The 72,089-nt window shown below is 43.8% G+C and overlaps 2 protein-coding genes across 3 annotated transcripts; both read right to left on the minus strand.

Annotated features, from left to right (window-relative positions):
* Window positions 1-18,721: 18,721 nt before the first annotated feature.
* Window positions 18,722-21,535, minus strand: LOC311233954 (uncharacterized protein). Its single transcript, XM_084321015.1, has one exon. It carries the CDS (start codon window positions 21,373-21,375, stop codon window positions 20,326-20,328), a length of 1,050 nt encoding a protein of 349 aa, XP_084177141.1. The 5' UTR covers window positions 21,376-21,535; the 3' UTR covers window positions 18,722-20,325.
* Window positions 21,536-21,736: 201 nt separating this feature from the next.
* Window positions 21,737-55,485, minus strand: sft2d1 (SFT2 domain containing 1). 2 transcript variants are annotated; one of them, XR_014620064.1, is made up of 9 exons: window positions 55,241-55,485; window positions 54,098-54,184; window positions 50,082-50,167; window positions 43,264-43,345; window positions 42,221-42,256; window positions 42,056-42,114; window positions 31,688-31,775; window positions 28,831-28,860; window positions 21,737-25,143 (listed from the first exon to the last, which is right to left on the minus strand). XR_014620064.1 is itself a non-coding variant. In XM_084321205.1 (8 exons), exons 1-8 carry the CDS (start codon window positions 55,301-55,303, stop codon window positions 25,104-25,106), a joined length of 483 nt encoding a protein of 160 aa, XP_084177331.1. In that variant the 5' UTR covers window positions 55,304-55,485; the 3' UTR covers window positions 21,737-25,103. The 2 variants fall into 2 exon arrangements, 1 of the variants encoding a protein (XP_084177331.1); XM_084321205.1 differs by lacking the exon at window positions 31,688-31,775.
* Window positions 55,486-72,089: the final 16,604 nt, after the last annotated feature.

The raw sequence follows: 72,089 nt of genomic DNA on the forward strand, positions 1-72,089 counted from the left end.
ATATCACAAAACTCTCTGTTTTCTCCCCGTCCCAATTTAGTCGTTGTGCCAATTCCCCCCCCCCCCCCCCCCCTCCCCTCCCCTCCCCTACCTGTGCGCATGTTCTCCTACTAGTCGGTACAAGGGAACCCTGAAGTCATCCGCACGCTTCCTCTGACACGCACGGCGACAGCCAGTGGCTCTCTTCTCACTTGGCAGCGAGGACTCTCATTGGTGAAGTGTAACGCGTGGGAGGTCACGCTGCCTTCCTCAAGTCCTGCCTCCGCTGAGCAAGCGCCCCGAGACCTGACCTGTAGGCGTCGCTGTCCACAACGCCAGATCCCCACCCACGGATTCCCTCCCCTTAACCCAGCCAAACGAGTTAGTATAGCGATCAGCCCAAGCCAAGGCAATGCTGACTCCGGGAGTCGAGACCGCAGCCTCTTGCATTGGTGACGAGCGCAATCTCCGCTACGCCACCTGACCGCCCAAGAAATTCTTTTGTTTGACAGTTATTGTGAATACATTTGTTTGAATATGGCCACCGGTGGTATCAATGAATCCTTGTGTTGTGGTAATTACAGCTCAATGAAATTACAAGGTAGCAGACCCTATAACACAAAGGTATTCATATTTGTTCATCTACATCATTTCATGGTGCTGTAATTAACACAATGATTCAATGTCCCTGGTGACATCACTGGTGGCCAAACTAAATGAATGTGTGCAAAACTGATTAGAGTTTTTGATTGTGTATGAGATTATGTCTCAAATAAACCAGCATTGATTTTTGGGCGAAGTGCCCCTTTATGCCAAGGATCTGTGTGCCTCGTCCACCACCGGAGGGCACTGTGGGATGCCCTTTCAGAAACAGGATGGAACATAAAGCAATAATGAAACATTTCCCTTTGGTATAATATATTGAATGCACACATACCTCTGCAGGCCTTTGTGAATGGACCACCACCAATAAAGATAGGAATCCGTAGTCACCTCCAGTCACTTACTGTCATTAAGGGATTCCTTTTGAAAACCTTTAGCGTTATTCTTCTAATGCAGACACTGCAATCGCCATTTTACTGACACTGTAATGAGGGATTAATGTCTTTGCATATTCCTCTGAGAAACGCATACATAGGCCTGTCATCAAAGGGGTCAGTACAGCAGGGACGTGCACAGGACTTTAGAGGGGCAGGTGCTCAAAGGCTGAAAAGGTCACTACACTTGTGTGTATATATTAACCGAGCGCACGTAGCGCGCAAGCACGATTTTTAAGGGCCCTTTTCGGGCGGGGGGCCCCTTTTTTTATGCTTTTTGGGGGGTTTTGGTGATCAAATATTGAATATTGAACTATAATAATCAGTGCAGGAGCTCACTTATCCTTGAAAGACACTTTTATCACTGACTTAAAAGGCCCATACATCTCCATAAATGTTCAGGGGGGAGGGAATAAGTGCTTACCCTACAGACCCTAAGAAGTGCTGTATATTCTGTATTGTTTAATATAAATGCATTTTTTATTCCAATCCCGATTTGTATTTGAGATTCCCAAATCCCATCGGACTTGACTTCTTCGTGTCCCTCAGTGAGTGTAATACCAGCATTCAACTGTATGCGCCACAGCGGTTTCTATCATCATCATCATCACCACCCACGCTATGCATAAAATATATAGGTCCGCGGAGAGGCACGCTGAGGAGGCCGTGCAAACTGCAATGGAATATGGGACATCTCTCTCTCTTTACCTAATATTTTTATTCTATCCTGACATTTTTCAGTTGGAAGGGCAGTCTATATGCGTAACGGTAAAAAAATAAATAAAAAATAATAATATTTTTTTTGGTTTTTGTTTAAAAAAATGGCACTTTTTTGATGAGGCTCAAAAAGGCAGGTGCTCAAGCACCCCTTGGCCTCTATGTGTGCACGTGCCTGCAGTACAGTAGTACAGTGTCAGTTAAATTAAGGGTGGCAAGTTCGAAGCTTTGAAACGTTTAGATACTGGCTCAACACTGGCATCTACTGGCAGAAGCTATCATTGCAGCCATCCCGGACCCGGCGACCTTTGCCGCATGTCTTCTCTTCCCCCATATCTATCCTCCCATCCTTCCTCTCTGCCGGACTTGTCCAATAAACTAATTCAAATCTACCAAAAACATAATAATAATAAAAAAAAAAAAAAGATAAAATAAGATGTGCCTTTATTGATCCCCTTGTGGAAATTCAGGCATCATAGCAGCATGGGGGAAGCGGGAGGGGAGGTACAGGTAGTAGAAGACATACACGTACAGGTCACAGAATTATAGTACAGTGGAGAAGTAAACATTTTAATAGAATAAAAAGGCAGAGTAAACAATATACAATATAATTAACTCTGGACATGCGCATATGGGCAACAAGGTGCGAGATGAGGGTATGTATGCCCTCTCAGTTATATTTGCCCTACAATAAATATAGTTATAATATATAATCTAATCATCTAAATCTAATCTAATATATAATCTAAAACTGCACAGTGTGTGTGTGTTGAAGACTCCCTTTTCCAAAACCCAATCCCTATATCATTACATAGTTTTCATGACACAATCAAACCGTCATTTATTTATTTAATTCTTGTGTAATATGAATATTTCTTATAGTACTACTAGTATGACATGATGATGATGGTCCGATGCTACTGTTTGTTATGCTTTCATAGTTTCATGCTTGTTTTAATGTTGTGCCCATTTGTACAAAACACGAATTCCTCCTTGTGGAATGAAACATTTTCATTAATTCAGTGAGATTGAACATAATTGTTTTTCATATCGGCACGGTGGTGTAGTGGTTAACACATAACATAGGAAATGTATATCCCGGGCTGTATTTTATTCTTAGGCTTATTTTTATTCTTATTTGTGACTTTGTTTTTGTCTGCCTAAATGTTTACTGTTTACTGTGAGCGATCTGTAGTGCCAAATTTCCCTCGGGATGAATAAAGTATTTATATTCTATTGTATTCTATTCTAATCTAATCTATACTGTCGCCTCACAGCTAGAAGGTCCAGGGTTCGATTCCCGCTTGGGGACCAGGTTTTTGTGTTGCCAGGTACCCACGTATATCCCGGGCCCTCTGGGGTAACTTTAAGATTCCCCTTTTTGTGTGTGTCTGCGTGTGTAATCCTGACAGAATTAGGTAGGCCATGAAAAAAGTGCATTACAGTAGTCTAGACATGATGAGACAAATGCATGAATTAGGGTTTCAGCATCAGCCAGAGTTAAAATGGGGCAAATATTTTTGATATTACGAAGATGGAAGGAGGCAATTTTGGTGAAATTCTTTATATGTGCTTTAAATGAGAGGGAGGAATCGAAAATGACTCTGAGGTTTTTTATGGCGGAGCGCTGAGATACATGACAAGTATTAAAGTTGAGGGAGATGTCCTCAAACAGGCCTCTGTGGTTTGGGGGGCCAACGACTAACATCTCAGTTTTATCTGCGTTAAGGAGTAGAAAGTTTTGCGACATCTAATCGAAAATAGCAAAGTGCCCAGAGCTGTGTTCACACTGCAAGCCTAATGCTCAATTCTGATGTATTGCTCAGATCTGATTTTTTTTTTGGCTGTTCACATTCTTTTTTAAATGTGGTTAATATCAGATTCCAGTGTGAACTGGTCACGCTCCTGAACTGACCTGCATGCACAAATGAACAATAACGAAGGTGGACATAAACATGGACGACACTGAAGTCACAGTTCATGGTAAGTTGATTTGTAGTGCAAATCCTTTATCAATAAATATAAAGTGTGTTTGTGTGATCTAAAGTGTGGAGAGTGGGTGCTGCAGTTTGTTGTTTGTTTAAGTGAGTGTGTGCGTGTGGGTGTGTGTGCTATGTGCAATTGATGGTTGTTGCATAGTGTTTATTGTTTGTTGAGCAGCCTGATGGCCTGGGGATAGAAGCTTCTTCTGAGTCTTTCTGTGCTCGCCTTAAGACTCCGGTATCGCTTGCCTGACCGCAGCAGTTCAAAGAGGCAGTTGTTCGGGTGGCTGGAGTCCTTGATGATTCTCTTCGCCTTCCCCCTGCACCGCTTGTTGTAAATGTTCTGGAGGGTGGGAAGCCCCCCTCCAATTGTGCGTTCGGCTGAACGTGTCACTCTTGAATGTAACATGTTCTGCCATGGTTTGTGCCCTCTGGAGTTCCTTCTTGACCCTATGGGGACATAAAATATGGAGTATTAACAGACATGTCTTAACACTTTCTGCGCCAACCCCGAGATTTCAGTTAATCAGTTAATGTTAACTAACCTTTAAGCATTTTTGGTTGAAATAAAATTATACGTAATTATTTTACGATTACTTGCGAATTGTTTCATGTTGAGCTATAGATTGTGGATGAATACACACAGAAAGGTACACCATGCCAATGTCCATGCTTTATTTGTTTTAAACGAGACGATTTAGAAATGTGTCCATTGGAAATACATTGCAATTTCAAGAGAGGTGGACCGGCCGGAAACAACAATGACGTAACTACTACACCTCCCTATAGTTTCAAGTTTCTTTATTAGTTGTCATACAGAAATACAGAATACTTTTGCATGAGATGCTTCTTTCTGTTTTGCTCCTGAGAGAGTGCTAGATAAAATAACAAGATAGTGTAAAATAGTATAATATAAGTATAAAATAGAAAGTAAAGTACGTAAACAAGTGTAAACAAAACAAAAAATGTCAATATACATATATACAGTATATGTACAGTCTATACTTCTGTACAGTCTATACAGTCAGCTACTATACAGTACAGTGTAGAATGGTGAGGTATAGCTTAGCTTGTGGTGCCACCTTGTGGTGGTGAGGTGCAATGATGCCAATAAATATAAAGTGTGTGTTAGTGTCTAAAGTGAGTAAAGTGGGTGCTGCAGTGTGTTGTTTTTAAAGTGAGTGTGTGTGTGTTGTGGGTGTATTTGATGGTCTGTTATTGTTCATTGAGCATCCTGATGGCCTGGGGATAGAAGCTCCTTCTGAGTCTCTCTGGGCTTGCCATGAGACTCCGGTATCGCTTGCCTGACCGCAGCAGTTCAAAGAGGCAGTTGTTTGGATGGCTGAGGTCTTTGATTATTCTCTTGGCCTTACCCATACAGCGCTTGTTGTAAATGTCTTGGAGAGTGGGAAGCCCCCCTCCAATTGTGTGTTCGGCTGAACAGGCCACTCTCTGTAGTCTGCTACGGTCTTGTGCAGTGCTATTCCCAAACCAGGAGGTGATATTGCCAGTCAGGATGCTCTCTATTGTGCATGAGTAGAAGTTCTTGAGGATCTTCTGACTCACTTTGAACTTCCTTAGGTGCCTAAGGAAGTAGAGGCATTGTCGTGCCTTCTTGATAACACTGTCAATGTGTGCGGTCCATGTCAAGTCCTCGGATATGTGGACTCGGAGGTACTTAAAACTGTTCACTCTCTCAACCGGTGCCCCGTCGATGCTGAGGGGGCTGTAGTCCCTGACCCACGACCTCCTAAAGTTCACAATCATCTCCTTTGTTTTGCTGACGTTCAGGGAGAAGCTGTTCTCTTGACACCATCCCGCTAGAACCTTTACCTCTTCCAGGTAGGCCCTCTCGTCGTTTGCAGAGATCAGGCCCACCCCTACTGTGTCGTCAGCAAATTTGATGATTGTGTTGTTGTTCCGCTGAGCCACACAGTCATGTGTGTACAGGGAGTAGAGGAGGGGACTCAAAACACAGCCCTGGGGGGCCCCTATGTTGAGAGTGATGGATGAGGAGGTGCAGTTGCCTGCTCTCACCACCTGGGGTCTGCCCGTCAGGAAGTCCAAGTCCAAGACCACTGTCCAAGACAGTGGTCCTGTCCTTGCAGTTCAGGTGGTGTTACAGTGATGTCATAGTGATGTCATAGGGTTAAACAGTTCATTACAGTTGTAATGACGTTAATGATATGCGTGTCACATTGGGGTGAATGCGGCTGTAGAATGGGGAGGTGGGGCAGTGAAGACAGTGGCGCTTTGATTCTCAAAGTTGTGTATTTGAGCCCAGACGCTGTGGTGTTGTGGGGGGAGAGAGAGTGATGCTGGTGGTGTGTTTGTGACTTTGTGTGTGACTGGGTGTGTGTGTGTCCTTGTCTTCCTGCTGTTGACATAAAAACAAGATTTTGGGTAAAGGGTTAGAGGTCACTGTTTTGCGATGTCGCTAAATTTTGACCTGTAGGAAAGACAGCCCTGCTTGATTTGGTCTGATGTTTGGGTTGTAGTTGAATTGATAACTTGTTATTGTTATATAATATATTGTTATATTGTTTACACTGCCTATTTTTATTTTTATTTTTTTTATCTTTTTCCCCCTCCTTTTTTCCTCCGATTTTCTCCCATCCCAATGTTAGTCGTTATGCCAATTCCCAATCCCCTTCCTGGTCGCTGCGCACTTACCCCCCACAGTCGGTCTGGGAGAGTGGAGGCTATCACGTGCTTCCTCCGACACACGTCTAGCCAATCAACCGCTTCTTTTCACCTGGCAGCGCGGACTCTCACTGAGAGGGTGTAACGTGTGGAAGGATCACACTACCCCCCTTAGATCCTATCCGCGCTGAGCAGGCGCCCCGACCGAACTGTAGGAGTCGCTGTTTACAACGACCCGGACCCACCCCGCCAGCTTCTCCCACCCTCTAATACAGCCAATTGTATTAGTGTGAACGGCCAGCCAAGCTGGTGACAACGCCGGAGCTGTGAGCTGGATTCGAACAGGCGAATCCAGCGTCTCCGGCGTTTTGGTGACGAACGCAATCTCCGCTACGCCACCTGACCGCCCCCCACACTGCCTATTTTCTATTCTATTTTTACTTCTCCACTGTACTATAATTTTATGACCTGTACCATGTCTTCTACTACCTGTACTGTAGCCCCCCCCCCCCCCCTCCCCCCTGCTGGTATGATGCCTGAATTTCCCCAAGGGGATCAATAAAGGAATATCTTATCTTATAGCTTATCTTATCTTATAGTGTGCATTTCTCCAGACCTCTCTTGGCAGAGCCTGTGGCCAGCAGTAGCAACCCCCCCCCCCCCCCCCCTCCCTATCCCCAGTCCCCACTCGAGTCCAGCCCACACATCAGTCCAAAACAAAACATGTAAAGTTTGATGACATTAGAGTCTACCTTTAACCTCACTTAAATGAATACAGTTCATAATGCAATATTCATGTATTGGATTTAGTATCAGTACAACTATTAAAGTTAGTAGTATGTGTACTTCATATGATCACCAGATGAAGGCTTACTTATATGAATCATTTCTTGCCTAAAACCATGCATAGTCCTCCTCAGCTTGCAGTGGCCTCTGGGAACATCCCCAGGCCAGTCCGTCTTCCCCGTTGTAGATCAGTGGTGTGTGCCTGCCTCCTGGAGGCTACCTGACCTCATGCATTCACTTGTCAATATTCACACCAAATGATGACTTTGTGGCGTGCATAATTATTTGGATAGAAAACCTCAAAACCAGAACAACTTCAAAATGAAAATGTATGAATGAATGAATGAATGAAAACTTTATTTAACAGATTGCAGAATGGGTACAATACAGTACGGCTCAATACATACAATTGTTAAGGGGATGCAGACCTGAGAAAGACGTTTGTCTTGTTTCCATCAGGGTCCCCCATTTTCAATTCATATGGACATTTATGACATACATAACATACATGACATTTATGGCATAGGGACATATAGGTATTTAGTACTGATACATTTGTGACATAGGCGGTATTCAAATATACAGTACTGTTACCCCTAGATCCTGACAGAGTATATACATATGATGGGGAGGGGACTGTACATTAGGAGGGGGTGGGTGGGTGGGAGGGGAATATACATACGGCGGGGAGGGAATATATACATGCGGTGGGGAGGAGACTGTCTATTAGGAGGTGGTGGGGGTTTTGGGCATTTACGGTGGCCAGTTTCGAATTGCAGCCTCCCGTAGGTGCTCTTTAAGGGCGGTTTTGAATGTGGGCAGGGATTCACATTCCTTTACAGCTTTGGGTAGGGCGTTCCACATTGTTGTGGCATAATTGCGAAACGTGTTTAGTCCCTTGTTTGAGCCGAATCTGGGTTTAACATGATTTGTTGAGCTTCCTCTGGTGTAGTGGTTGTGGTATTCACTGACCTTTGGGAAGTATTTTGACATGTACATGGGCACCCCGGTCGTATAGTGTATCTTGTAGACCAGGCCCATTGCAAGTTGCTGTACTCTGTCGTCTACTCTAAGCCATCCTAGGTTGGCAAAGTGGGCAGGGGTGAGGTGGGTTCTGGGGTTCAGGTCAAGTAGTAGTCTGACCAGTTTGTTTTGTGATGTTTGTAATTTTGTTTTAAGCGCCTTTGAGGTGCTTTGGTACCATGAGGTGCACGCATAGTCATAGTACCCTTGAATGAGTGCTCCTGCCAGAGTCCTCAGGGTATTCTTGTTTACCAGAGAGGAGATCCGGTACAAGAATCTAGTTCGTTGGTTGACTTTTTTTATTACATTGGATGCCATTTTGTCACAGGAAAGATTTGCCTCTAGGATGGAACCCAGGTAGGTAATTTCGTCTTTCCTTGTGACAATATTGTCACCCACTGTAACTGAGAAGCCGTCGGTCTTGCTGAGTTTGTTATTTGAACCGAAGAGAATGGACTCTGTTTTGCCCATGTGTAATGATAGTTTGTTATCAGCGAGCCATATGCAGATTTTGCCTAGTTCCGTGCTGAGGGTTTTTTCAACCTGCAATTTGTTCTTGTCAGAGACCAGCAGGGCTGAGTCGTCCGCAAACAGGAACAAGTTGCAGTCACAGGCTGACGACATGTCATTTGCATAAATTAGGAAGAGTAGCGGTCCTAGTATGCTTCCTTGTGGAACACCACAGCTCACTGTGAGGGGGGGGGGATAGAGTACCGTTTACCTCTACCATCTGTTCTCTCCCCTCCAGGTAGGATTGCATCCAGCTCACTGATAGGCTATCAAAACCAATTGCTTTTAGCTTGTCCATTAGAATGGAGTGATTGACAGTGTCGAAGGCCTTTTGTAGGTCCAGCATGACCATGCCTCAGTATTTGCCAGCGTCCACCTCTTGTTTGATGTGGTCGTTCAAATAGAGGAGGCATGTGTCAGTGGAGTGGGACGTTCTGAAGCCAGATTGGAATTCGTAGATTAGGTTTTTTTCCGCCAGGTACTTTTCGACCTGTTCGTAGACTATTTTCTCCATGACTTTCGAGATGGAGGTAAGAATAGAAACAGGGCGGTAGTTGCCTGGGTCTAATTTGCTGCCCTTTTTGTGTAGAGGGGTCACTCTCGCAATTTTGAAGTCCTTGGGGACGTGCCCCTGTTTTATAGAGAGGTTTATTATGTGTGTGATGACTGGGGTGATGGCGGCTGCTGCGTCTCTGAGGAATTTGGAGGGGATGTTGTCATGGCCAGTGGCCTTGTTAGGTTGGAGGGCGCTCAATTTTTTGAGTACCTCATCGGTTGTTACCATTTCAAGTTTGAAGTCGTCTTTGTGGACCCCTAGGTTTTTGTAGTATGCTACTATGTGTTCTACCCCATAATGCCCTGAGTGGGAGGGTAGTTTGTTTACCAGTGTTGTGGCTATGTTTGTGAAGAAGATGTTTAAGTAATTGGCTACATCCAGCTTGTCTGTGATGAGCGTGTTGTCCGTCTTTATGTTTATGTTTGAGAATCTGGTTTTAAGTTTTTTACTGCAGCCTAGTTGATTATTGAGTAATTTCCAAAGTTCGCAGGGTTTGTTTTTGTTTTCCTCAGTTTTGTCGTTGATGAAATTTCTTTTTGCGGTTCTGATCATGGTGTTTACGTCATTTCTTAGTCTGTTTCTTTGGATTTTTAGTTCAACCACGTGGGCTTGGAGTTCACTGTTTGAATGTAATAGGCTAAATTACATTACAATTCATTTTAATAATGACTCATTTAATTATTTGAAACAGTTTTTACCGGCTTCACTTCATTCTCTGTCTTTGTTGTGGCTGCCTCAGACCTTTGTTTTAACTCCAGCCTTTGTGAATGGACCTTCTCTCTGAGCAGAGTGACGTAGCGCAGATAAAGAGCATCCCTCAGACAGTGCGTGTTCCTGTAGGCCTCTAGATGGCGCTGAAGAACAAGAGAAAGAAGAATTAACTCTAACAGGTCTGAGAACAGTGAGGCTTTACACTTACAGTATAGGGTCAGCCTGTAGTATACTGTACAGTAACTGTAGTATATGTGTGACCAAGGAAACTATAAAATAAGGAAGGGTCATCACGTCAGAATACCAGTGTTCTATGCTCTGCTTTGTGCCAAACCTTGGTGCCAGTGTGCAATGTGTGTTCACAGTGACATGATGATGATGACCCTTCCTTCCTTTATAGTTTCCTTGGGTGTGACCAGGAATTGGGTATACTGTCACCCTACCATTCCATATGAGTCAATGATGACTAGGCCAATGGGTTGGTATTATACTATTAAGTTCCAAGATAATTGAATAGAATAGAATAGAACCACACAGCTGAAAAATCATGTTTGACTTCCAATACAAGACAATACAAAAACCTCACAGATGACAGTCGGCGCAGACAGTACAGTACAATCACAGATAACTGATGCTGGCATTAAATTTTTTTTTAAATGTAGATAATTTACTCTGTACTTTTTTTTTATTATTATGTTTTTGGTAGATATTTTATTGTTTTTTTCCAGGCAGTCCGGGAAAGAGAGGAAGTATGGGAGGATAGACAGGGGAGTGTAACACTTCCCCCGGTCCTGTGGGACCAGCCGGCAACCCTCCGCCCGGTTCGGTTGGTCCAGGACCCAGACATTCACAACCCCCCATCAATAACCCTCATAACATAACATTGCCAACCGGTGGGCTGATGCAGATCTGGCATCAGCTCACACACCAGCTTGTTATTATTTACTGCCAGTTATGTTTATTATGTGTATTGTCTGTGTTGTCGTTGTTGTCTCCACTTTGTTAGACTTGTGTTCCCCTGTCTGTGTATTGTAAATATGTTTTAGTCTGGTTGTTTAATTGTTAACGTTTTCCCAGTGTGCTCTGTGTTCTGTTGTTTCTGTCTACCACAACGGTGTCCTGTTTGTAATTACCCTCTGTGTCTATCAGTCAAGTCAAGTCAAGTCAAGAGTTTTAATTGTCACGGCATACAGGTATACAATGAAATGCGGGTGGTCTTGCCCGCAACGATGTGCAATACAGTGGTACATATAATAGAATCAAAAGAAGAAAACAACATTGTGCAGTAAACAGGTAACAGGTAACATGGAGTGACATCTCGGTACATCTCAGACATCTCAGTGTCTGTATATTAGGTGTTGTGGGCCAGCAGTCCCTTGCGGGTTCATTGTTAAATGTTACCTATGTTTGTCAGTCGTGTATTGTTCCTGTCTTGTAAAGTAAACTGTTATCATCACCACGTCGACTTCTGTCTCATCTATCATCGTTGTTTACTCTGCCACCTGGGTTCACCATGCCGAAGAAGCATAATCGTAACAGGGGAGGACATTCAGCAAGGGTCGCCGGGTCCGGGAGTCGAGCCCGGGGCGGCCGTGTTGCGCCGCAGTGCTGTACGTGGTGCGCCACCCTGGCGCCCCTACTCTGTACCTTTTTATAATGCAGTTAGTTATAGGTTTGTATTTTCATCTTTGAACTGCTGCGGTCAGGCAAGCGCTACCGGAGTCTCATGGCCAGTACAGAGAGACTCAGAAGGAGCTTCTATCCCCAGGCCATCAGGATGCTCAATGACTCCATGTAACAACCTATCATCTACACTCACACATATCCACATGCACACACTCACTTTTAAACAAACACTCACCTTAACACTCACTTTAGACACTTTAACACTACATTATATTTATCTATTATTAAAGAGATTTGCACTACATTCATACTCATACTCATTTTTACTCACTGTACGTAGATTGTGCCTAGCTTGTACTTTCAATTGTATTGTATATTCCTCTTTACTTGCAACTTGACCTAAACTTGATTTCCCTTGTCTCTCTTGGACGTTTTAGATTTTTGATGCCCGTCCACTGTTGACCTGTAGTTGTTTTGCTTGATTATGTTACTATTTCATGATGCTACTACTACTGTATTTATATTTCCCCTGTTTATTCATATTTTATTTGTGTGTTTGGATTTGTTGATGCCATCATGTAAACTTGGCTTCAGAAATCCTCCCTTATGCAACGTTCTGGTGAATGGAATATTGTCCCTGGTCCTTCTTCACAAGGCCTGCGCACTCCTCGCCTTCGCCTAAAGCCCATCACTGGTCAACCCTGTACCTCGATCTTGTGCCATGCAGAGGACCGTTTTTTATAGAGCTGCCACTCTATGGAACAAATTACCCGGTGTGTTTAAAAAGTGCATCTAACAAAATCAAATCAAATGTATTTGTAAGGCCCGACAACACACGTTAATGTCCCATGGGCTGGACACATCTTCTTTAAACGAGTCAAGAAGAAACATCACAATAAATCAAGAACAAAAAAAAAACACCATAAATTCCAAACATTTTTAAATAAATAAAATAAATGCAACACTCCCAGACATACCCCACGTGAAGGTAAGGAAAAACTCACTAAAACCTAGCAATAGGAAAAAATGCACCACAGGCAATGTGGAGGAGAGAAACCTTAGAAGGGCCGTTCAAGGGGGATCTCCCTTCTTAGATGTCGGTGATAGTAGTGTTGCAATAAAACAGGCGAAACCACAGATAAGTGAAAAGGTGCTTTAAAAAACAACTGAAGGGATGGTTAAGAAATAGCCTGGTGCTTGTTTTCAGTTTTGATTTGAAGTTGTTTGTTATTCTTTTCTTATTTTCTATTGTTTGATTGTTGAATCTTTTTAATTTCTTGTGTGTGCTTGCATGTCCGTGTGCATGTGCGTGCGTGCGTGTGTGCTTGTGTGTGTGTGTGTGTGTGTGTGTGTGTGTGAATGAATGAATGAATGAAAACTTTATTTAACAGATTGCAGAATGGGTACAATACAGTACGGCTCAATACATACAATTGTTAAGGGGATGCAGACCTGAGAAAGACGTTTGTCTTGTTTCCATCAGGGTCCCCCATGTGTGTGTGTGTGTGTGTGTGTGTGTGTGTGTGTGTGTGTGTGTGTGTGTGTGTGTGTGTATGTGTAGTGTGCACACGTCCATGTGTGTGGGTGCATGCATTGAATTTGTGTGTTGTGTGTTGAATTTTAGGAAATGTATGTGTGTATGTTTTTGTTTTGTTCCATGTCCAGGAAGAATAAAATTAAGCAATAATATCAATCAATTTAAAGGTAGCTATAAACAAGCAATTATGGACACATATAAGAGAGAGGAGCTTGAGCAGTAATGTGACTGCCTAATACATATCTTTTCTCATTTGGATAATTGGATATATAAAAACTGTACTTTTATTTTACTTTTCATTATTTGTTATATTATTTTTATTTGTATTAAATTATAATGTAAGTGTAATGTATAATGTAAAATATTGTAAGTAAGGGGCAGGGTTTGATGCATTTTTTACTTCCCCCTGTTGAACACTTATTGTATGGAATATTTACCTTTTTGTTTTTTAAACTTGTTTTCTGTTTCTATGTTCGAGACAAATAAAAATAAAATAAAATCAATAGCTGTTTCCTAGGTGACAGCTAATGGGGATACGAATAAACAAATAAATGAACTGGAAAACAGTGTTTTTATCTAATCTGCTGAAGGCAGCAGAGACTACAGGGAGATAAGATAATGTGAGCGAAGCCAAGAGAATTTGGGCAATAAAGCATATTTAGTGCCCTTTATAACACATCACTGTGCCTCACTGCATCACTGAGCACAGTGTGACAGGACTATCTGGCATAACCTTCCTTTTACTTTTAAATCAACATTTAAAATGTGTTACACTTAGTACTGTACACTTACTGTATATTTTTGGCTGTATATTTTATATTTTAGAATGTATATACATAACAGAATGTATATCCCGGACCGTATTTTATTCTTATTCTTATTTGTATTATTATTCGTGACTTTTGTTTCTGACTACCTAAATGTTTACAGTTTACTGTGAGCAAGCTGTAGTGCTGAAGATCTATGTCTGTAGATGATATTTTGGTATGATAGCCGTTCCAGAGTGGTAGCTTTATCATAATTATCAAGTCATGAAGTATACCCACCCCCTCAGGAAATTGCATTTCAGATGCTGGCGCATATCCTGTTTAGACCCCCGTAGAGGACATCTGTCAATGTTTCACAATATTGTGTGTGGTATCATTTTAAAGGGGACTATGTCATCTTTCATTCAAGCTAAGATGTGAATCTTTCTGACCAATATAGAGGTCTGTCTCATCCCACATGTACAGCGAGTCAACTACCATGTCAGCATGACCAACCTCTCTACTGATGATCCTCCTCTACCATGTCAGCATGACCAACCTCTATATACTGATGATCCTCCTCTACCAGCATGACCAACCTCTATATACTGGTGATCCTCCTCTACCATGTCAGCATGACCAACCTCTCCATATACTGGTGATCCTCCTCTACCATGTCAGCATGACCAACCTCTATATACTGATGATCCTCCTCTACCAGCATGACCAACCTCTATATACTGGTGATCCTCCTCTACCATGTCAGCATGACCAACCTCTCCATATACTGATGATCCTCCTCTACCAGCATGACCAACCTCTATATACAGTACTGATGATCCTCATCTACCATGTCAGCATGACCAACCTCTATATACTGATGATCCTCATCTACCATGTCAGCAAGACCAACCTCTCCATATACTGGTGATCTAGGAAATGCCAGTTGCTCTGAATGGCCACATTACAGAAGTTTATGAGCCCTAGACTGTTCAGGAAGTGGCCGCTTTGTCTGTCCTCACAAAACGCTGTTAGAGAGACACAGAATTTATCAGTTCCGTTGCCACAGTAATACTGTCACAGCAAGGCTAAGGGGGCCTGGCGTACGTCTCAGCTTTCTCTGGTGTGTGTGTGTGTGTGTGTGTGTGTGTGTGTGTGTGTGTGTGTGTGTGTGTGTGTGTGTGTGTGTGTGTGTGTGTGTGTGTCAAAGGCAGCATCCATCTGCACTGCCTGTCTCTGTAAATCATTGGTGTGTAGAATGCCGGCTATCAAGCTCTGCCCACTCACACCGTCTATCCAGACATCAGATACTGTATATAAAGTAGTATATAAGACAGCCTGGCCCCTGAGCAGAGAATGAAGACATCAGATACTGTATACAGTATATAAGACAGTCCTGAGCAGAGAATGAAGACATCAGATATTGTATACAGTAGTATAAGACAGCCCTGATAAGATAAGATAAGATATTCCTTTATTGATCCCCTTGGGGAAATTCAGGCATCATAGCAGCATGGGGGGGAGGGGGGAGGGGTACAGGTAGTAAAACAACACAGTATACAGGTAGTAAAAGACAACACAGGCAGTGTAAACAATTTGATCAATATGGTCAATATAATTTACTATCTGACTAGCTGAGGAATATTCACATTATTCACAGTGTCACATGAGGTGCAGTATGCAAGAGGTAGTGTTATAATAATTTACTATCTACTGAGTATACATTAATCAAAGTACCAGGGTAGTCTACTTTGTCCCCCTTGGGTTCCTATAAGTCCCAGGTCAATGTCTGGTAGCAGTCGCTGTCGCTGCCCCCTGTTGTGGGGCCTGGAGGCTGCTAGTCGCTGCCCACTGTTGTGGAGCCTGATGGCCGCTGGTATGAAGGACTGTCCGAGGCGGTTAGTTGAGTGTCGGGGGGGGATGAGCAGAGAATGATGACATCAGATACTGTATACAGTATATAAGACAGCCCTGAGCAGAGAATGAAGACATCAGATACTGTATACAGTATATAAGACAGTCCTGAGCAGAGAATGAAGACATCAGATACTGTATATAAGACAGTCCTGAGCAGAGAATGAAGACATCAGATACTATACACCAACCATTCTCAAAATGTGGTCCATGGGCCAATAGCGGCCCACAATTCTGGCATGTTATTCTGCATGCATTATATTTGGTTCGGTTCCAATACAGTTTTAAAACAACCTACATCGTACAGTACTTTGCTTTTAAGAAGGGTAAAACTGCAGCCCCTGGGTTAAGCTGTCAAGTTAAGAATGACAGCTTGTTGATAGCTTGCTAGGCTACTAGTTGCATGGCAACTAGGCATCTCACGAGAACATTCAATGTTCTACATTGGCCCTCAGTCATCAAAACCTTTTTTTTTTTAATCCGCTTTTTCTCCTTATTTTCTATTTTTCTCCCATCCCAATTTCGTATTTCCAATTCTCCCCTCCCCTGTCTTAAACGTTGCTCGACTATGCTCCCCACTGGTCGGTTGTAGGGAGGATAGAAGCCTTGCATCACGTGTCCCCTCCGGTACACGAGGAGGCAGCCTGTCACATCTTTTCACCTGCCAGCGCGGACTCTCAGTGGCGAGGTGTAACGCATGGGAGGCTCACACTACCCCCGCTACTTCCTGTCTCTGCTGTGCAGGCGTCCCCCAACCGACCTGTAGGAGTCGCTGTCCACAATGTCCAAATCCCCACCCATCGACTGCCACCCTCTAACTCTGCCAATTGAGCCAGTATGACGGCTGGCCCAAGCCGGAGGCAATGCTGACACCCGGATTCGTGACCGGAGTTGGTGATGAGCGCAATCTCCGCTGCGCCACCCAGCCACCCCCCTCAGTCATCAAAACGTGAGAATCCCTGCTGTACGCAGTATAGCACTGAACAGAGAAAATGCATGAGTAAAAATGAAATGAGGAATGGGGGAGGGGAGGTTAACATCTTTGAATGATTAGAACAGAATTGGAGTGTTTCAGTTACAAAACTGAAAAACTGTTGCTAGTTTCTGCTTTGTGTTTTTAAAGTCTACAGTGACACATTTCTAATAATGGACTGGAACACACAAGTGTTTGATTCAGCTCTACAGACTTGGAGAACACTGGCTCTTATTCCACCCACCCACCCGAGACAGACACACAACTGTGAATAGAGCCACTATATAGAGAGCAAGATGCTTGATTTAATCAGATTGAGATTAATTCTGATAACAAAAGAGAGGGAGGTGGGGGGGGGGGGGGGTAAACAATGCCACGATTCAAATTACACAACGGCGTAGAGAGTTACAGTCCCCACTCGCTGTGCTAGAACATTTTTATCATGGCAGGTACCATGGAGAACTGAATGAGCCTTGGTACACACAGCACAACTTCACCCAGTGATCTCACAGTCTGCATGACACCACAGTAAAACGTTACATGATGTCAGATTTTTTAATTTCTTTTATCAGGGCTTGTTTCTTCACTGATTGAGCTTCGACATCTGCACCCAAATAGATCAAATACTCCAGTGAAAGATAAAAAATGACAGATTGAAAAGTGCTCTGGTAAATGAGAACATCAATTTTTTTTTAATCCTTCTCAAGTATTTTGAATTTAGTAACTTAATTACAGATATCATGTAATTAACGTACTAATAACTAATAATTCATGCATTAAAGGGGAAGCTAATGAAATATGGAGGAAAATGTAGGATATTTATTTTAAAATACAGGGAAGTTAAAGCACAAAGTCTCATGAAGTGGAAATACATTGTAGTGACTTTCCATCCGTTTAGACATGTCATTAAAAACTGGTCAATTAGCTGCCATCTACATTTTACATCCCTGTTGTAATTTTTCCAACCAAAGAGATGCAGTGAAATGTGTATTTTAGTTACCTTTTTGAAACCAACAACAGATGGCAAGTATGAATCCAAGATGGAGGGCAGGGTGCTTGATTGGTGGATGTCTTTACACTTAGATCTCATTGCCATTTTTCTTTTCTTTTTATATCAAATGAGCCTTTAGGAAAAAAACAGGCAGGTCACTGATCAAATTACTCTTTGTGGAAATCAGGTGCACCCAGACAGACAGACTGCTATTGTCGTGGCTGGAGCCGCCAGGACCCGCATGTCATTGAGATCAGCAAGCGGCCTGAACGCAGCACTCACGTGCATTGAGCTAGAGCAGACATGTCAGGTCTCGTTTAGTTAATTGTACCATTATGATTACATTCGCTCACTCTGGGTGAATATATTTAGGAAATAGGAAGCCCTGTTGTTCCTATAACGTACGTACACAACCATTTATTCAAAAGCAATGGCCTCCTAACATGAATTAATATGCTTAATGTTGTTTTGGGATAGACATTTGAAATAAAAAAAAATTAAATGTGGTATATTTTCATAACTGAAAACACAAACTGTCCTGAGAGTTAATTGGATCAGTTTGAAGCTGAAACTACCTGAAATATACAGTATGTTTGTTTACTGACATATATGTGCAGTGCCTCAAAACTATTTAGATTTATGATGAAATTACATGAATTACATATTAAAACAAAATAATTTTAAGAATCATTCCAGGCTCTGCAAATGTCTCTCCCCAAAATTAGTATTTCTTTTATAAATACCTTATTGATGTATGAGCCCAGCATGTCAAAAGATTGAGTCCTAGAGTATGGTCTATAGTCAAACTTTGATTACCAGGCAACACAGAATACAGTGGGATTTAAGCCGACCCTCTCCCTCCAACACATATCAGGAGCATGTGCACATACACCCACTTCATTATTATGTAAATGTGAAGGAATGAATGAATAGACAAATTGTGTGAATCACTTTTCCCTTCAAAAAACATTTAATTTATCTTTGGTTAGTTAACTGCACAAAACACAATCTTCTCAATTAATGTGTTGCAGTATATTTCCTCCTCAGAACAGCATCTTCATTTCAACAAGAAACGGCTTGTTCAAATTGACCTCGTGAAATAAAAGTAGAGGCTGGCTGCCCCTTTTTGCAATTATGAAAATGAACTAAAATTGTAGTATTCCTGTGTCGTTTCTTTCTCTACACATAATTTACTATAGCGAATCGATATAGGAACATAGCATTTCTATTGTAAAACCACAGGAATACTAGAAATTCACCAGCCATTTCCCAACAGAAATACTAGGTGAATCACTGCAGTATTTATGTGGTAAACCTACAGTATGCACAAAAGAAACACAGGCATACTATAAATCAATACAGTATTTATGTGGTAAACTTCACTTCTATGGTTATATCAGATTAGGACCATTAGTTGCTAAATGTTACAGCAGTGGTTCAGGGTAGAGTAGTGTATGACTTGAAGGCAATAGGCTACTACTATGTACCTGTAACCTGGCCCACTGACCGCTGAGCATCACTACACACAGGTCAACCCGCTCAACGGGAAATCTAAGGAGCTTAGTAGGCTAATGCCCAATTAGCTCAAGGTGGCAAATAATGTTCAACTCCGACAGCCAAATCACATTACTCTTCTGAATCAGCAGAATCAAAGGTGAGCTGTATGCGCCAAATGCACAGCACACACATTTTGTCACTAACAAATCTGCTTTTTAAAATTGGTAGGCTACGACTTTAAAAAAATATATATATGTTTTACTTCAAACTGGCATACAATTGTCAGGTGACAGTACAAATATTTTGCAAATATTGAATACTGTGTACAATGATTAATCTCTACATAAACTATATAAAAACAAGTGCCTCTTATAAGAGGAAAAATAAACAGTCCCAATTTGGTTCCAAAAGAGGGCGCGTGAGCTGCGTTGCCGTTGACAGCTTTTGTTCTCGGACACAAAGGAATGGTTTTCGGGGGGGGCGTGTCGGCGCGCGCACCACATTCCTTTAATAGACCACTGCACTTCCGCGTTATTTTTTTTCCGTAGCAGCATTTTGCGGAGACGCTCTCTGATTGGCCACTGACATGTGCGCCCAATCGCGTGACGAGCTGTCTCTTTGCCCATTTCCGGGTCTAAATCTATGCTGCAAACGACCTAACGCCTAGTTTATCACTGGTTAAGCTTAGGCGACTATTTTGAAGTTGGTTAAGGTTAGAGTTTGGAATCAGGGCTGGTGTTCTATCGCCCTTGGCCTGCTCTAACCTCAACCAACTTCGAAGATTGCCTAAGCTTAACCAGTGTAGAAACAGGCGTCAGCCAATCAGAGAGCGTCTCCGAGAAATGCGGCTAGGTTTCGTAATCACGCTTCTGCCCCTCGTTGAAAACAAAAGCCACGTGCAAAGGAAAATAATATTACGGTACTTAATTTAATTCAAACATTAATAATAAAAAACGGATAGGCAAAAACACTCAGCAAAGTAACATCCTGCGCATTGCTTCAGTCCAACACCCGTTGAGTCACTGGGGGACAACATTATTATAGTCTTGTTGTAGAGAATACATAAAAAAAAAAAAAAAAAAAAACTAAGTCAGATGTCAGGAGCAACCTTTAAGGTGCGGTAGTGGTGCAGCAGCAGAAAGTCGGTCCACTTTCCCAAAAGCCGCGGCACTTTCAACCCCCTTCAGCCACTCTTTGCATTTCCGCACCACCGTCTCGTCCACCGCGTCCCCGTCCTCCTCCTCGTACTCCACGTCGTCGTACTTGTATCGATCGTTCAACAGTGAGATCTTAACGATGGCGCTGATGTCCTGTTGTTGTTGCTGCTCCGCGCGGCTCTCCAGCTGCTTGTTGGCCGCGAGGAGGAGGGGGCAGCCCGCCGCCTTGTTGGAGGAACCTCCGTGGTGAGTCTTCTTGGACGGGAACACTTTTCTGTGCCGAAAGTCCGCGGACGACGAAGCAGCGCAGCACTTCTTCTGTTGTTGTTGTTTAGCCAGCATTTGCTTTTCTAAATTGCGCTTCTGAATCACGAGAATAGCCTCGGGGGTGAGACTGAGGGTGAACCGTATCTCCCGTTCTCCTCCCGCTGGGTTGCTGCTCCTCCGGTGGCGGGCAGCGGCGGCGGTGGCCTCCTCCTCCTCCGCGGTGGAGCCGGAGCGCTGCGTCCCGCCGCCGTGACCGTCCTGCTGCTGCTGAGCGCCGCGGGAGGAGGAGTCCCGGGCGCCGGGCAGCTTCAGCCGCGACGAGCCCCCCCGCCGGGCCGCCGCCGGAGTGTCCTCCTCCGACTCCTCCTTACCGCCGCCGACTGACACCTCTGGTTGTTGGGACCTGCTTCGTCCCAAATTCCTCAAATTCGCCGCAGTCCAAGAAGAGGTGGACAGCTTTTCTCTTCTTTTGTCAGATTGTCTCTCTTCTCCTCCCGATTTGTTCGTTTTAATAAGAAGCTCGGGCTGCTGCTGAGTACTATTACTACTAGGCACTTCTATGGGTTTCTTTTTCCTGAAGAGTTCCCTGCTGCCGGCGGGAGAGGAGGAGGATGAGATCCGTTGATGGAGATGAAGATTTATGGGTGGAAAAGGCATTCTGAGTGTTTTGAATAACCGGGAGATGGAAGACTCGGTCTTCAACGTGCAGGACGAGAAAAACATAAGCGAAACAACAACAACGAAGGAGAGCGCTCCAAGGGCATGATCCAACTGCAGGGAAGAAGCGACTAGACTGCACCTGCTGTCATCCTGAGATTCAACTGGTGCTGAACACAGACGGCTCGTCCGCTTTTGTAGCTCGTTGGTCGGAAGGCGTGGTCAAGAGCAGCACGCTGTTAACAAAGCCATGAAAAAAAAAAGCCACTTGTTACATAGGCCTATACTGTCTGTAATGTAAATTCACAAATATAGACCCATTCCTTCCTGTCTGCCCATCTGTAAATATTACCCCACAATAGCCCGTCACCATGTCTCTCACACTCCATGTAGGAGAAAAATAATAAAAGCAATACACCCCTTTGACTCCAGTTTTAGACCATTTATTTGTTTTTGCCTCAATGCATTTCATATGGTTCACTTTTTAATAAATACTTGGATCAATAAAAGCTCAATAGCCCAAACATTCAGTTGATGTTATAGGTTACTACTATAAGACAAAAAGTATACAGCAGTAATGAAGTCAATGCTTTTATAGTGGGAAATAAAACAACAATATCTTAATACCTAATCAGAAGCGCATGCCAGTTTACATTTCCTGTTGAGTAAAATGTAACAAACACACCACGAATCCTGTAGAGCAGTTTGACCAACAACAAAAAAATGCAATGTTTCCATGGTGTATTGTTTTACTTTACATAACCAATTAACCATACAGTGTAACACTCAATGACAATGTATTATACAATGAATAACTCTTGGGGGGGGGGGGGGGGGGGGGGGTAAATACAAAATAAAAAGGTTGCATAGAGATCTTTCTTGATGACAGAGCATGTCTTAAGTTATTGTTGGGTAACATCACATTCCCCCCCCACCTTATGATCCTATTCAGGGTTGGATTTGTGTGAACAGCAGACATGGATTACAGACATAAAAAAAAGAAGTACTAAGTAACAACAAAGTAAAACAGTGGAAAATTAATTGGGTAGTTTGTCAAAAAATACCTGAAATTCTGATGGAATAAAAACCTCGGAAAAGTCACGTTTCTGATAAGAATTACCCGTGTTGTATTTTGTCTGATGAATTCAGCCACAGATGAAGCCGATGTCAGTTGAGTCTTCAGTGTGTTGTCGAGCGAGGGTTATGGCGTGATGGTGCCATCCCTCTTCTCACTGACATAACAGTGGATTAAAATGTGATCAACAGGAAACCTGACAAGACGACCACACCAGATTATTTCTCCTCTGCCACCTCAAAACTTCACGGTAAATCTCAAGCCAGTCGCAGTGGCAAAAATAAAATAAAATCAGCACATGACATTCCCTCTGTATTAACGGAATAAAGTCCCAAATAATTTTCTCCCACCAATATAGCAAATTTGGTGATTCTCTACCAAGTGAGTACTACTGAAAGGAGATGTTTGCCTTCTTTTAATATTGCAAGTTAATCCATGATCACGCTATACTCCCATCTAATGAAAGTGTGTGGAGGAATGGTGTAGAATTCCCTGAGATGTGGAGGATGGTTAATAAAATGTATGGACATAAAGAAAACCTGGAAGCCTTTTTAAAACCCAAGAGGATCTTGAGCCCATTACATGGCGTGATGAGGGGCTCGATTATGTGGACAATGATGTGTATTAACTTTAAATTCCTTTGTTGACTGTAAGGCCTAATGTAATAAGAACATTTTCACCAAATCTGGAGGGGGGGGGGGGGGGGGGGGCACGGCTCTCTATTTAGCTTCCAGAGGGCTAATCCAAGCCATTTTTGTGACATGAGACACGCTTTCTCATTAGCATAATGGACCACGTGACCACAAATAACAGATTTGGGGGGGGGCTGAGGTCATGCGTTTTCGGGGGAGTTGTCATGACAACCGCATCCTCAGAGACTGCCATCGTGCCGAAGCGATATAGGAAACCTAATGCAAGCTATAGTGTGTTATTAGGTCACTTCAAAAATCACAATGCTCAGATAAGCGGAATGAGATGGGGCATAAATACATCTGGCAGGCAGTTAGGGGGGGAAATAGAGGACACATCTTTCAGGTAATCTGTTGAGCTGGAGTGCGTTTGGGGGAGGGGTGCGTCGCTGGAGTGTATATTAATGCACACATGTGGAAGAGCCATTAAGACGAGCTCTGTGATTCCTCAACAGGACTCAACCAAAACCCACCCAAAAGTGTCTGTTATACAGACTGTATAGAAGAAGTGTCTGTATTATACAGACTGTATGGAAGAAGTATCTGTATTATACAGACTGCATGGAAGTAGTGTCTGTATTATACAGACTGTATGGAAGAAGTGTCTGTATTATACAGACTGTATGGAAGAAGTATCTGTATTATACAGACTGTATGGAAGAAGTATCTGTATTATACAGACTGTATGGAAGAAGTGTCTATTATACAGACTGTATGGAAGAAGTATCTGTATTATACAGACTGTATGGAAGAAGTGTCTATTATACAGACTGCATGGAAGAAGTGTCTGTATTATACAGACTGTATAGAAGAAGTATCTGTATTATACAGACTGCATGGAAGAAGTGTCTATTATACAGACTGCATGGAAGAAGTGGTTGTATTATACAGACTGTATGGAAGAAGTGGTTGTATTATACAGAAGTTAAGGGACCTTATAGCCCCTTTTGGACATGTACTGGACTCCTGGCCTTAACCGCACATCGGAAGGGCTGGAAGTCCGAACGCAAACATTAGATTCAGCGCAGAGTTTACCCTCCCAGAACCCTAGTCTTAAATCTGCGTAATTACAAACTGCACTCATGTCCGAACTCAAGCAGATCATTGTCTGCAGTATTCATACAGCGAGTGAGTGGGCATATTGACAAGTCTGGATGTTTGCGCCGTTATCTGACTGAGGATGGGAGATAACAAAACTAAACAAAATCAACAGTTTATGAGTAATACAACCATGTTGGATTTATCATAAACAATTTATATACAGTTTCACGGCCTAAAATCCAGTTTTTGCACTGCACGGAATACCGTTGACGTTGACCCCAATTTAATTTAATGTCTTAATTTTAACTCGAAAAAAGTTGAGGTTGCCCTCATTTGCTAGATGTTTTTATATAAATATAAAAAAGTATGATCTTCTGTACACGGGTAAAGGAGGTATAGGCTTCATGAGTCAGGCCTTTGTTTTACCTATAGGTGCTGTGCCTCGTCTAAACCAAGAGGTCCGACGACCACAGCTGCCACAGAGAATTGCATTCGGTGTGCTACATGTCCAAAAAGGCAACTCCAGGCAATGCCTGTAACTGATTCTCTGTCCCGATTGCATGTCCGAAAAGGGCTATTCAGAGTCCCAGGGCAATGCCAATAAATCTTTTCATATAAAGATAGTTACACATACAAAGTACAAAAACAGCAAGGCACTTGTGTTGCATTTTACAGGCACTGTGTAGCAATGTTCAACATAATTTCCCTGCATGGTCACATGGTCAAAAAAAAATAAAAAGGCATTAAAAAGCATAGTCTCTCACACCAAAACCAATCAACATAATGTTAACCGTTTAGCCGTTATGATTATAGCTACAGACACTTATGTGGGATTAAAGACTAATGTGAGAATTCACAGTATATACCAGCAATGGTACGAATTTAGAGATAATATATATATAAAACAATATAGATGACTATTTTACAAAGCCTGCTTGCCGTTTGCATATTTGGATCAGTCTTAGGTGAAATATGGCGGCCTGACCGGTCTAACTCAGACAGGTTGTGAAGCATTTCATCACAGCGTCCCTGCAAAGAAAAACAACAACATTAATAATAGTTTGCATAATAAACAATAAAATATCCCTTTGATAAAAAAAAATTGGGGGCTGGCTTTGAATGACCAAATAGTGAGTTCAATCAATATAAGCAAAAACTCCCTCTTATATCATGCATATGAAATTAAAGATGACAAAATAAGTGCACTTCCTTCCTTTGTTACGACGGCTTGGGTGGGGCTCGGTATGAATAAGTGAGTGTGTTTTGGCTGGGGGAGGACGCCACAGAGCCCCCCCCCTTCCCCCAGGTACAGTTTGTATTAGGGGGATGATGCAATGCAAGCCATCGCCAAGGCAACCGCGGAACAAGGTTATGGGGCGCCTTCTCTGCCTTTCTGTCGTCTCTTCCTTTCCTCTCGCACACAGCTGCTCTCTGCCGTCAAGAGGATGTTGTTGCTATGCAGACTTTGCCCGCCACGTTCAAAATTTGACGGGAGGAGGAGGTGCGAAAACCAGCCAAGGTTAAAAAGGAGGCAGGCGAGAGGGAGATCATAACGGAGCTCGGGAGGAGGAGGGGGTTGGGAGAGAATCGCTCCCTCTACTTCCGCTGCTCTCATCCCCCCGCCACCAGTGAACACACTTGTACAATATCAGCACTGCCTTTATAACCACAGATTGGCTTATTTTTTTTTATCTTTACTGGTGGAGGCACGCAGCTATTTCAGCCTTTAAGGACGGCGTATGAATAATAGATGATGCTGAGACTTCCCCTACTTCTGACAAGACGTCGGGAGCAAAGAGATAACCTGGGTGCATTGCAAGAACAAGCAGATGCAGCAGGTTTTTCTTTACTACGGGTCTGTGAGCGTGCCGGACTAAAAATAGACACAACGGAGGTAAAATACATTAAAGGATCAAGCCCACCTGCCATGTGGGCATCATCTCTAACCAGACGTCACGCCACAGACCGTGATGCGGGGAAGGCTGGCGGCTGATTCTTTTTCCTTACTATAGCATTCAGATGGACAAAGCTCACTGATCAAAACATTGTAGTCACTCTGTGAGGACATGGGGGGGAAATAGACCCAAATAATCCAATCCCAAAAAAACTATGAAAAAAAATGTATTCATTAAATAAAAATGGATTTAACCAAGATGATTAACCGAGAGAGAGGGACATATGTTGACATGAAAAATAATATATTAAATGGATGAGGAATGAAAATAACAAGAAGGGAGTGAGAAAATAAAACTAAAAACATCAACCAACAAGGATGACATTTTTCACCAGTCAGACCAGCTAGAATGAAATAGGCAAATCTGTACAATTTCTCCATACAGTTATGGGTTCATCTGGCACGGGCAGGCTCTTTGTCTCGCCCCGCTATTATGGTCTCCTTAGCTTTCGGCTTGGGGGAGGGGAGGAGAGGGGGGGTAAGGGGTGGTCGTAGGGGGTATCTCAGCTGTCAGGGTAGATTTAAGAGTCAGCGCCCCCAACACAGGGCACTTATTGGGGATTCCTGGGGGCATCAGAGAGATGCCCCCTGGCTCACAGCTGGGCTGACAAAACAACATCCTTCCCCCCTCATTTTTGGATTTGGGAGATCACTGAAGGTGGTGGGCCATATGGCCCAGTCTGAGTATTAAAATACTTGAGCACGGAGAACACATTTATAACAAACCAAAATCATTTGAGCCTCAGATGAGATTCCAAGACTAGGTAAATCACCATTCGACTGATCAAATTAATCTTTCCCAGTCAGATTTTCTGGATTATGATGATGGGACCTCAGAGTAAAACTATAGTGTTGGGCTTTTCATCCCGATCTTCTACGGTTATATGGAATGGCTTAAACCAGGTCTAAATCTTAATGTTTTGTAGTGTGCGTTGACCCTAAAAGGCTTAATTCAAGCTTACCACAATAAAATAAAAGCCATAACAGAGGGAGAAATATTTGGGTAATTGTGGCTATAAGAGCATTATTCCACAAAGCATTGTTTTCTCTTGCTATTCGTCATCAAGCAAATGGAGTTGAGGCAGAAGAGGGGGTTTGAAACAACAACATGGTGCTTGCGTGTCTCCTCTTTTAGCTCTAGGAGGGATTACAGCCATATGGTGGAGGCCAACAGCCACATGTTTAGAAGTAAATAAAAACATGTTTTCAGTCAAAGGACCACCTCATCGTGTGTGTAGTTGGCACAGAACCATTTGTGAACGGACTGCCGCTAATGCAAACATGAAACCCCAAATCTGTACGTTTGTTTCTGGGAGCTGAAGTATCCTCTGACATTGTCCACGTTTATGGCATTTGGATGATCACTAGTGGTTCACAAGGGTGTGTTGTACAGTATAGCACTTCAATGAAGCGGTCTACACCGTCAAGTCTGTCGACATATTCTCATGGTTAAAACACCATGATTCTACGAATGGAGAGCCAGGTAGAGACGGACATAAGCAATGGTCTGAACTGGGCTAATGGAAGGGTAACGTTATATCAACCTCATACTGACGGTGGAGATGCGCGATGGTTACACTCTTAGTCTACGTGAAAAGCCATCAAGCTTGCTAGCAACCTCTGCCCAGAGCTGGTAAGACTGACAATGCCAATTAGGGCTGCAACGATTAGTCGACATAATCGACGATTATGAAAAACAGTCAACGAGAAATTGTTGCGTCGATTAGTCATAATTTTTTTTTTATTATTATTATTATTTTTTTTTTTGCACTACCTATCTTTGTGAAAGTGGCTTCTCAGCTCTGGTCCAGCCAGCTGAAGACTTCTTAGCTTAACATAACAGACCGACAGTAAGTTTGGGGGAACTAATGGGATAACTGGGGATATTGTTTGGTCCTGACAAGAGTCTCAAAGCAACTCTGAGGTCATGCTCAATGTCCAATCTGTTCCTCTGCTCCGTCTTCAGCTGGACCAGAGCTGAGAAGCCACTTTCACAAAGATAGGTAGTGCAAAAAAAAAAAAAAAAAAAAAAAAAAAAAAAAATGATATAATTGTTTTTCGATTAGTCGACTAATCGAAAAAATAATGGACAGATTAGTAGACTACCAAAATAGTCATTAGTTGCAGCCCTAATGCCAATGCAACATGTTGGGTTCAGGGATCGGCACATTCGGTTGTATGAAATACTTGCGAGTAGTGTAGTGGAAGCAAATTAGCTATTAACTTACTTACAGAGTCCCATGGTCCAAATTCTGTTCGGGTTTCCGAGCAAACCGGAAGCAAAACAGGGTCACGAAAACCCAAAAGTTGTAATCGACACCACATAATGCATGTAAAAGGATGACCTATTTCGAACACAAAATCATCGTCCTCCAGCACTATGGATTCTGCAATCACTTTATTATTATTATTATTATTATTTAGTTTCTGAAAAAGACAGTGCATCACTACATGCTGGAGCCGTTTCACTGGTAACACGGCCCATCAGCCGTTTCAAAATGCTGTAGGACCGTGGTTTTGTTATGGAGCCGGTTAACCCTTTGCCTGCATGTTGTGGTTTCATGACCTGTTTCTGCCATTTTCTAAAGCTTCCCAGCTCGCTTGGAACACGGCCAGAACACAGACTGCGGGACTCTGTAAGTAAGCCAATAGCTTTGCATCCACTACTGGCACGTTTTGCATACAACGTAATGTCCAAAAATCCAAACCATCCCTTTAAAATGTAGCCAATGTAATATGTGGAAATAATTCATGTTCCTTACCTTGCAAATGGAATGTAGGAGATGCTATACCTGAAAGAGAAGAAAGAAAACAGATTAAGTGGAGAGTCAGGACTTAAGATATTGAGAGCAGATGAGAGTTGATAATCCAGTAGAAAATGCTGGACTTAAACTAATCTAATTGAAGACACTGGCGCTGTGACAGAAGAAACAATTATCTGCCAGTGACCACCATACTAAAACATGACCTCTTACTATGCTCTTTGGGGACAGCACAACCCAGTTCTCTTGCATACTTATCCCTTTATTACCTCAATACTTCATATTTTTCTAGGCAAATTATTGCTCACTTGCTACTCAAAGACTTCCCAATGGCTGAGAGATGATAAAAGCAAGCAACAACGTAACAATTTAGTGCTCTAGGCTGATATGGGGTCTGAAAATTAAACATCCGTTATCTCTCCTCCACAATGGCATTTTGATGATTAACACACATATGTTGTAAAGCCATTATTTTAATGATGCATTAACTTAATGAAAGGATTATAGTCATTAAAGTGTGCAAGGATTAAAAAAACACACCATGGTGGTCTAAGCGGGTGATCTGATGATTCAAGACAGCTTGGTAGTCAGACGTAAAGTCAAATCCTACACGTGGTGCCCTGTATTCAAGACAATGGGCCTCATTCACGAAGCGATATAAGAACCAATTTCCTCTTATTTTGTTCTTAACTAGCATTTTTTCTTATTTTGTTCTTACCTGGGATTCAGCCATGTTTTCTTATTTTTGTTTTTCTATTAGCCAAGACCAAATTATAAGAGTGGTCGAGAGCACTCTTACCCAGATAAGAAACTCTTACCCAGATTGGTCAATTGCCCCCAAAGACAACTTCAAAAACCCAGAACTTTTCAATAATTATTATTATAATAACTTCTGAAATGGATTATATATTGCTGTTAGAACAGTTAGATGCTCTGGCCGCACGCATATTTAGAAATGTCTAGATCAGTAGTTCCCAAACTTCTTGTTTATGCGGAGCACTAGATTGTTATCAAGAACATTTGCGGACCACCTCGTATGCAAACTGTAAAAATAAATAAACAACCGACTTTGACCCGCGTCATACGCACTGCATTCCGTTGCCTCAGAGCGGATTTGGTAGAGAGAGAGAGAGTCCGTTATGTGCCATCCAGTCTGACTTGGAGCACGCACTGGACTATGCACACTGCCAGCCAGGCTTTTATGCAGAGAGATAGACTCTAGATCTATTTGCAGAGGCAGATGAGTGGCTGCTTAACCGCTTCAGATTGCCAAGAGCGGTCCTTTTAGATGTATGCAGTATAACAACGCCTACTTTGCTGGAACGATTCATTTTGCACATATACAGTATTGTGTTGAACTTGAGGACTGCATACTTTTTTTGGAAACCAAAATACTATACTTTATACTTATAGCACATGCATGAGCCTGGTCTCTTTTGAAAGATAACATTATGAAGCTTCCGATACAATTTTTACCTACTTTCAATAGGTAAAACATCTAAGAATGAACTTCTATAGAAAGTAGGTCTGCATCCCCTTAACAATTGTGTGTATTGAGCCGTACTGTATTGTACCCATTCTGCATCTGGTAATACAATTTTCAATCAATCAATCAATCATTCCAATAACAACCACTAACTTCATAATTAAAAACTAAAGAAAAGTTGGATGTGTTAGTTGGTTGGATGTCTTAGTTGAAAGACCGTTGGATGTGTTAGTTGGTTGGATGTCTTAGTTGAAAGACAGTTGGATGTGTTAGTTGGTTGGATGTCCTACTGAGAACAGTTGAATGCACTTCCGAGCTGCTTCCACATGGAGGCAACTTCTCTTTTTTGGGAACTACTTTTTCTGGCGGATGGTTCTCAATAAATCTTCGATTAATGTGTGTTTATTGTATAGCAATAAGGTTGGATGAATGTGGCAGTTGTATAAAAGCATTACACCACTTGCAGTCGTGATTTGTGAACAATAAACCATGCCTAGGGGGGTCTAACGACCACCCCTAGGCATGGTTTATTGTTCACAAACCACTCCTGCGCGTGATGTAATGCTTAAATAGTCACCGTTTTCTGGCTCTTTTGTAAGCCAGCTAGACACACTCCAGTTGGCCTTGGGGCGGGGGAGAAGCGAAACAATACTGTACATATTAGAGCTATTTCAAAACAGGGGGGCATTGTTCGACTATGAATGCATGAGGATGGCAGTCAGCTCAGGAGGGAGAGCGGTCGTCTGGTAATCTGAAGGTTTCCAGTTTGCTCCCGGCAGCAGGGATGCAGTGGTGGGTGGACGGGGTACCACGCCATCCTAGTAGTTCGCTGAGCAGAAGTACACGCAATCGCACACGGATGTGTACGCGCAGTCGCGCACGGATGTGCACGCGCACACAAAAATGCGTTCACAATTGTCACTGGACTCGTCGCGCCATCCCTGCTGCCAAGTACCCACTTATCTATCACCTAGACCAGGGAGGGGCAACTGGCGGCCCGCGGGCCGCATGCGGCCCTCACCGACGTTCCATGCGGCCCCAGGCCAATATAAAAAAAAAAAAAAAAAATTGTATTGTATTCGACTAAGAAGAGTTGGCAGTCGACTATGGCTCCTTTCGATCGATTAGTCGACTATTTGACTAATAGGGGTCAGCCCTAGTGTGGACATAAGAAACGCTGTTGAAAGTGCCGTGCAGCAATATGGGGGTTTTGATAAACTGTCGGCTGTTGTTACCGATGGAGCACCGGCAATGAAAGGAAAACACACAGGATTCGCCGGGCTTCTAAGGCAGAGTGGCGTTGAGTGTCCAATGCTGCACTGCATTATACATCAGGGCCCCGTTCCCCGTACCTGGATAACTCTGACTTACCTGGATAAGTCTGACTTAAGCCGGACTTTCCGGCTCCCCGTACCTGGATTGTCCAGATCACCATGACAACAGATCCAAAAGTTTGAGCCTGGTCGAAAGCAGGGTTTAAGTTCAAGTTAGCCGGATCAACCATCGCCACGCCCCCACAAAGAAGTGACAGCCCGTTTCCTGAAATTATTCCCACAGTCTACGATCTGCATTATACCATTCTGAATTACGTTTTTGTGCTCCATTCTTCCAGAGGGGGCTTTTGAAATGTAAAATAGACCCAAAATGCTGATACTAAATTCACTTTGTCCTAAATAATGCACGTTATATATAGCGTGGCGCTTGCTTGGTGCGATGTACACATTTATGTGGTTATTTTAATTGTAACTGGGATTAAGATGTCTGATGAGATGCGCTGTTTGACGGATTTGAGAAATTGAATGAGCCGTTGACGTCACATTAATGAATGAGGATAAAGAAATAAAACTTCATTCAAAATAAAGAATATTCTAAACACGGGTCTCTCGTTCATTAATGTATAAACAATGAATTTATCCCATCTGGCACAGTGGCTCAGCGGTAGTGCTCAAGCCTGCCAACCCAGCGACCGGTGTTTGAAACCCCGTGTTTCCAATATAATTTTTTTTGAATATAATATTAATGATTATACGCCAAAGTAGCCTGGTTTTAAGTTAAAATATTATAAATCTACATGCATTGAGGATGTCATTCTTTATATAGCTCTCAACGTGCACCAAATTGAATTATTCCTATATTGCAAAAAGAAGGAAAAGACTAGGGTTTCGAACCCCGGTCGTCTGCGTGAAAGTCAAAAGAACAACCCATTAGACCACAGTGGAGATAAGTAAAAGATCGACCACACATCAATCAATGGGTAAGAGAGCCGTATCGTAATTCTGTATAACAGTTTAACTAATTATTTTCGCTAGCAAGATCTCATTTGATTATTCAATCCAGCAGGCAAGTTTAAAGAAATATAATCTGATTGATTGAGGTAATGAGGGACTTAAAGTAGCCTATAGATAACGCATTTAACTTGTCGGCGAGGCGATCGAGCCGTATTGCAATCTGTCAATAAAGTTTTAAATCAATTAATCAATCAATGCCGTTAGAGAATCAGGATCTCTGCCATCGATACGTGCTGGCTTTTCAACTGAAGCGGCCGCGCGCATTTAGCCTGGGTCTCAAGTCTGAATCGAGTTAACGAGACTGAATCCACCTTCGAGGAACAGGAAAATCCCGGCTTCAAACATCGGGTTAACTGAATCTGGATAATGACATCTTGATCGACTTAGTTGAACCAGGTACGGGGAACGGGGCCCAGGTAAGTTCGCTAACATAATTTCCATCTATTGTGGGTCACTATAATGACCAATGCGAGTCGAGTGTAGTCAAATTATATGCGAGAGTCGTTAAATAGTTTTTCTTTTTTTTTATCTGATATAGGAGGCTCTCTGTGCCAAGAAGCTTGACTACTACAGCCATGTTATGGATTTGGTTACCAAGGTTACCAATCTAATTCGTGGAGGCAACAGGTCACTAAACCATAGAAAGTTTGTCTCCTTTTTGGAAGAGATGGACACTGATTATGGCGACTTGCAGCTACACACAGAAATCCGATGGCTGAGCCGTCAGAAAGTACAGGAGCGACATTGAAACACTGCAAATGCAATTCAATGATCGGTTTGAAGATTTCAACGGCATGCAGTCACGGATAGCGCTGTTTGCCGGCCCCCTCACCGCTACGGTGTCAGAGCAGCCCCCACCGTTGCAGCTTGAACTGTGCGAGCTACAGTCAGATCCTTTTTTTCAAGCAAAGAGAAATGAGAGGGGAATTTCGTTTTGGAAACTGCTACCTGAGCCCCGCTTCCCACTCCTCAGGGACTTTGCCCTCTCTATGGCCAGTATGTTTGGGAGCACATACATATGTGAGAGCAATTTCTCAAACATGAAGCACATCAAGTCAAGTCAAGTAGAGAAACAGGCTGTCGGATGAAACATTATTTCATCTGATGCAGATTGCATGCACAAACATTGAAGTTGACATTCCTGCTATTGTGCGCCAAATGGAGAGACCACAAGTGACTCATTAAAGACAGGGGGGAGGAGGAGATGATGAAGAGGTGTAGAGGGGGGGAAGGAGATGATGAAGAGGTGTAGAGAGGGGGGAAGAGATGATGAAGAGATGTAGAGAGGGGGGGAGATGATGGAGAGGTGTAGAGAGGGGACCATTATTATTATTATTATTATTATTATTATTATAACCATTATTGACCCACTGTGGGGCGAGGGTGAATGTCATGCCAGTTTGATAAAGGGTCAATGGGAGGCATGTAGTATTGCACTTTACTTTACTTGCACTTTACTTGTTTACTTTTGTAGTGTTCAGATAACACTAATAACACAAACACAAAGCAGCATTCCTGCTGCATTTCACTACAACAGTAAATCAAAAGTGCAATAATAAATGATTGTTAAATGTATACACTTTTATCCTGCTACTAAACAAAACATTCCTGAGTGCTTCATATCCATAACATGCATTTCAGTGTTATAATGTTTTGTTTAGTAGCAGGATACAAGTTTATACATTTAACAAAATCATTTATTATTGCACTTTTGATTTACTGTTGTAGTGAAATGCAGCAGGAATGCTGCTTTGTGTTTGTTGAGCAGTGGGCTTTAAGTTCATACATTTATTTTATTAGAAGCCTTAATTATAATTGATAATTTTTGTATATATTTGGGGTTACACAGCAATACTTTTAAATTCAGCTGTTTATAAATTCATAAAGTTGAAATTGCATTACTAAATGCATTTGAAATGGAATAAAAACAAAGTTACAACAAATTATAATTGTTTATATACCTTGTGACTATTAGGGCTATTTGAGTGATGGGGTACTACTGGCGGGACTGCCGATAAACAATGCGGCCCCCCAGATTGATTGTGGACATTTTGTGGCCCTCACCATATACAAAGTTGCCCACCCCTGACCTAGACTTTGCATAATAATAGGATACAGATAGCATAACAAAGAACGAGAAGAGCCAAACCAAAATACAAGCCTGTACCAATTGGTGGGGGTTTGCTTGAGCTGTGGAACCTCTCACTATGTGACAAATGGTCCCGACTGGAAGGATCAAGGATGAGGCATTAAGTTGTGCTTCAGAAGGAAACTGTCCTTCTGTAAACTAAGTTACATTGTTAATTTAGTTTGTATTTACTTTTCTAGTTTAAGTTCATTCAATTAAAGAAATTGTAACTACAATTACATTTAAAACATTATTTGTTTTTCAACCATATCTGTTGACAATATAATTTCTTTATATATTGAAGGCTACATCCTGCTACCTTTTTCAGCTTCTCTATTTCAAGGCAATATTTACAAAAACTAAACTAAAACTAGTCATTTGCTATACAAACATGTTTCCTACTATTTATTCTGCATAATAATAATCTGTTCTGTGCGCATGCACGTGGCGTCCGGGCAGGTCCCATATTACGACTGCACCACTGCCCGGCAGCATTGAGCAAAACCCTGAACACAGCAACTGCTTCCAACGAGCAGCTTTGTGCCATGCATGGGTGCCTCATCTGTAGTTGGTGTGTGTGTGTATGAATGGGTGAATCATGTGAGGCATACGTTGTAAAGCACCTTCAGTGGTTGGAAGACTAGTAGAAAAGCACTATATAAAAGTTACTTTCCGATCTGCAGTTGAGAAAATTCAGCCGTAGACGACCTCGACGTTGTCCGGCTGAGTGTGGCTATTGACCCACATTACGCCAAGGCATATCATGGAGGCACATTCCCACAGATACGTCTCAGTGCCTACGTGTTGAGTCAGTGCACTATGTATGTACTCACTCTGGACTTGCAGCTAGTGGTTGCCATGGTGATGACTCAAGACGCAGCAAAGCCAAGCCAGAGCGGAAGTGTATACTATGTTAGTGCAAAAGCAAGCCAGTTACAAAAGGCATTAGTCTGGACCAGTGACGTAGGTGTCTGCTGCCCAGAGACCAACCATTCCCTTCTCTTGTAGGTGCTGGGGGGGGGGGGGGGGGGGGGGGGGTACGCATTCCCCTGCATACTGTGCAAATATGCTTGCATTAACAAACACACAAACGCTGACAAATCACCTAGAGGAATTTGTACTCGCTGCTGTGCAGAAATTCAACCCGACTATACTATCAAGCTACTGGTATATACACAACACTGCTTGAAGCACAACAGTGCTTCATTGGGCTCTGTATTGTTTTATATAAATATACACACCGTATGTAATCAGATCGGCACATTAGATCTTTCACCTGTGATCTCAATCTCAAATTGTAGTTGTGATCTCTGGAGAAACATTGGAGTAGCATTGGTTTGATCAAATGATGAGTTTGTACAAATGCTGAAATAGCCACCTGTCTCCTTTGTGGGACTAAGGAATGTGATTGTGGTCAATTTACTTAAAACAGAAATTGCAATTAACTTGATGACAATAGAGCTTTCATTTTGTATTGACCAATCTTCTCGCTTCATATTTCTTCTGAAAACCTACTTCCTGAAATGATTGAAAGTGATACAACAGGTCCATCCTACTCCAGGCTAGGGCTGAACGATTAATAGATTTTAAATTAAAATTTGAAATGATGAAATGATCAAATCGCAAAAAATAAAAATAAAAATCGCAATATTTTTTAATGTATTTAACCAGGAAGTCCCATTGAGATACAAGATCGGTTTGAGAGAGGGAGGCAAGGGGTTTTAGATTGAGTGTTGTGAAGTTTAGACTTCAGACTTCAGAGACGGGGGGGGGGGGGGGGGGGAGGAGTAAAGTACAGAAAAAAAAACGGTATCGATTCCCAGGTAAAAAGAAACATTTTCAGGCTCGGTGTCCCGAAAAGACCCATGCGTAGGCCAGATGCAAGCCGCATTTTACAATAAACCTCTGTGGGGCTGCTTAAAAAAAAATTATAATCGCAAATTTTATCACAATCGCAATATCCGTCAGAAAAATCGCAATTTGATTATTTCCCAAAATCGTCTCTGCTGAGCCAGAGCCCGCCGTCAAGTAAAGAGTTTTATTTGTCACGGCATACAAGTATACAATGAAATGCAGGGGGTCTTGCCCACAAGGATGTGCATAATACAATAGTAATATATAATAAGAATCCAATAGAACGACATTGTGCAATAAAACAAGTAAACAAAGTAGGGCATATCGGTATATGTACATGAGTTATTTACAGAGCATGGTAGGACATGCTAGGTCCTGTGGTAGTGCAATACACTGTTAGCTACGGATGAGGCACTGGGTCTTTATATGTACACTGTTATACAATGCTATATTATACAATCTCAAGTTATACTATACTATTCTTAAAGTGACCTTTCTTTTGTAAAGTGGCCATAAGTGTGAGCGTGTGCAGCATGAGTGTGTGTGTACTCATGTTAACCCTTTAATCGCCAAGGACGCCGTAACACGTCATTCCCCGCCATGCTTAATCTGCCAATGACGCCGTAACACGTCATTGAGATCAATATTTCAAAAATCTGTGATGGCAATCATATTTCTCCCGCGGAGACTTGAGATCTACCGTTGATCCCCTCTCAACTCTCCAACGGTTCAAGAGCGCCATCTGGTGGCCGATCGGCGGATCGCCCAAACAGCAAACCGGAAACGGAAACTGGTGCTCATCCAAATTCGGTCCGACCACTCGCTATAGCTCCCGGGACTCAAGCTCGACACAATGGATAGCGATCCGTTACCTATAACTCGATAAACAACATGATTTGGACGTATATACTATTATACAACCTGGAGATGGATCGCATATTTCAACATCGCATAATAGCAATATTTTTGCTCCATGCTCATCGCCCAATGGCCCGAGGAGACTGGGGTAAGTTTCAGAGTTTATTTTTATCGTGTTCGATACAAAACTGCTATGATGATCATATCACCCACACTACATGAATCATCTAACGTTGGCCACGGAATTATAAACGACCCCCCCCCCCCCCCATCCGGTCAACATCAGATGATAAGTAGTAACTTCTAGAAGCACGTCCATTTGAAATTTTTTATCTGGCGCCGATCGCTATCAAACTGTATTTGATCATCAATATAATGCATTTAGGGCTATAAATCACGTTCTGCAGAATGCTGCAGAAAACGATAAAAACATATTTATACATTAGACCGTATTTTAGTATGAATATGTGAATGAAAAAGTATAACGTTCCTACATCCTGAACGATAGATAATTGACGTTGAATGGGCCATAGTAATGTCAATTTAGCAATACAATTTAAAAAGTTATAGCCCTGCAAAGAAGGGGAACTTCTCCATAGACAAATAGAGCTGGCAAAGGATGGTATAAGGATGTACATAAGCGTGGCAGAGAAAGGGTTAAAGTGGCTGCTAGTGTGTGAGGCGTGTACAGTGTAGTGGTGTGTGTGTTGTGTGTGTGCTCATGTGTGCTTGTGTGTGGAGAGTTCAGTGTTCAAGGCTCTGATGGCCTGGGGGAAGAAGCTGAGCCGAAGTCTCTCTGTCCTAGTTGCTGGTGTTCGCAGGCGTTTGCCTGACCGCAGCAGCATGAACAAGCTGTTGTTGGGGTGATGAGGGTCTTTCATTATTCTGCAGGCTCTGGATTTGCACCTCTTGTTGTATAGGACCTGCAGGGGTGGTAGTGCAATACCCGTGGTACCCTCGGCTGAGCGCACCACTCTCTGTAGGGCCTTCTTGTCCTGTGCCGTGCTGTTTCCATACCAGGCAGTGATGTTTCCAGTCAAGATGCTCTCTACAGCTCCGGAGTAGAAGGACTGGAGTATCTTCCCAGATACTCCGAACTTCCTTAACTGTCTCAGGTGGTAGAGGCGCTGCTTCGCCTTTTTTACGACTGAGTCTATGCGTGTTGTCCATGTCAGATCCTCTGAGATGTGGACCCCCAGGTACTTGAAGCTGCTCACCCTGTCCACGGTAGCCCCATTTATCCTCTGGTGTGTGTGTCTCCTGCTGTCTCCTCCTAAAATCCACGATCAGCTCCTTGGTTTTACCAATGTTCAGGAGCAGGCTGTTGTCCTGGCACCAGCGTTCCAGTACCTCAACCTCCTCCCGATAGGCCTTCTCGTCGTTGTCCGAGATCAGCCCCACCACCACTGTGTCGTCCGCAAACTTCACTATGGAGTTGGAGCTGAACTTGGCCACACAGTCATGTGTGTATAGTGAGTACAGCAGGGGGCTCAGAAGACAGCCCTGGGGGGACCCGATGCTCAGGGTGATGGTGTTGGAGGTCTGACCCCCCACCCTAACCGCCTGGGGCCTTTCACTCAGAAAGTCCAGTATCCAGGCGCTCAGAGCGGAGCTCAGACCCAGCTCAATCAGCTTGTCCACCAGTCTGGTGGGGACTATGGTGTTGAACGCTGAGCTGTAGTCAATGAACAACAGTCTCACATAGCCCCCCTTCTGGCTGTCTAGGTGAGAGAGGGTGCTGTGCAGTACTTGGGAGACCACATCATCAGTGGACCTGTTTGGCCTGTATGCAAATTGCATAGGGTCCATATCACTGGGGAGGGGAGGCACAAATGTGATCCTTGACCAGCCTCTCAAAACATTTCATGGCCACAGAGGTGAGTGCCACCGGTCTGTAGTCATTGAGACCTGTTGGGGAGGGTTTCTTTGGTACCGGGATAATGGTAGACATCTTGAAGCAGGCAGGGACCACTGACTCCGCCAGGGATCGATTAAATATGGTGGTGAACACAGGGGCTAGCTGGTTGGCAAAGGACTTAAGTATGCGTCCTGTTATTCCATCTGGGCCAGCAGCCTTTCTGGTGTTCACCTGCATAAATGCTCTTCTCACACTGTGTACCGTCAACGAGAGAGCGTCCCCGCCCCACGGATGCCCCCCCCCCCCCCTCCACAACAGCCGGCGCGCCAGTGACGTCACTAGCCGTTGAGCTAGCGGCGCCACTGTTTGCACCAAATCGTGCGTAGAAGGTGTTGAGCTGGTCCGCGAGAGAGGCGTTGTCGCTCCCCATTGAGGGGGCGCCGACTTTGTAGTCAGTTATCGTCCTCAGTCCCCGCCATAAGCCTCTTGTGTCATTCTGTGCCATTTGTGCCTCCATCTTGTCAGCATACGTCCTTTTCGCTAGTTTAACAGCCTTGCGCAGAGTGTAGACTGTAGACCCCCCCACCCCCCCCCCCCTGAAAAAATTCTAATAAAAAAATTTCAATTTTTTTCTTTAATAATTTTTTTTTGATAAAGTTTGCTTTAATCACAGTAACGTTGGCGAGCTAGCTAAATTATACATAAATCGGTTTTCATATCAATCAATCAATCAATCATCACTAAGACTTTAAAACGGTGGTGCGGCACGGTCTACGGAGACAGAGAAAAAACCTACCAAATCCATTCTGAGACTGACTAGCGTCGCGTGTCTGTTCCAACTCTGGTCTTTGGAAAGTTTGATAGTATTTACTGAGGTTGGCCAGATAATGTTGATATTTAAACTTAAAAAATTATTATACAGAGAGAAGCTTCAGCAAGTATACAAAACGCTGCTGACAGACAAAAGAGAATCCCTCACTGAGGAAAACACAAAGGCCTAACCATCATGTATCACAATGGTGATGTCAGCCAGAGATGGGGAGAAGCATGAACCTTTAAAAAGGACATCTCTTTGAAATAAATGACATTTTACAGTTTTTTTTTCTTGATTTCTTTTAAACAAATTATTATTTTGTATTATTTAACTATTTAATTATTATTTAGTTATTGCACTGCACTGGCAGTTGAACTGCATTGACCTGAACTTAATTGAAAAAAAGAAACCTCATAACCTAACTGGCACTGAACTACACTGGCACTGTTTGCAGATGTATTATTCAAGTTAGTTAAAAACAGAATTTTGTATTGTTTTTTTTGTTAAATCCAAAGGAAGAAATATTAAATCAGAGAAAATCCAAAAACGGGAAGATTTTAAACAGAGAAATCCGAAAACAGGAAAAGATAAAAACGGATTTCATAGGGCCCTAGTTAAGGTGAGTTAAGTGAAAATCTGCTCCGCTCTGATAAACTGACTCTTTGGTCAGAGCGTCCAGTGTGCACTCAGAATTTCCAAACAACTTGAGTGCACTCGCTCTGACACTGGTTGTAAATAGTTAGTGTTGTATGTGCCTCCCTCAGTGTTTCCCATTAATTACCTAGACTGATACATTGCCAATAGGGATGTATCAGTAGTATTGGCAGTGGTCGTAATAGTAATAAAAAATAAACCAGTTCAACACAGGTAAACCACTTTTGCTTCATTTATTTGATGGCTCAAATGTATGCTCTACCAGTGGTTCCCAAACCTCTCCTCGAGACACCCCAGCCGTTCCATGCATTTGTTAAATTCCACCACCAGCACACCTGATTAAACTAATTAAGGGCTTGTTAAGTTGAATCAGGTGTGCTGGTGGTGGAATTTAACAAATACATGGAACGGCTGGGGTGCTCCAAGGAGAGGATTGGGAAGTACTAGTCTAGTCGATTTTGTGTTTTGAGCACAAAGTTCATCATAGATCTGGCCTTTTTATCTTGCTCTCAAAGTGCACCAGATTGATGCATTTAACTTTAAAATATACAACAACAAAAAAACAATTCCGGAGGAGCATGCCCCCAGACCCCCCTAGAGGGTCCGAGGTTCACCCACCACAGTCTAATAAAATCCTGTGGTAAACACTGTCCCTGTATTGTAAATAGTTCATATGTGTGTCGTCACTACTGTATGTCAAATTGTAAATAAGTAAATTTGTGTTGTAAATAAATATTGTTAATATTTATTTACCTAATGTATGTGCAATCGTTTCATTTCAGCTCAGTGTAGAGAAATGCACAGATACTAACAACCGCCTTACTACGACACTGTTGACACCACGTATCTGTGACACGCATGCCCCGCGACAACACTAGTAATTTTGGGGGGCCTACCACCCCCCCTGAAAAAAATCCTAGGGGAAACACTGAAATCCTAATCACCACACAAATATAGAATATTGACATTGTTACTATACCGGTAATTTCCTTTTAATCCATGAACCAATGTCTGCTTGATGTCTAACGCCTGTTTTTTTATACTTGTCCAGGGACTACGAATGAATACTATCCTTCTTGGCTAAATCTAGCATATTTATTTTTAATGTGCATTGTCCTCGTCAAATAAACTAAACCACGGCCAGCCAAGTCAACCCAGCTCACTGACTGCAAGCTGAAGAAGCAGCTGAAGAAAAGGCCAAATCCCCATCATGTGAACATGTCTCCATCTGAACAGCCAATGGAGATATGGCACACTACAACGACGAGTGACAAATGGTACTTACCATGTCATTGCCAAGAACTGCAGAATACAGAATATGATAGCCAGCCCCCTTTTCCCCCACTGTGAAACACAAAACAGTATACAACGTTAACATTTTGCACAAGATGTTACATAGCACAAGCCTTAATCGTTTCAGCCTGTGTAGGCATGTGGTCTACGTACTTACCCAAAACACTGCACAAAGTGTCAGGATGAGGCAGAGCTGGGGAAGAGAGGTAACAAAGTAAACATCTTGCAAAGTAGAATGGCTCTCTCGCTCTATCTCCGTGTGGACACGTGCGCGGTAGGGCTGGGCGATTCTTGCTCAAATGTGAATCACGATTCTTCTCTCTAATAATTGAGATCACGATTCTCCCACGATTCTTATTTTTTCAATAAAATCATTTATTGCACTCTTTCTTAAATAGACAACATAACATATAAAAGTGCTCGACTTAAACTTAAACATAACATATGAAAGTGCTTGACTTAAACTTAAAAGTCTCTTGTAACATACAAAATAACTCAAGTCAGAATCGTCATCGTTTAAAAAAAATTAAGTAAAAACAAAATAAAAAAATACATTTTTTAATAAAAATCAATAGTCATAATTTAGAAATTAGATTGCATAGGTCTATGAATCGAGATCAATTTTATTTCGATTAATCGCCCAGCCCTAGTGCGCAGTGCGAGCGGCAGCAGTTCAGTGAGGTAGCAATCACACACACGTAAAGGTAAGCTATGTGTGGACATAGCGCCATCATTCTAAGGAGTGGTTAATGGTGATGCCACTTATCTGTGCCTTGCCTCACAGAGGGCTTACAGAGCAGAGCATTCATGACCTTTCCCTGGTTCCAGAATTATTTTCACCATTAATTTACAGCATATAACTTTCGCAATGAGGCAGATTCTATGCAGCTTCCAGTGCTCCACATTTTCAATTAGTCATGCAACTTACAAAAGTGTCACAAATGGTGAATGTCATGACTAATGAAATGTGTGGGAAATTAGCTAATGTTGAGGGCAACCACAGCGTTTGGTCTTTTCTACTCTATATAGAATGAGTGATATGTAAAGCTGAGCTTGCTTTGGACCCTAGCAACCACACAACACTAACAATACGGGACGTACAATGAATGAATAAATCAATGATTGACTGAATGATTCAGTGAGTGACATTGCCAATATATGAGGTGCTTTGCATTAAAGAAAATACAGTAATATACATACCAGCATAACAATGGTGGCTATCAGTCTGGTTGGTTCAAACATACGCTTCAGTTGTTTAAATGGTCCCATTAGGAAACAAGTGCTTTGGGTGAGAAGACAGAAGAATATATACAGTCAGTCATTACATCTCTAAATAATCAATGCAACTGTGTAATATTTTACCATGCAATACAGCTGTATTGGCAAGATCACGAGATCTGTGTAACAAACCATCTGGCGCATCGGGTTGGTAATATTTATCACCCGGGATGCAAAGGGTCGGAAACTTTTAGCCCTGGATTTTAGGAGAATTTTGCCAATTTTAATTAAAAAAAACGTTGCTTATAATAGTGAACTTATTTTGGGGGGGAATACATACATACATAAGGCAATAGTAGGTCTTGTGGCATGTTTTAGTTAAAATATCCCCATTTAACACATTGGTTGCCAGCCGGATATGACTATTTATCACTTGAGCACATTTGCGAGCGATTAAACTATATCTTAAATGATGGCTGTGTGTCTAATACACCAGTCGCTTATCAATGACTTGCTTGCAGTCAACATGTACGAAACGGATTGTTTTCTCATCGGTACATTTCCGTTTTATACCGTTTTGAATACGAGTATAGTTTGAGAGTTCTAGTAATTCCAGAGAAATCTGCGATAATAGCCATTTACTGGAATACACAAAACACGTTGTCATTTTCCGGCTGATTTATTAATCGTTTTCAAATAAACGCTAGATTATCGAGAGTATTTGTGTTCTTATGCACGATACAAAAGCGGGCTGAAAAATCATTTATTCGTGCCGCGCTCAGCGCCTAACGCCACACACACGTTGTGAACGCTGTGAAAAACAACTCTGATTAACCCAAACTGGTAACATAAGATTCCTTAGCTCAGATCAGATGTTCTGCAAAAAGATTAATCCAATTCCTGATCGCCATTCCATCAAATATTGATCGCGTTTATTGATCCAACGTTATAGTCCGAAACACATAATCGAAAGCTGCTCAGAGCCTCGCCAGTGAATCTGGTAACAGACACTGCTTGCCAGAGATGGGGAAACCCTGGACCGGAGTTTTTCTCTGATGCACTTTTTCACTCAATCCAATCCAATGATGTGCATTACCAACCGGGAGACAATATTTGCCCTTTCCGAGCTCAGAGCCATTCCCAATGATAACGTCAGGCTGGACGGATGAAAAATTAATGGATATCGCTAATAAAAGAAATAACGAGAAATATCGTTATTGGCAACCAACGCATGGCGGACAATAACGAGAAATCTCGTTGTTGGCAACCAATGTGTTAATGGAAATTCAGTTGAATTGCAACTGTGCATTCAATACACAGTACACTCCATCACATAACTGCCAGCATCCAGAGACAGTCTATGTAATGAGCAGACCGATCACTGTAGTAGTTTTGATCTTTAACACTAAAGATGGCTTACTGCAAAATAAAGAGAAAATTAAATGTGATTATAAACTTAATAATGATCTCTGCCAAATGGCTTGTGGGCGGGTAACTAAGGACTCTGTGTTTGATTGATTGAATACTTTATTTTGACATAATCGTAGGACAAACATTTGAAAAAGACAATAACAGTGTCATCACGCTGGTCAAAAATGGATAAAACACAATAAAGCCATGGCTTGTTTCCATTGTGGTCCATATGTGTCAGAAACTACTGGATGGCTGAAGTGAAAAATGTTTGCGTTTCTTAGTCTCTTGCAGTGGAAAATTACAGAGTTCATGCAAAAGCTTTAAATAGTATTTTCTGTACTTCTTTTCAGTTTACGAGAAATACATTCCACCACATGGTGCATGTGCAGAAGCTGATCTAAGTGGAAAAAGGGCATTTCTCTATCACAAAATTGTCCTTTTTGACCAATGTAACCATTGACTTTAACATTCTGTGTTGTAAGTTATTTACCAGAGACTTCAAATATGAAATAAAAACAATTTTACGTATGCCATAACTCCCCATTCAAAGAGATAGGGGTATTTTTTTTTGTGTGTAACCTTTATTTACCCAGGGTAGGTTTTCTGAGCACGGATGCTCTTATTCAGCAACACGCTGCTTTACTTACTGGTAACTTTTATTACATACCTACTACTACTGTTAAACTCTGGTAAATCTTTTGGCACTAAAGTTAGGCACACTGTCCCAACATCATTCCCGGGTGGCATTCCCGTCACCGTGCATGGCGGTGTGAGTGGCACGCAGGCTGTTTGTGTTCTCCTTCGGTCATGGCATGCTTTATCGGGGGGGGGGGGGATTGATTTGTGGAGTGTTTGGGGGACTGGCTGTTCCGGGGGGGGGGGGGGGGGGGTTCACATGCCTTTGAGCAACACTACTTGTTGTACTTATTTTATGACTATTCTTAGGTCTGCACGTTCTACGTTGCACTACCTTTATACCTATATGTCTGCATTTTATGCATTGCTTTTATTCTGTCAACTGTATGCCAATTTTATGCCTATGTTCATTTTATAATATTTGCTGTGAAGCACTTTGAGCTGCCATCCATGTATGAAAAGGTGCTATATATCTAGTTATTATTTTGTATTATAAAAATATTTGTGCATTGAAATGTCTGTAAGTCTCGACGACATTGAAAATGAGGGTGACCTCAATTGTCCCTTGAGAATAAATAAAAGGTTTGAATTGAATCAGGTTTCTAATATTCAGTATAATATGGGCATAGCACCATACGAGTAGGCTTTATAGCCTGTGTGGGTTTTAGAGTGAGCAATGAGCACTCTCCAGCTCTCACACACACAGTGGAGTGTGTAGAGTAACACATATTTTCTTCACCACTTTGCCACAGAGCGAGGTGTTACAAAGTGGAGTAACGGCATTGAGCTCGCCTAGCCACGATGACACTCAAGACCGCCGTCATTCACCCAACTGCATTCTCTCAGCTAACCCCAGCACTATAGAGAGGGGAGTTTGACGTTGGGATACTTCGTCAGAGGCACACAAACAACGGATATCTCAGCCGTGCTGTGTTCAGCCGAGTGGGCAGGGCAGCTGTGGTTTGACGCAGACCCCCTGCGATGGGCAGTGGGCGGGTGATGGAAGAGGGCTTCTCAACAGAGACACCCACTCTGCTCTTGTACTGCTGCTGCTCTATGACTTTTGCTCAGAGCTGTTGTTGCATCAATGGACTCCAGCTGTCACCGACGTTAGCGTGGAGGAGTCATATGTGACTTTGGCATTATTTGTGAACTCATAAATACATATACCGGTACACACATTTATAATTAATTATAATTATTTTATTTTGTTTACAAAAATGCATCATTCAACTAGTTAAAATACTGTTTGGCTTAAATGTGCTTTTGTGGAATACCATGTTATGAGACATAACACTCCTGGGCAACGGACGTTCTAATAGGAACACTATTACACTATTATTGGCTTTTCTCATCTCTGAGAAAAGTCAATATATCTCGACCCAAAAATGTTACAGGTTGACTAGTACATTAAAGGGCATTTCACAGATCATCTTTTTACCTGAATCCCATCATTCTGTTGTAAGGAGTAACACTAACCCTTAAAAAGGAGGACATGCGATTATCGGATATAAAACGTACCAACAGGCTCTGTGTCTCGAGAGCTTGGCTGCATCGGTCCCCCGAGAAACTCTGCAGGGTGAGGTCATCCAGCAGACCGCTAGTGAACTACAAACGCAATTTCCTTGACTATTTTCTCCTATTGACCATTTTCACAAAACAGTCACATCTAGGGACCTCAAAACCTACTCTAGTGAGGCCTTTAACCAAGAACTGGAGAGCCTGGACTGGTCAGATGAGCTCAGTGGTACACTAGTTGAAGAAACATGGCTTGGTTTAAAAACCAAATTCTCAACAATACTAAACAACATGACCCCCTAAGAACCACCAGGGTTAAAAATCGCACTGAGCCATGGATGCACTCAGAAATACTGACCGCTATGAAAACCAGAGACAATAAATGCTCTGAACTTCATAAAAGCCAGTCAAAGCTTGCCAAAAGCTCAAACGGTGATCTCCAAGCCCACGTGGTTGAACTCAAACAACAAAGAAACAGACTAAGAAACGATGTATGATCAAATCTGCACAAAATAATTTTATCAATGACAAAACTGAGGAAAACAAAAACAAACCCTGTGAACTTTGGAAATTACTCAACAACCAACTAGGCTGCAGCAAAAAACTAAAACCCAGATTTATAAAGATAAAGACAGAAAACTCTCATCACAGACTAACTGGATGTGGCCAAATACCTAAACATATTCTTTACAAACATAGCCACAACACTGGTTAATAAACTACCCTCTCTCACTCAGGGAATTTTGGGGTAGAACACATCCTAGCCTACTACAAAAACCTAGGGGTCCGCAAAGACAACTTCAAACTTGAAATGGTAACAACAGTTGAGGTACTCAAAAAACTGAGTGCCCTCCAACCTAACAAGGCCACTGGCCATGACAATATCCCCTCCAAATTCCTCAGAGACTCAGCAGCCGCCATCACCCCAGTCATCACATGCATAATAAGCCTCTCCATAAAACAGGGGCACGTCCCCAAACACTTGAAAATTGCGAGAGTGACCGCCCTGCACAAAAAAGGCAGCAAATTAGACCCAGGCAACTACCGCCCTGTTTCTATTCTTACCTCCATCTCGAAAGTCATGGAAAAAATGTCTACGAACAGATCGAAAAGTACCTTGCGGAAAAAAATTTAATCTACAAATTCCAATCTGGCTTCAGAACATCCCACTCCACTGACGCATGCCTTCTCTATTTGAACGACCACATCAAACAAGAGGTGGACGGGGGAAAATACTGCAGCATGGTCATGCTGGACCTACAAAAGGCTTTCCACACTGTCAATCACTCCATTCTGATTGACAAGCTAAAAGCAATTGGTTTTGATTAGGGATGCTCGATATTGGCTTTTTTACCGATACCGATATTGTCCAACTCTTAATTTCCGATACCGATATCAACCGATATCAAACCCCCCCCCAAAAAACTGAATAATTTCAGGTAATTAACATTACATATATCTTGTTGTGTAATTAACACAACATTATGCATACTTTGACAATAAATAAAATAATAATTAGTTCTTACTTGCTTGCCTGGGTAAATAAAGGTTAAATAAATGTAATTTCTCTTTTATTAAATTCAAATTATTTTTTTTTTAAACCGATACCGATATTTTCCGATATCACATTTTTATGCCAATATCGGTAGGCCGATAATATCGGACATCCCTAGTTTTGATAGTTTATCAGTGAGCTGGATGCAATCCTACCTGGAGGGGAGAGAACAAATGGTGGAGGTAAACAGAGTACACTACTATCTGCACCTGGCTCGCTGATAAACTATCATTACACCTGGGTAAAACAGAGTCCATTCTCTTTGGATCACATAACAAACTGAGCAAGACCAACAGCTTCTCTGTTACAGTGGGTGACAATATTGTCACAAGGAAAGATGAAATTACATACCTGGGTTGAATCCCATCTAGGCAAATCTTTCCTGTGACAAAATGGCAACCAATGTAATAAAAAAAGTCAACCAACGAACAAGATTATTGTACCGGATCTCCTCTCTGGTAAACAAGAATACCCTGAAGACTCTAACAGGAGCACTCATTCAGGGTACTATGACTATGCTTGCACCCCATGGTACCAAATCACCTCAAAGGCACTAAAAACATCACAAAACAAACTGGTCAGACTACTGCTTGACCTTACTCCTAAAACCCACCTCACCCCTGCCCATTTTGACAACCTAGGATGGCTTAGAGTAGACGACAGAGTACAGCAACTTGCAATGGGCCTGGTCTACAAGATACACTACACCACTAAAGGTACCCATGTACATGTCGAAATACTTCCCAAAGGTCAGTGAATTCCACGACCACAACACCAGAGGGAGTTCCACAAATCATGTTCAATCCAGATTCGGCTCAAACAAGGGACTAAACACGTTTCGCAATTATGCCACATCAATGTGGAACGCCCTACCTATAGCCGTAAAATAATGTGAATCCCTACCCACCTTCAACACCGCTCTCAAAGTGCACCTATGGGAGGCTGCAATTAGAAACTGGCCCCTGTGAATATCCAACACCCCCTCCCCCACACCCACCCAACCCCCTCCAATGTACAGTTTCTTCCCCCTCAAATGTATATACTCTCTTTTAGAAACTCTGTCTCTTAAACAGTACTGTATATATTTGTATATCTTGTATGTCATAAATGTCTGCATGTCGTGTATGTCAAATGTTACGATGAATTGAAAATGGGGGACCCTGATGTAAACAAGACGAAAGTCTTTCTCTGGTCTGCATCCCCTTAACAATTGTGTGTATTGAGCCGTACTGTATTGTACCCATTCTGCAATTTGTTAAAAGTTTTCAATCAATCAATCAATTCAAATAAAACAATTCCATATAGATGTTATCCCCAACGCTAGGTGTCAGGCTTGAAGAGTGATGTCAAGATTGCTCCATTTCTGCCGGGCAGGTAAGGTCACTCTTGCTTAACAGACATACACCATTCATTTTTGGTCATTGGTCAAAAAAAAGATTGAAATACTTTTTCCATTTTAGAGATCCAACATGGTTCTAGTCCCCAAGTCACTTCACATTGACTTCCGACAGGTTACGCAATACACATGATTCCCGGCAATGTATTCTAGTACAGGGGAAATTCTCAGACACGGCATCAATCCAGTATCCTATACCAGTATCAGTGCAACATGCTAGGAAAGGCAGCGAATATCCTGGCTTTGACTCATCGATACAGGAGCTTTACTATAAAATCTTACCTGGAGAGAGCTGCGATATTCCCTAATGTGTAGAAGACGGCGAAAAGCTTCATGCCCGCACCAGGCAAGAAGAGCAGTGCTGTGCCCTGGTGAGACAAATAAGAATGCGCTCATTGTCAAGTCAACAAAAACAATGTAGCCGCCGGACCAGAATGCCTCAAAGCTTCGATCACTGCCATGGTAATCAATATTAAAAAAAAATCGATATTCATCATATTCAAATGCTTAGTTTTTGGTGGTCGTTTTTTTTACCCCTCCAAATATGTGTATACATCAGCATAAGAAATAGCTTGTGGAAATAATCATTTTAATAATTCATTTTGAGAATCAGATCAAACATAAGAAAACCACAGCTCTCATTTACCCACCGCATTGAAACTTTTGTGCGAGAAGAATGAAACTTTGATTATTCAACGTCGATGATGATTACTAGTACTACTGAAGCTTCGAAGCCCAAAATATGGTAATCAGAAGAGCCCTAAGCCAGACATCCATAGAGGAGATGCATTGGATAAAGTAGGTCACTGAATCCTTCAAAGATAAGAAACTTTATTTTTTTTTTTAAACCTAGGGACAGTGCACAACATCAGTTTCCAGTCCACATCAATGTAAATGTGCCAGAGTTAGCCAATGAGCTAGTTTTCATCTGTAGTCCCTGCCTAACATGTCTTTATGGATATGGGCTCCCTCTGGTGTCACATTTTCATAAAGCTTTCCCTATAAACACTTGGGCTGGAGGATGACAATTAAATAATCCCGGTACTCGTATTTGAAGAAGGTCAGGGGCAGGGCAGCTCTTTAAAAATCTACCTAGATGTGGTAGACTATAAGCAAACACATGGCACTGGGGCACCGATATTGAGTGTGGTGGGAGCAGGCTTTCGGAACGTCACATAGGCCTATAGTGTGGATTTTTCAGTAGACAGTATTTTTAGGGCGTTATCAGGAACTGTCATCTGCTGTGGCAAGTCTAACAGTTCTTTTTGTATCTCTGAAGTGTTTGTGAAACTGCCCTGACCATTTCTTTCAAGGATGAAACTAAGAAGTAGTTTACCCGTGTTACTTCCCTAAACATAAAAAAAACATCTACAACGGTTTCGGAGGAATATTAAAAAACTGTTGCCGCAAATAGGGCTGCTGCGTATCATGACATTTTGTAATGCCGATTACCATATTGGTCCGAAGGAAAGACAACCCCTCTTTTTCATTTTGGACAAATACCTTTTTGAAGAGCAAATCTTGTTTTTTAAAGAGTCATGTTTTTAAGGCGGTCTTTTCGGGCTCGCCATCTTCTAACATTACACTCTGTAACATCATATTTATTGGGTGCTCAACAGTTCGTCGATCACTATGATCTGAAAATTGGCATCGTAACTCCTCCTCTGTTATTTGTTAACTTGGTCGACTTTCGAGCCCCTTTGTTCCAGCTGGTTGCGGTGTCTCTCCATCTCTACACACACGCCTGTCACTGTGTATGCACTTTCTTTTTGTGCGCCCGTCACCGCAGACTGCAGGCTGAGAGGGAGATGGAGAAAAAAAACGACGGCTGGCTTGGGGACTGGCGCAATCCGTTGTTGTGAATGCATTTAAACAACATTTAAAAGTTTAGACACTGGGAATAATATGATGCCCCTTCAGTTTCCTTTCTAGGGGGGAAACAATTTCTTATATTCTGAACAATATTATCTCACAAATAATGATTAACGATCTATCTTATTCAGCTGATTTTTATTTAGTACATACAATTTATACAATAGTATAAAAACAAGGGGTACATGGATAACATGTGAAAGTCTGTCGACTTTTGTTTCCAACATGTTCCCAAGAAGAATACAATAAATCACAAAGAAAGGGTTAAGAAGATAAGATAGATACTAGATAAAATAGACAACACAATTTTCTGAAAGAGCCTCATTACTGCATGTCATGTTCCTGTTCTTCAAGAGTGGCCAGGCAAGCACCCTCTGCAACCTATTGTTGCAGATGTCGCTTCACACCCCTCTTGAAGACAGCAATAGTGGGGGAGTTTTGGATGGCCCTGGGCAGAGAGTTCCACAGCCGGCAGGCTGTAGACAGAAAGCCATTCTGTGAATAGGAAGCTTTTTTTGCTCATAAACTGAGAGCTGTCCAGACCGTAACTGTCGTCCGTGGACCTGGCCAATCCAACGTGTGTCCAGATTGATGAAGTCACATGTGGCTTTACAACAAGATCCATATTGCTCACTGTGCTACACAGCTTGATATGAATCCAACAACTTATTTGGTGAATAGTATATAGCCTACAATTTTTTCCAATTTACAAACATAAGCCTATATGCTTTTATTAAAAAGTGAATATGGAAGAGGAAAGATTCTACATAGGAAAATAAAAGAATGTGTCGCTAACATACAAGTAATTTCTACGGTCTCAAGTAATCGCGATCACAAGATAATTTGTGTCAAATTAGCTTCTTTTTTCTTAGGCCTAAATCTAAACATAAAATCAGTCGACTTGACTAAAACAAGTCTAATGAAAAATGTCACAGAGGATTAAGTGGAAGTCGGGTTTAGATATGAGAGAAATAAATAGTTTTGTGCTCGATTCTTTATGTCAACTGATCCAGATATCCTATAGCCTAATAATGACCCGTTTGCCTGACCAATCCATCTGAGCAGCAGATATAGGACAGCTGGATAGTTGACACAAGGTTCAGTTTAACCTCATCACAATATTAACATATGCCATTGATGTTGAAAATATGCTCCAGGAAACTTGAAAGTCACTAGCAATAGGTAATTTACCCTTGTAAAAACCACTACTACATCTCTATGTTCCCCAACGTTACTGTATTACTCTACTACAAGCTATTTAAATGAGCACAGCACCCAGGGCCCAGGAGTTCAAAACTTTTAATCCCCATCTGATCAGATTTGGATTAATTCATTTCAACTCATGAATTGAAAATGGGGAACCCTGATGTAAACAAGATGAACGTCTTTCTCTGGTCTGCATCCCCTTAACAATTGTGTGTATTGAGCTGTACTGTACCCATTCTGCAATCTTTTAATTAAAATGTTCAATCAATCAAATAGGGATTACAAGTTTTTAAGTCCTGGGCCCAGGAGTTGGGTGTGCAAAGCAGAAGTTTGCCATTTTTTATCACAGCCTGAATTAAGCCACAATCCATTATCTTTAAAATTATAAATAAATCATATAAGAGTGTGTTGTTTGACCTTTTACAGGGTTTTCATGGGTAAAATGTAGTCACAAGATGAATCAAGCCACAATCTATTATCTTTTAATACAGTTACTGACAGTCAAACAGGGCAACATTGTTCCCCTAGCAACAGAATATTTCTGAAAAGGTCTATGAAAAGATGTTTATAATAACTATTATCAAAAACAGTTGATCAGGCTGCAATTTCTTTTCCCAATTGAATAACGTTTTGCTGGCATAAAATAAACTACCAAATCAGAGAACGTTTGTTGTGCTTCTGTCTTTGTCGGACCATGTTTGTGGTATTACAGCTCAGCTGTCATTATATATTCTTTTATAATAACCTTTTTTACAACCTCTGACAGTTGCTATATTTGTAGTCTATTAAATATGTATCTGTCAGCGCAATCAACCATTATAGTGAACGTTAATTCCATCTCTCCCTTTAAGGCCTTAAATTGAGAATTATTAATTGAATACTTTTTAATACCCCACAGATACCCGGGTATCATCTTCCAGTTTATGTCGTACAGTGGTTTTCAGAAGGCTCAGTTACCTATGCCTAGCATTAACTTTCAAGTCTCAGAGTATTTCCTTCCCACCCCTTTTCAACATCAATGTGCATAAAGTAAGTCCTTTATTAACACCGAGTGCTTCTTGTGTTGCACGTCATTTCCGTTACTGCATAAAACGGTTACCCCTCCTAGTTTGTTCATTGGTCGGTTGGTCTTAGTTGGCCAAGACTTTGTTAGTCGATGACCTGTCGCCAAAAATGGCACTGCCGTGTCACCTTGAAAAGCACAAACACAAAATACTCACGAATATGGAGCACAGGACGCCTGCAGCAAAGCATATGACAAACCACTTCACCCTGGTGCTGTAGCTGAGAGTGGAGGTATCGAGGACCTGACAAGAACAATGGGAGGATGTCACAACAGACACGACGCCTAATGAGCCAGAAAAACCTGTGGGCTTCCTACTTTACCGTGGTCACCCATGCCAAGACAGAGGATGCAGTTCCATCCTCTCACTCTCACACACAAACAACACACACACAACACATAAACAGTATAAGCCTATAACAAGTTTACCAATGCTAATTCAATATGATCTAACATTACATTCAAGTCTAGTTCAGTGCTATGAAGCAAAGTTAGGCCAAATGTACTGAAAATAAGGAATTGTCTCTAGTTAGGCCTAGAGAGTGCAATGTGCAAATGTATAGATGTAGCAGTACTGTCTATCTGTATGTCATGTGTGTGTCATATGTTATGAATTGAAAATGGGGGACCCTGATGTAAACCAGACGAAAGTCTCTCTGGTCTGCATCCCCTTAACAATTGTGTGTATTGAGCTGTACTGTACCCATTCTCCAATCTGTTAATAAAGTTTTCAATCAATCAAGCTATGATGACATGTTTAACAATAATGCTGACAACGTTCAAACCGTGATGTCCAAGTCAACACCTTACCTCAATTGCTCAGTCTCCTTGTGAAAGCATGTAAGAAAGTGGTAATACATATACAAACGCAAATGATTAGGCCATCTATTCATAACAACAAAGCTAACGTTAGATCAGTGACAACATGGGGCGTAAAGGAATGTTCACGACAGGTCTGGTCACCATAGTTAACGTGGCAATCTGGTTTAGCCCCTGTGGGCACGAGATTATGTGGTTAATCTTAATAATGTTAACTTTTTTTGGACTAATAACTTCAGTTTATTTTACCAGAGCAAGCTAGCTCTTGTTATCGTTTTCAATACACACCGTCAGTTGATTGAACGACTACAGGAAAGTAGTTACAACAACTTAACTTCGAATTAATATTATTAGCTAACGTTAGTTAACACACATTAGCTTGTTGTTGACATTACGTGCATTAGCTACAGTTGGCTAACGTTAGTGTCAACTGCATAGTGTTCTATAGATATCTATGGTCAACTGTGTCAGTGTTACCTACCTGGGTGAGACCCAACTCTTCATTTTCCTCTCGGCCGCTGAGCACACGACGAAGCTTGTCCATCGCTGAATGGGAATGCTAAATTTAGCCAATAATGTTAGCTTTTATTAGCTTCAGAGTTTCTATTAAGTTAACTTTTTGTTTCGCCTCTTATCTAGAAACTTCCAGTGCGGAGTTTAGCTAGCTGCTCGCCCACCGTCGCCTATATAATTCTATGGCTCGCATTGGCAATAATATTCACTTGCTTCCGGGCTGCGGTGAAGGCTAATAAATGTAGGCTAAGTCACCAGACAGCCAACCAATGGGAGATGAGATGGGGGTTATGGTGGGCCAAACATGGACGTGTCATATCACATGGACGTGTCATATCATTGGAGACATATCCTCCGTTTACAATCCTTGTCTGAGGTGGCCCTGCAAAGAAGCATGCACCTGCAGAGCCGCAGAGCGGCGCTCTCAGGACCGCGCCTGTGAGCTGGATTATAGTATTGCGGCTCTGCAGCTGCATGCATTCTCAAATACACGCTGACGTCACGAGACAGTCACGAGATTAGATTACAACAGTTTGGGGATTGATTGATTGATTGATTGAAAACTTTATTAACAGATTACAGAATGGGTACAGTACAGCTCAATACATACAATTGTTTAGGGGATGCAGACCAGAGAAATTCAATTCATCATAACATATATGACATACATGACATACAGACAGTACTGCTACATCTATACATTTATGACATACCAGATTTGCAAATACAGTACTGTTTGTGATACGAAAAGAGTCCAGAAAAGAGAGTATATACATTTGACGTAGAAACTGTACATTGGAGGAGGTTGGGTAGGTGGGGGGGGGGCTGTACATTGGAGGTGGTTGGGTGGGGGGGGGGGGGGGGAGGTTGGGTAGGAGGGGGAAAGTTATGTGAACACAGAAGGGCAGAGCTCGAGTTTTATATGAAGATATTATGTGATCAAAAAAGAAAAGAGAAATCTATAAAGTATATATTTTACTCATACAGTATACATCCTCTGGCCTGTTTGTAGAACTTCCCTGTGTTGTTGACAAAGCTAACCCCTATTGATATGAAGTCTAAATAACATGAGAGGATGCCGTCATTATTGCACTACTGAGTTATTTGCTGCTATGTTTCAATATTATAAGAAGAATTATAATAATACGTTTGAGTTTTATATTGTTTAAAACGTCAACAGCAGAAGCTTATATGCTAACCATCAAAACATTAAAGAATATTTGGAGCAATTCCATAAACCTTTCACTTTCAATAGCATAGCAATACCCGAAACTTGGTTTAGCTCTGAGAAAAAAGTTGACTTTGAGTTGAATGGATATGAACTCAATTAACAGGATTGGGAAAAGAGGTGGGGGTGTAGCCCTATATATATATATTAAAAAAAAAAAAAAAAAAAAAAAAAAAATATATAAGGTTGTAGAATGCATGTCAACTACCATTGACAACTTGATGGATTGTATCTCAGTAGAGATCTGAGAAACGTGATTGTCAGTTGTGTATACAGAGCTCCAGATTCCAGCATTGAAGCATTCAAAGACTGCATGGAGGTGTTATTTGCCAAGACTCAGAAGGTTACATTACAATCTGGATAAATCACTGTACATTCTATATTGCTCACTAGTATACCATATCTGAACTACTGTGTGGAGATTTGGGGTAACACTTATAAAAGTAAAACCATTATGCACACTACAAAAAAAGAGCAATTAGGATTGAATGGCCCTTCTATGGTTTCTCTCCTCCACATTGCCTGTGGTGCATTTTTTCCTATTGCTAGGTTTTAGTGAGTTTTTCCTTACATTCGCGTGGGGTATGTCTGGGAGTGTTGCATTTATTTATTTTGCATTTATTTAAAAAAAAAATTGACATTATGGTGTTCTTGTTTTGTTCTTGACTTATTGTGATGTTTCTTCTTGACTTGTTTAAAGAAGACGTGTCCAGGCCCATGGGGACATTAACATGTGTTGTCGGGCCTTACAAATACATTTTATTTAGATTTGATTATCAATAAGGTAGGATATCTGGAACACACAAACACACATATTTTTTTAATCACATGCCATGAAACCCGGGGACCTGGCTGAATTTAAGACTGCACAAATCATGTTTTAAAGCACGAAACAATTCACTCCCGGGTAACATCCAAAAAATTCTGTGATTTTTAGACTCTTTTTATATCACAAACAGTACTGTATTTGCAAATCTGGTATGTCATAAATGTATAGATGTAGCAGTACTGTCTATCTGTATGTCGTGTATGTCATATTATGATGATTTGAAAATGGGGGACCCTGATGTAAACAAGACGAAAGTCTTTCTCTGGTCTGCATCCATCCCCTTAACAATTGTGTGTATTGAGCTGTACTGTACTGTACCCATTCTGCAATCTGTTAATAAAGTTTTCAATCACTTGAAGAAACAGGCTGTTCATTCAACAATGTATTTCAGTTCGCGCCCGCACAGTGCAATACTCCAATTCAGCCATTGGGTGGGTGGCGCTGCTGAGCGGCCCTCACAGCGTGGCCCTCACAGCGCGGCCCTCACAGCGCGGCCCTCACAGCGCGGCCCTCACAGCGCGGTCCTGAGAGCGCCGCTGGCTCTGCAGTGCTGCAGCTGCATACTATTGCCTTGTTGTCCGAGAGTCAATTGCTCTCTCTCTACCCCAATGACCACCTTGTCAATTACATGGGAAAATTCAAAACGGACTCCAGATCAGGGATACAATGGCAATGTACCCCCTACACACTAACCTCGTTCCCAGCTTTATCTCGAGAGCCTACACACCCACTTCCATCCATCTAGCTATGATTTGTTTTATGAATTTGCGAACAGTAAGCTATCTCCCACTTCAGATTGGGTAAGTAAGTACAATGATAAAAATAAAAAAAACAGGATAATTGTTTGTTGTGTTAAATTATCTGTGCAATGATCTCTAAATGTTATAATATCTATGGTTGTGTAACTGAGGGGTACAATTCCCTGACTGTATTAATCAAGTACTGATATCATTAATCACTACCGTCTATGTACTCCTGGCCAATACTGTACATAAGTATTATTAGATTAGAACACTCCAACAATAACACGGTTTTCCACACAAAATACTCGGTTAGAATATTTATTACATCAAAGGGAATATTGTTACATAATATACTTTGCTTAGATTGCGCTTATAAGGCAAATAGAATGTGCAGGCAAATCAATAGTGCATATTAAGGATGATCTCTATGGTTCTCTGGGAAAGGGGGTACTACCGGTTGTAAGCCAGCAGAGGGGGCCAAAGCTCTATGCAAGTCCAGGGTTCAAGGAGGCGATGTCACCCGTGTGGTCAGCGGGGAGAGGCAGCCTGAAACCCAGGGTGCGCGCCTTGCAGGTGAAGGTAGAAGCCGTGGAGCCTCTGGTTCGACAGAGACTGGCTTGAGTGTTGTCCCCACGGGCACGTGGATCCCACAGCAGTGGGTGTAGTCGGTTCTCTGCTTCCAGCAGCGTGGTGAAGAATGAAGAATAATAATCCTTGCCCGGAGAGTGGCACTGCGGGCGGGGTGTAAATCCCCCGTGGTGCTGCTGCTCCGGTGTAAATCCTCCGGTGCGGTAATGCACGGTTAAACTTGACGTTACTATACTATTAGCACGGGTAATAAGTGCTCTATTATAGACGCACAATTACTCACTCCACGTGGTCTTTGACTCGTAATGAAGGTTTACTAATAGATAGCGAACGATACGACAAACAGACGTATTAGGATAACACAAGGCTCTATCTTGGGCAATGCGAGCCCTGCTCTGCCCACGTTGCGTAATGGGTGAGACGTTACTTGGATAACTGAACCAGACTGAAGGCGAACTGAAAGGGAACTGCAAGGGGGGTTCTGTATTCGCCGCGCTATATTTATATGTGCGGGGGGTAAACGATGGTGCCAGCCTGCTCACTGTCTCGTAGCCTTGGGCGAAAGCGGGCATGTTTGGGCAAGTCCTGGCGGTAGCTTTCAAGTCAGCTCGAGGGGGGTATGGCGCTGGCGCCTAGGGGTTGCTTCCAATAGGAGAACGAATATTATGGTCTGTCCTGCTACCAGGTAAAGGGATATTCCGTGTATATTGTACAAGGAATATACAGGGGATATCAAACGATATGCAGATATTATACATGGGATCTCAGGCAATAAATATATATATTCGGTTTAATCTGACCCTTTGTAACAGCCGCCCCCTAATTAGTCCCACCTAATTAGCTAAGCAGGGGCAGATTAACCGCACTGTCCACTACTCAATGTCTGTGAGGGGTCGGGCAGTTCACAAAGTCAGGGGTCATGGTCGTCATTAGGCGAGTCGGGGAGCCTTGGCGACTCTATCAGCCTCGCCACGGGTCGGTTGTAGATCCGCCCTTGGCCGAGCACTTCTGCCACTCTGACCTTTCCGTCGGCACCAGTGGTCACTTTGCTTACGCGGCCGGCCGGCCACGCAACTCGGGGTAGTGACTGGTCTATGGTCATGACGACTGGACGGGATGAAGGGGGGCTTAGGAGGAAGCGGGCCTGAGACTGCTTTGATCTGGGCTTGGCTGTGCTTTCTCCTCCTCCGTCTGTTTCTCTTGTTCGCTCTGTACCCCGTGTGAGGAGGGGCCGGTCCCGGCCGCCCCGTCAAGGAGTCGCTTGGGGTGCTGGGTTCGAGGTCAGCTACGTCTGAAGCGCAGCTGAGGGGGGTGGAGTTCCGAACTCCCTCTGGTACCCACGGTTCTCTCCCGGGCCTCTCGCTTAATGTCAGTAGCCTCTGCTGTACGGGGGAGAGGCCGGTGTCTTCTTCTGTCTCTCTGGAGTGGAGGCAACTAGTGGCTGCTGTTCGGTTGAGAGATTTAGCGAGGGGGCCTTGCAATGTCCATCCTAGGCGGGTCTCGACTGCTGCAGGACAGCCTCGGGTTCCGGTATGGACCCGGTCTATCGGGACGATGAGGTCTGCATGGTCGGAGCCTATCAACAGGGTCGGGGTAGCGCCGTCTATGAGCGGGATAGGTAGTTGACGCAGGTGCACACATTTATCCATCAGCTGTGGGATGGGGTAGGTGTACTGTGATAGTCCTATTTCTTGGCTGGTGAAAGCATTTGTAATCTTGTACCGTCGCTCCGGCTGCCCGCTTGCTGCGATAGTGAAGGAGACATTCTCGCCCTTTATCGTCTTTAAATCTCTTCTTATTGTCCGAATCGTCATTTGGTTCTCGCTCCCCCGCAGTCCCAGCTGGGCCGCAGCGGACGCGAGCAGAAGGGTCTTCTCTGACCCGTCATCAAGGACGGCGTAAGTGTCCATGACTTTGTCCCCGTGGCTCAGGAGCACTCTGACCACTTTGAGGAGCACACGGGGGGTCCCGCTATGCTGGGGGTCTATGTGGAGCACTCCTGTCTCGGGTGGTGACGTAGACTCTATATGGTACGAGTCGCACCTTGTCCGCCAGTGTCTGCCGTGGCAGTCGGGACAGAAGGGAGCGGTCTGGTGGAACTTTGGTTCTGGTGCCACCGCCTCGGCGTGGTACATGACCGCGACGGGCCCACTCGGTTGTCCTGGCTGACGCTTGTTGAGGTCATGCAGGACCTCCAGGTGGGTGCCACCGCACCTGCTGCACCTTTTCTTCAGGCGGCACTCAGCTGCTAGGTGGCTGCGCGCGCAGCGGAAGCAGCGGCGGTGGTCCTTGACCCACTGGCTCACATCATCCGTGGTCAGCTTCTTGAAGTCTTCGCACTGATGGAGCCGATGTTCTCCCTCACAGTACTGGCACTCAATCTTCCACTGGTCCTCTTTCGTCGAGGGGGTGTTGTGGTTGGAGTGCTGCGGTACTGATTCGGCTTGGTGCATAACAGTCACCGATCTTCTTCCATCATTTATTCTCCTGGGTCCCTCTCTGGAGCTTGGCGTGCTCCGCCCGAATGTATCCAGTCGTAAGCTGCTGACCTCTCTCGCCAGGAAGTCGGCCAGATCAAGGAGGGATGGCTCGGGGCCGTCGGGGTCGCGGTAGTCCCTCTGCCGCCGAAAGCGCTCCTGTCTTGCGGGTGGCAGCTTCTCCAAAATCCTCTCAACGTTAGAGTTGGCGTATAGCTCATGCCTGCCCTTCTCCCGTTGAGCTCCCAGCATCCCCACCAGGGACTGCACTTTGATTGACAGGTCGTCTAGTGAGCGATTGTCTGTGGCTGAGAGTAAGCGGTCAATATGCCTTATCTCTTCTATTACGTAATCCCATATACGTCCATATCTCTGGTCCAGCGCCGCAAGGGCCGCTGTGTATGGGGTCGAAGAGGTGGCATAGGCCAGCGCTATATTGTGCGCTCGCGGTACTTTCAAGTGCTTCAGTAGTATTGCATACTTGTGGCGTTCACCAACGACATCCACCATCATTGTCTCTAGGCACATCCGGAGCTCCGTGTACTGTGCTCGAGTCTCATAGGCGAAGTCGGGAAATGACGGCGTGGCAATGTATGATGTCATGGATGACTGGCACATCGGTGAGCGTTGGGGGAGAGGCCTCCTAGGCGAGTCTCCTCTTGCGTGTCGTCTTGGGCTGGTACTTGGTGGGTACCGAAGGTCGGGTACCCAGGTGCTGTTCCTCGGGGCTGACGGTGCGTCAAACTCACCCGTGAGTTGAGTCGGGGGTTTTTAGCGCAGGGCCTCGGGGCTGACTTCTGGGCTGTACTGGACCTCCTGGTCCTGAGTACGTTGCTGCTGGTCGGCTTGACACCCCTCCTCTTCCTCCTCCTCTTCCTCTGCTAGGACCTGGAGTCTGCTGTTCAGTCTCTCGGCGTGGTTCGGTTCTGTACCCCGGTTGCTAGGTCTCGTATGGACCGGCTGGGGAGGGGGTTCGGAGACGTGGACAGGCTCCTCCTGTTGGCGGGGTCCCGGGTCGCTTCGTCGGGTAGGGGAGTGTGTCCTAGACCCGTGTCTGGACGATCTCTGGGAGCTCCGTGCGGAGTGAGGGGGTGTCGCCATGGCAACCAGTTTGTCCATCAGCTCCGCCTGCAGCCGGTCGCGCTCTGCCTCGCGCCGGGCATGGGCTGCGTCGCGCGCGGCTTCGCGCTGGGCGTTGGCGATGTCGCGCTGCGCATTGGCGCTGGCCTGGGCAGCGTCGCGCTGTGCGTTGGCGACGTCACGCTGGGCATTGGCGCTGGCATGGGCGGCGTGGAGCTGTGCATTTGCGACGTCGGCGCGGCTTCGCTCGATGTTCTCTTCTGTCTGGAGGCGTCTGGTCTCCAGCCTTATGCGGTCGTCTTCGCTCCTTTGTTGCGCCTGGAAGCGCTCTCGCTCACCTGCGTAATGTTCGCGCTCGCACGTCTGTTGCGCTTGAAGTCGATCGCGTTCGGTGGAGGCTGCCAGGGTGGCGATGAGTGCTTGCACCAGCATCTTGTCCGCCTCGCTGGGGGAAGACGCCGTTCAGGGCGATCGGCTCCCGGCAGTACTGGTTGGAGATCCGTTCTCCTGTTGCGTACCGAGGAGATCCATCCCCTGGGTGCGCGTCTCTTTAGGGTTGTCTTCCTCCCGGAGCTGATCGGGGGCTATTTGGTCGGTATTGTCTGGGGGTAAAGTCGTGTCAGTTCCCTCCTGGTCCCCACCGTGAGCTTGGTCAGTTACATTAGCACCCACTAGGGCCTCTGTGGTCGGGGTAACCTGGTTGTTAAGGTCAGACATAATTTTACTTTCTACTTTTTCCGTGTTTAACTTCCCTTTAAAGCTAGGTATTGGACTGACAGAGTATGCCTCTAGGTAGGGAGGTGGCTGTCGTCTGCGCTGCGGGCGATCTAGCTTAGGAGAACCGTTTGTGGAGTGTTCGTCATCGGCCATGTCAATATTAATATTATATTAATATTACGCTAATTATTATCTCGGCTATCGAAGGACCAATTGTAACTGAGGGGTACAATTCCCTGACTGTATTAATCAAGTACTGATATCATTAATCACTACCGTCTATGTACTCCTGGCCAATACTGTACATAAGTATTATTAGATTAGAACACTCCAACAATAACACGGTTTTCCACACAAAATACTCGGTTAGAATATTTATTACATCAAAGGGAATATTGTTACATAATATACTTTGCTTAGATTGCGCTTATAAGGCAAATAGAATGTGCAGGCAAATCAATAGTGCATATTAAGGATGATCTCTATGGTTCTCTGGGAAAGGGGGTACTACCGGTTGTAAGCCAGCAGAGGGGGCCAAAGCTCTATGCAAGTCCAGGGTTCAAGGAGGCGATGTCACCCGTGTGGTCAGCGGGGAGAGGCAGCCTGATCCCAGGGTGCGCGCCTTGCAGGTGAAGGTAGAAGCCGTGGAGCCTCTGGTTCGACAGAGACTGGCTTGAGTGTTGTCCCCACGGGCACGTGGATCCCACAGCAGTGGGTGTAGTCGGTTCTCTGCTTCCAGCAGCGTGGTGAAGAATGAAGAATAATAATCCTTGCCCGGAGAGTGGCACTGCGGGCGGGGTGTAAATCCCCCGTGGTGCTGCTGCTCTGGTGTAAATCCTCCGGTGCGGTAATGCACGGTTAAACTTGACGTTACTATACTATTAGCACGGGTAATAAGTGCTCTATTATAGACGCACAATTACTCACTCCACGTGGTCTTTGACTCGTAATGAAGGTTTACTAATAGATAGCGAACGATACGACAAACAGACGTATTAGGATAACACGAGGCTCTATCTTGGGCAATGCGAGCCCTGCTCTGCCCACGTTGCGTAATGGGTGAGACGGTACTTGGATAACTGAACCAGACTGAAGGCGAACTGAAAGGGAACTGCAAGGGGGGTTCTGTATTCGCCGCGCTATATTTATATGTGCGGGGGGTAAACGATGGTGCCAGCCTGCTCACTGTCTCGTAGCCTTGGGCGAAAGCGGGCATGTTTGGGCAAGTCCTGGCGGTAGCTTTCAAGTCAGCTCGAGGGGGGTATGGCGCTGGCGCCTAGGGGTCGCTTCCAATAGGAGAACGAATATTATGGTCTGTCCTGCTACCAGGTAAAGGGATATTCCGTGTATATTGTACAAGGAATATACAGGGAATATCAAACGATATGCAGATATTATACATGGGATCTCAGACAATAAATATATATATTCGGTTTAATCTGACCCTTTGTAACAGGTTGGTTTGTACTTACTAATGGCAAAATAGCCATGCTTGGTATTACACTTTGTTTACCTTTTGTGTGTGGGTTGGGGTTGCACCTCCGCTAAGGCCGGCCACACCTCAGGTGAGTCAGTGAGAAAGTGAGGTTTGGAGATATTCACAGTATATAATAGGTTACTATATTGTAACGTTTGGGGTTTTGCTCTCACCTGGGAGCAAAAGCCCTGGCGTTGCCCAATTGTAACGATCCCAGGTCCTGGGGGGCCTGGGTTAAGGAGAACAATAACACTGGACAATCTCTACCTCCTTTCAATGGTCTCATACCACCCTCTAGTGGTCACCAGCAGATGGTGCAGGCCGGCACATTAACCATGTTGACAAATGTAATTAATATAATTAATAGTATGATTAATGTGATTTCATGGTGTGTGCTGTTGTTGACTTTCCCTCCCCTTGTTTGATGTTGTTTCCCTGTCTGGTTGTGTTTTGGTAATTATGCTTTTGTGTCCTTGTGGTTGATGAATTGTTTTAGACTGGCTTGCCAGCTGTTGTCAATTTGTAATTAGTCGGATATTTAAGTGTGTGTCTCCCTCTCCTCGTTGTGGCGTAATTTCCTCCAGTTCCCTGTTTCCTGTCCACGTCGTTGCTCTCCCTTGGTTGACTCTAGTAAGTGTAGTGTTTTGGCTCCAGGCTCCCTGATCGGCTCCCTGTTTCTCTCCCCACCTCCCCTCTCCGGGTCTCTGTTCCTGTCCCCACCCCCCCCTCGTCGGGCCTCTGTTCCCGGGTCCAGCCCCCCGCTCCGGGCCTCTGTCCCCATCCCCACCCTCCCTCTCCGAGCCTCTGCGCCCGTTTTCAGCCTCCCTGGCTGCTATGCCCCTCTTGGGTTCTTTGCTCGGGCTCCCAGCCCCAGTTCTCCGGGTCCTCACCCTCACCTCAGTCCGGAGTCTCGGCCTCCTGCCTCGCCCATTCCCGGACGTTATCGAGCATCTGGAAGCCGCCCATTAGGGGGGGGTACTGTAACGATCCCAGGTCCTGGGGGGCCCGGGTTAAGGAGAACCTATGGAGCTCGACTGCTCTCACCTCTCTCCCAGCGAACGCTGTCACACTCCAGACTCCAGATGGGGGCATGCCTCTATTGCGGTCAACTTGGCCACTCCCTTGCTGCATGTCCGATTCGCCCAAACGTTCCGGCTCGACAGTAATGCTGGGGGCATGTTCGAGCCCAAATGATGCTCCCAGCTCCGGTCCAAACATGCAATTCAGTGCCACGCTGTGTTACAATGCTCCCGCTGTCCGCGCGGTCGATTCAGGCGCAGACGAAAATCTCATCGACGCTGGGGTAGTGTCTCACATCCGTATTGCTACTGACATTTTGCCTATTCCCCGCGATGCTCACGGCCTAAACGGGAGGCTTCTCTCGCGAATAACTCGTCACACCAGACCCCTCCGCCTCCTGCTCTCAGGGAATCATAGCGAGGTTATCCGCTTCCATGTCACTAATTCCCCCCATAATCCCATTGTTCTCGGCATGCCTTGGCTAAAGCTGCACAACCCTGTGATAAACTGGCCAACAGGCTTGGTCGTGAGCTGGAGCGCTCACTGCCACGCCTCTTGTCTACAGTCAGCTCGGCCGCCACTGGAGGCCGCTGGTTCTCGCGTTCCCAACGAATCCATTGATCTTTCTGCTATCCCTCCAATTTATCATGATTTAGAGGCTGTTTTTAGTAAACAGCGTGCTCTCTCCTTGCCACACCATCGCCTGTACGACTGTGCTATTGACCTGCTCCCGGGGGCCCCGCTCCCCGCTAGTTGCCTGTTCAATCTCTCACGCCCGGAGAGGGAGTCCATGGAGAAATACGTCCACGAGTCCCTGGTTTCAGGCATTATTACCCCCTCCTCCTCTCCTGTTGGCGCGGGTTTCTTTTTCGTTTCCAAAAAAGATGGCTCCCTTCACCCCTGTATTGACTACCGGGGTCTCAACAACATCACGGTCAAGAACAAGTACCCCCTGCCATTAATTGACTCTGCTTTTGAGCCCCTGCAAGGTGCCACCATTTTCACAAAGCTGGACCTCAGGAACGCCTATCACCTCGTCCGTGTCCGGGAGGGGGATGAATGGAAGACAGCCTTTAAGACCCCGCTTGGTCACTTCGAGTACAAGGTAATGCCCTTTGGGCTGACCAACGCCCGTGCTGTCTTCCAGGCCCTTGTCAATGACGTTCTCTGTGATGTCCTTAACTGCTCTGTTTTTGTTTATTTGGATGACATTCTGATTTTTTCCCGCTCTATGGAAGAGCACCTCCAGCATGTCCACCGGGTCCTCCAACGCCTGCTGGAGAACAAGTTGTTCGTCAAGGCGGAGAAGTGTGAGTTCCACGTCTCCTCCATCAGATTCCTCGGCTACATAATAGAGGGCGGCCGGATCCGGGCGGATCCCAAGAAGATCAAGGCCATGTCAGACTGGCCTCGGCCCACCAAGGTCAAGCAACTCCAACGCTTCCTGGGGTTTGCTAACTTCTATCTGCGTTTCATCAGGGACTACAGCCGGGTCGCTGCGCCCCTTACCCAACTCACTTCGCCCTCTGTGCCCTTCGTCTGGTCTGATAAGGTGGACTCCGCCTTCTCCGAGCTGCGTAGGTGCTTCACCTCCGCGCCCATCCTCGTCCAGCCGGACACGTCCCGCCAGTTCATGGTGGAGGTAGACGCCTCGAGTACCGGGGTGGGGGCGGTTCTCTCCCAACGCTCCGCTCTCAACCAGAGACTACACCCTTGCGCCTTCTTCTCTCGCCGCCTGACCCCGGCGGAGGTCAACGATGATATCGGAAACCTGGAGCTCCTGGCAGTCAAGCTGGCCCTGGAGGAATGGAGGCACTGGCTGGAGGGCTCAGAGATCCCCTTCCTGGTCTGGACGGACCATAAGAACCTCGCCTACGTCCAGACGGCCAAGCAACTCTGGACGCTGTTCTTCGGCCGGTTCAATTTCATCCTGACCTACAGGCCAGGCTCCAAGAACATTAAGCCGGACGCCCTCTCCCGGCAGTTTGTCCCCGAAGGGGGTCCCTCACACCCCGACACCATCAGAGGTGCAAATCTAGAGCCTGCAGAATAATGAAAGACCCTCACCACCCCAACAACAGCCTGTTCAAGCTGCTGCGGTCAGGCAAATGCCTGCGAACACCAGCAACTAGGACAGAGAGACTTCGGCTCCGCTTCTTCCCCCAGGCCATCAGAGTCTTGAACACTGAACTGTCCACACACAAGCACACATGAGCACACACACATCACACACACTGTATACGCTCACACACTAGCAGTCACTTTAACATGAACACACACACACACATGCTGCACACGCTCACACTTATGGTCACTTTACACAATGAAAGGTCACTTTAAAAAAACAAGAACGGGAGTGGTTCTTGTATAGTAAACAGATGGATAGCAAGCTAGCATAAGGACACATAGTATAACTGTAGATTGTATAGTATAGCATTGTATAGTAGTGTACATAAGACCCAGTGCCTCATCCGTAGCTAACAGTGTATTGCACTATCACAGGACCTAGCATGTCTTACCATGCTTTTGTAAAACTCATGTACATATACCTGATATGTCTTTACTCTTATTACTTGTATTATTGCACAAATGTCGCATTCTCATCCTATTGGATTCTTATTATTGTATTATTGTATTATGCACAATCGTTGTGGGCAAGACCCCCCGCATTTCACTGTATACTTGTATGCCGTGACAAATAAAACTCTTGACTTGACTTGACTTGACATCCTCTCCTCCTCTTGCTTGGTGGCCTCCGCCACCTGGGAGATCCAGTCCGTCGTCCAGGAGGCTCAGCGTGCCGGCTTTTTGTCCCCGACCTTGTCCCCGGTTCGCCTGTCATCCTGGGATCGACCGTACCCTGTCCCTGCTGAAGCGGCACTTCTGGTGGGTCTCCATGAGGGAAGACACCCGCGCCTTCGTCCTTGCCTGCGCCATCTGTGCTCGTGGGAAGGCGTCCCACCGACCACCTGCCGGGCTCCTCCGTCCGCTGCCTGTTCCTGGCCGGCACTGGTCACACGTCGCCCTGGACTTCATCACCGGTCTGCCCCCCTCACATGGTAACACTGTCATTCTCACCATTGTTGACCGATTTCCGAAAGCAGTGCACTTTGTTGCTCTTCCCAAACTCCCCTCTGCTTCAGAGACCGCGGACCTGATGGTGCTCCACGTTTTCCACCTCCACGGGATCACGGTGGACATCGTCTCCGCCAGAGGCCCTCAATTAATCGCCCAGGTCTGGAAAGCCTTCTGCCGGGCTCTGGGGGCCACGGTCAGCCTCTCCTCCGGATACTACCCGCAGACCAGCGGCCAGTCGTAGCGGGCTAACCAAGACCTGGGATCCGCCCTCCGCTGCGTCACGATCCGGGGCCCCTCTGGCTGGAGCGCCTTCCTACCATGGATCGAGTATGCCCACAACTCCTTGTCCTCCGCTGCCACAGGTCAGTCCCCCTTCGAATCCTCTCTGGGCTACCAGCCCCCACTGTTCCCTGCACAGGAGGAGGAGATCTCTTCGCCGACCGCCACCGGACCCCGGCCCCCGACTATCAACCAGGTCAGATGGTTTGGCTCTCATCTCGGGACCTGCCACTCAAGTCAGTTTCCCGAAAACTCACCCCCCGTTTTGTTGGTCCCTATAAGATTCTGTCCATCATTAACCCCTCAGTCGTCAGGCTCCAGCTTCCCTCCAACATGCGCATTCACCCATCATTTCATGTTTCCCAGCTGAAGCCGGTGGTCTCCAGTCCCCTTTCTCCCCCAGATCCAGAGCCTCCCCCTCCGCTGGTCATCGACGATCATCCGGCCTACATCGTCCGGCAGCTGCTGGACGTGCGTCGCCGCAGCCGCGGCTTCCAATACCTTGTTGACTGTGAGGGCTACGGCTCGGAGGAGCACAGCTGGGTCTCCCGCCGGATGATTCTGGATTCTGCCCTCATCCGGGATTTCCATCAGGCCAACCCTGGCAAGCCTGGAGGGTCGCCAGGAGGCGCCCGTAGAGGGGGGGGTCCTGTTGTAATCACGGAGAGCGCCTTCCTCACCCCTCCTCCTTCCTCACCATCACCATCACGGCGGAAGCCTCCCTCACCCCTTATCCTCTCACACCCTTATATGGGCAGCATCCGTTCCCCGGTTTCCCACGCTGCCAGCACCTCAATCAACACGGCTGTGACGGATCCCCTCATCAGCGTGAGGATACTTCAGCCCGCAGATCCTGTTCTACCCTCGTCGGAGTGTTAACCTTACTTCCTAGGTACGACGACTAGCTCTAGCCTTGCTACTCAAACCGTGTTGAATTGCCTTGTCGCTAATCCTGTTCTCTCTGTGCCCCAGGACCACCGCCCCGGTACTCCGCTCACCTGGACGCCCCGTGCGGCACATGGAACGCACCATCCCTCATCTCGAGAACATTCTTGTACCTGTCGCACATTCCTATTTGTGAAACTGTCTGATTGGGGAATCAGAATTAAAACCAACCTAAACCGCTCCATTCTCTCTCCTCCTGTGTTCTGCAATTGGGCTCCGCCAAACCCCTATCCTAACAATAATAAGGTCAAGGTCAAGTTCAAGGTCAAATATGAATTCATAATTTAAATCGATTATCATTTATTACTGTATCTACAAATCCTTCTGTTTAATCATCTTTCCTTTATTCATTTGCTTAGATTCTTTGTACACTTGATCTCAAGAAGGTGGTGAATGAGCTCAGTGAGCCAAATCAAAAGAACCTCAATGTTTCCATGGTGTTATTCACCGGCACAGATGAAAAAATAAATCATAATTAATATTCTCCTTTTTTTCATTACAATTTACTCAAGCCTAGTAACAGACACAATATCTCTGACACTGGGAATACATACCCCCAGGTCCCTAGATGTTCCTAGATACCAAGAACATGCAAATTGAAGTGGAGCAATCTTCCATTTACTTAGGCATGTACCTTTAGGCGAAATTTCTGAAAATAGGGCTACGTATTCCCAGTGTCAGAAATATTGTGTCTGTTAGGCTTGAGTAAATTGTAATAAAAAAAAAGGAGAATATAAATTATGATTTTATTTTGCATCTGTGCCGGTGAATAACACCATGAAGACATTGAGGTTCTTTTAATTATGCTCCATGAGCTCATTCAGCACCTTCTTGAGATCAAGTTTACAACAGTTGTTTCAAGCACATTATGCTTAAAAAAAATTTATTTCTTATTTTTGTCAGACCTCTTTCCCGATTGGATAAAGTGGGAACTGGATACCAGAACATTTATTTTCTGTTTACTGGAGAGTGGACTCAGTGGAGGGACTTGGAGACCCATACTCAATATCAATAATGTCTGTCAGAATATAGAGCACACTTATTTTAAAGGGGCACGTTATTCAAGATTCAAGATTCAAGATTCAAGAGTTTTAATTGTCACGGCATACAGGTATACAATGAAATGCGGCTGGTCTTGCCCGCGACGATGTGCAATACAGTGGTACAACATAATAGAATCCAATAAAATACAGTGGTACAACATATTAATAGAATCCAATAAAACAGTGCAATAAACAGGTACATGGTGTGCCATCTCGGTATCTGTACATTAGTATTTACAGAGCATATAGGACATGCTAGTTAGCTTCCATGCATTTGTGCTAAACTAGGCTAGCTTGCAGCCGGATAGCTTTCTACTGAAAGCACAGAGGAAATTGAAATCTTCTTGTCTGACTTTGGGGAAGATAGTTAGCGTGCCCCTTTAACCTAAATAAATACCACTTAAAAGTTTATTTCCCCATCTATAACTGAATATACCCCCACATTTATATGAACCAATGAAATACCGGATTGAGGCTTTAAAGGCACATTTTATGGGGCATTCATGATTCATCGCAACTGAATGTGTCTGTCCCCAAAGCATTAAAATGCATGGTGTGGGTTTTCAATAGCCTTTAAGTGCCACATGGTGGGGGAGTTGGGCAGACTATTGTCAGCTATTTTTTAATGGTTTAAATATTGAGAATAAAGGTGAGAAAGCTTAGTTTCGTTTCGTTTAGTTTCTTTAATAGTTGTCATACAGAAGTACAGAATACTTTTATACAAAATGCTTCTTACTGTTACGCTCCAGAGACTGTGCAAGACAAGATAAGTATGAAATAAAATAACATAGTATAGCATGTAAATTAGAAGTAAAAAAAAATGAGGTCACAGTGTTCAGTATAGACATATGTACAATGTTCGATGCAGAATAGACGTAACTGAGTTACCATATAATATACAATACTGTGCAGTGTACTAATATACAATACTATATAGTGCAAGGCAGAAATGGGATGAGGTGCAATTTAGGTACAATTTACAGTAGGTGTACGAGTTGTAGTGCAAATCCTACAGCTGAAGGAATACATGAATGAACGACATTGTTCAAATATATCTTGGTTATCAGGCTACAAAACGTTGTCACATTATCATAATTGCAATTGGTAAATGGACTGCATTTATATAATAAATACTAGGCAAGGTTTTTTTTCTTATATTCTCTGCGTCCTGCCCAACCCTACAAAATAAAAATTAAACAAATGGCGATTGTATGTCAGTAAACTCTAGTAGTAGAGACTGCTATTGTGGACTGGATACATAAAAAAATACTCATGACCTTAAATCAATTTATGATGAATTGAAAATGGGGGAC

This window comes from Notolepis coatsorum (genome assembly GCF_963971535.1).
Source record: "Notolepis coatsorum genome assembly, chromosome: 9".
In the NCBI taxonomy this organism is placed as follows: domain Eukaryota; kingdom Metazoa; phylum Chordata; class Actinopteri; order Aulopiformes; family Paralepididae; genus Notolepis; species Notolepis coatsorum.

Coding starts and splice junctions, on each gene's coding strand:
- LOC311233954 (XM_084321015.1), bottom strand. CDS start 21,375: ATGTTTTTCTCGTCCTGCACGTTGAAGACCGAGTCTTCCATCTCCCGG.
- sft2d1 (XM_084321205.1), bottom strand. CDS start 55,303: ATGGACAAGCTTCGTCGTGTGCTCAGCGGCCGAGAGGAAAATGAAGAG. Junction 28,861..42,055: donor CAGTTCTTGGCAATGACATG/GTAAGTACCATT, acceptor CTTCTCTTTCAG/GTATAGCATCTCCTACATTC. Junction 25,144..28,830: donor TCCTACATTCCATTTGCAAG/GTAAGGAACATG, acceptor TTTTCTTTGCAG/GGACGCTGTGATGAAATGCT.